Genomic DNA, 72,089 nt, shown 5'->3' with positions numbered 1-72,089 from the left:
TACTCTGCAATCGTCTCGTCTTCATCTGTGCAGCAAGCTACATCATCCGGAAGTGTCGACCTAAGCTACATCTCCATTTTATTTGTCGGTAAAATTTATTTTAAAGCTTGCATTTGTAATTCATTCAAGCAAGATAGTAGGGTGTTACTATCTTGCTCCATTGTACGTTCTGCTTCTTTCCGAAGAATTTTGGAAAGAAGAGTTATAGTGGTTTGCTCACCGGTGTGGTCAAGGACTGAGAGCCTTCGAGTAGGAGTCGAGCTAGGCTCCGAATGAAGTAAACAATCTATCTCTTTTTACTTTCCGCTGTGCACGAATTTGATATAAAAGAAAAGAATAGTTTTAAAAAGCGCGATATTCACCCCCCTCTATCGCTTCAAACGATCTATCACTTGCCTCCTCTTCTATTTTCCTTGTGGTTGAAACTCTCCCTTGTGGCTGGGTCCTCTTCTTTTCCTTTGGTGGTCGGCCCTTGCTTCTCTCCTTTCTCCTTATTTTCTTTCTCTCAAGGTCGGTGGCACATCAAAGAAGTTCCATCTCCTTGGTGGCCGGCTACTTGGAGGAGAAGAAGAAGAAGAGAAGGAATTTCCTATTTTGGCATCCCTTGGTGTCTTGAGAGTCTTGGAGGAGAAGAAGTGGTTCGGGTGGATTCCATCTTGGTAGATCATTGCCCACACAACGTCCAAGAGGAGGAGAGGAATACAACAGAAGATCAAGAGGTCTTTAGCTAAAAAGAAAGGTATAACTAATTAATGGTTTCCGCTTCAAATTAATTAGTTAGTTTTCTTTGCATGGATTCTGAAATACCAATACAAGAGGCTAGCAATTTTATGTTTCAATTTTGTGCTATTGATTTTGTATTTCGATTTAGCGTATCGATATTGTGCTTCTATTGAGGTCTCTGTAGTTAAACCTAGTTTACTGTAAGAAGTTAAATATCCAATTTCTTTAAAAGGCTTTGTCTAGGAAGTGGTGGATGATCCCATAACCAAGAAGGCCTAGTGCTTCGCCATGTTTAACCTGGAAGTCAATCTTTGAAATAAATATTTAATTAACTTTTGTAATATGGTTTAACTTAGGAAGATCACATCGGTCAAACTTGGAGTAAAAATGTTAAGTATCGTTTCCAATCCAAGTTTAACTTCTGAAGGATAATTTGGATTAATAATGTTAAACATCGTTTGCAATCCAAACTTAACTTCAGTAGAGCACATGGGTAGCTAGGATAGTTCTATGCTTGTACATATTTTTGTACTGGAGAACTAGAACGGTATTTCGAGTAGCAACCAATAGAAAAACCGTAGGGGGAGGTAACTCTAGGTCCTAGGGGGAGGTAACCCTAGGTGGTAGAAATTCCTAGCTGCAGTTAGGCAAGGCGAAGTCTTGGCAGGTCGAGCACTTTGGGTGAAATCCTAGTCGGGGGACTCTAGGTGAAAATCTTGGTGGTCGCGGTCCAGGTGAAAGTCTGGATGGGTCATGGAGTGGACGTTCAGCATGAATACCTAAAGTCTCGGACGCTGAGCAAAAGTCCAAATGGTCGTGGAGGACCGATCTGGAAATAGGTAAACTCTCCTAAGAGGAGTAGGTGAGGACACGTTTTCCCGAAGAGGGAACAGTAAGTGTCGGTTCGACCTAGAATTTCAACGAAACTCAAAGTCAAAATTGGATAGTCAGAGGCTGTCAAATTCATATTTTATATATATTGTTTATTGCCCGGACAAAGTTTGCTTTGTAGAAAATCAATTGGCTAAAAAACTTAGTCCGGGCGCTCGGAAGGGGTCCGAGCGCCTAGACCAGCCTCTCCCAGGGCGGGCAGTACGCGCCCAGGTGGTTCGGGCGCCAAACCCAAAACATCATTCATAAGCCTACATGGAGCACGTCGATTGATTGAGACATGTGGTCCAGGCGCCCGAAGGGGTTCCAAGCACCCAAAACAACCTATATAAGCAGCATTCGACCAAGAGCTTGACAACGACATTCAGAATGACTTCTGCACTTGCGTGCTGTTGGATCGAAAACGCTAGAGGGGGGTGAATAGCGCTCGTGGCTTTCACACATTTCATATTTGAAAATTCAAGTAACGCGGCAGAAAATAAAAAACACACACAAGAAGACCAGGATTTACTTGGTTTGGAGCCTAGAACGACTCCTACTCCAAGGCCCGCGATCGTAGATTGCTTTCGGTGGGAAATCACTATCAATCCGTAAATCTTTTACAATTTAAGAGTACGAGTGCTAAATAAAGAAATAAAATACCGACAATACAAAAGAATTGAAGAACAGAGTCGTTAGTTGTCGGAGTAGCAGAGCATAGTTGAAGCGTTCGGAGCAGCGTACAAGAGCACAAGTTGTTTTGTTCGAGTTGTTGATCAAGCTGCTTCCCGAGGCTTCTTTTTATAGGCTCCGCAAGACTGATCCAGATCCTCAAGTCTTGGGATCAGGTTTGACCCGAGGTGGATCGGTCGACCGATCCCCACGTTCGATTGACTGATCAGACGATTTCCTCCTCATCCGATCCGCCCGATCCGTTGGCTCCGCTTCAATCTGGTCAAGTCTTATCCCCGGTTCGGTCGACCGACAACTAGGTTCGGTCGACCGATCCCTTGGTCGAGCCTGGTCCACTCGCTGGAAATCTGATCTGCGGCTTGGGGGTTCGGTCGACCGATCTAGACGTTCGGTCGACCGATCCCAGTCAATTCCTGTACAGAATGTCAGTCTCCTGCAAAACAGAGTTAGAACATAACAGATAATATTTAGGAGAAATAAGTTAGACAGTCTTCGGACTGTCCTGTTCTGACTTCAGATTTCCTCCCGGAAATCCTAGGTCGAACCGACGCCTACTGTTCCCTCTTCTGGGGAACGCGTCCTCATCTACTCCACTCAGGAGAAGTTACCTTTTGTTAGTTCAGTCCTTCAGACCGATTGAACTTTTGCTCGACGCTTGAATTTTTCGGTCTTTATGCTGGACGCCCGCTCCACGACTCGTCCAGACTTCCACCTGGTTCGCAACACCAGGATTTCCACCTAGGGTTACTGCCCCTAGGATTTTTACCCGAAGACTCTGACTCACCAAGGCTTTCCGCGTAGGGCTACCACCCCTAGGACCTAGGGTTACCACCTCCTAGGGGTTTCCACTTGCCTAACCGTAGCTATGACTTTCTTGAAAATTCATTGAGCATATCAGATGACAAGTAACCTTAACTTTGAATCCTTTTGCCATTATCAAAACTCGGGTTCGATCGTCGGATGCTTCCCGCACCAACAATCCCCCTCTTTTTGATTATGACAACAAAAATTCAAAGTTAAGTAAAATAATACTATAAAGAATTTTTAAAGAACAATACAAGCATGATAGTATAAATTAAGTATAGTAAGTGAAGAACTCCCCCTTAAAAACTTTAATTACAAAAAGAACTCCCCCTCAATAAAAGCTCCTCTTAAAGTTCTTTTGAATTTTCTTATACTCTCCCCCTTTGCCATATATCAAAATTTTTTGATACTCTTCCCCTAATCTTAAGTGACCATTGGCCTTAGCTAAAAAGGATATTTGGTTAACTTAGCCTTCAAAAAAAATGTTAAACTTAGAAAATTTGTCACAAAATCCTTTAGCTAATACTTAAAGAAAATAGATATGTAAAATATTAAAACACCTAGCTTCTAGCTAAGTGAACAAACAAGAATGTTTATCAAAAATAAGCAAATGATCTTAAGAATTTGATTTTGGGGAAAAATTTAGCTAAATTTCACTTAGTTTTTTAGAATAAATTTCCTTGTAACACTTTTTAACTAAGAGAAAAAGTTTTATTATGAGTTTAAAAAGGCTTATGAAAAATACTTAGCCAAAGTTTGAAAAACTTTTGCAAGAATACTTAGCCAAAGTTTGAAAAACTTTTGCAAGAATACTTAGCTTTTTAGAGGAAATTTTTGGCCAAGTAAACTAAAAATTTCAAAACTTAATTTTAGAAATAAATTTAGCTAAAGGAAAGTTTTGATTTGAAAAATAATTTAGCTAAAAAGTTTGAAAAAATAGATGAAAAAATTTTAAGATAAAAGATGTTTAACAGATCTTAAAAAAAATGATTTTAAAACTCCTTGATTTAACTAATTTTAGCTAAGACCACTCTCACAAAAAACATTCAAAGAGTCCTATAGTTCAAGCATGAGTAACTTCAATTCCTTAGTCACATGTCTAACTATTAGCTACTAGACATTCACCTAGAGGGCAACAGTTTTCACTTGGTTAGTTAAATTAAGTTAGTGATCCAATTAGATTTGACTAAGACAAGATTACTTAACTTGATTAATGTATTTTTGGTATTTAACGCCCAGACTTATGTCGATACACTGACATAAGCATTCTTAAGTCCAGGCAATACCCTATGCATCTCACATTGTTCTAAGTATTTTCAAAAATAAGCAAGTTAGTCCTAGTGTGCTTGTGAGATGCTCTGGCTGAAACTAGGGGTACATGATTTCTAGGGGGTAAAATCCTAGGCTAAATCGGATTTTTGAAAAACTAACAAAATTTGGAACTTTGAAAAATATTTTTCCTAAGATTTGAAAACCAAAAAAAAATTATTTTTTTTTAATAAGTTATGAAAAGTAAAAGATAAGTTCTATTCTTCCAAGAATATCCCTATTTGTCTTCTAAGTGAACTGAACTCAAGTTCAGGTAAGGGCTTTTTGAATATGTCAGCTAGGTTTGATTTTGACTCAACATAGTTAAGTACAATATCACCCTTAGCTACGTGATCCCTTACAAAGTGGTGCTTTACTTCTATATGTTTAGTCCTTGAGTTTCATCTTATTGAATTTCAATCTATCTCCAGTCATATGTCTGGAGCATCCACTATCTAGCATCCATTGATCCAAATCTTTATGTTCCTACATAAGGTATTTGATTTGGGTCAGTTTAATGGATTCAGAAGATAGTTTGATTGAAATCAACTTAATATTCTATCTCACCCATTCTAAATGATCAAAAACATGGTATCCCTATCAGTGATTGTGAGATGGTATATTAGATTAATTGGGGTTAAGTTAATTTTAGTTAAGTTAATTAAATTGATTAAGTTGAATTAAGTTGAATTAATTATTTGAATTAAGTTGAATTAATTATTAAGTTGAATTAATTAGAATTAATTATTAAGTTGAATTAATTATTAAGTTGAATTAATTAGAATTAATTATTAAGTTGAATTAATTATTAAGTTCAATTAATTAGAATTAATTATTAAGTTGAACTAATTATAATTAATTAGATTTGACTAAGTTCATCCTAGATCCATCTCACCCGATTCTAGGTTATCAAATAAGAAATCTTAGGTAGTTTTGTGAGATGACTATATTTAATTTAGATTATTTCTAAAGATTAATTTACATTTGAGTTAAACTTAGGTTTTCCAATTGGTTAATTAAATATACATTTCGAAGATTAGCTCTTGGGCTGTGGCGAGACACTAGGTCTTCTTGGTTTTGGGATCATCCACCATTTCTAGACAGAGCCTTTTAAGAAAATATATATTTAATCTTCCTTTTGAAACCCTTAGGTTTAACTAACCAAGTGTAAATTACGCCTTGGTCCTTACACTATCCTAATCTAAACATGCATAATACACGGAAAATAAATAAACAATCATCAATCAATTTTATCTATTTATTAAGATAGTTTTTCTATTGGCTCCCCCTGGATCATAGTCTCGATATGGTTTATCAAGGTAATGTACTTGATCCTTGGGGACCTAATATTGACCAAATCCAACTTGATTGACCAAGTTGGACTTAGGTACGTACCTATGCTTGGACTATCTTTCTATTTGGTCTATTCACTAAAGTTAGATAGGATCGATATTTCTTTTTAGTTTTAAATCCTAATCCGGATGTGTTGTAAATGACTCTTTGTTTTCCAAGAATTAGGTCAAGGTTCTTGAATCCCAAAGAAAATCATTCAAACATTTTCTTCAAGTCCTTGACCTGAGTTTTTTGGCTAGAATTTTCTTCCTCAAGCTTTTGGACTTGAGTTAAGTTTCCAGTCTGAACTAGGTCAGGCAAGGATTCAAAGTTAGTCACTTCTTTAAGGACTGTTACTTCCTTTAGAAGTGACTTGATCCTAATATTTGATTTTACTAATTTTTACATTAAATAATTCACTAAATTGTGTAAACGTGTGATACTTACTACAGGGTCAGACCCTTCAGAAATGGATACGGATCCGTGGCTTCTCTCGAACTCAGCTTCTGATTCATCCTCGCTTCCGAATTCGTTGATGTAGTCCCAGGCTGTCATCGCGAGAAAACTCGTCTGTTCAAGTTCTTCGCCGTCAGATTCTTACGAGGATGACTCGTCCCAGGTCGCCTTCAGAGCCTTCTTTATCCGTTGTTGCTTCTTTGCATCCTTTTGATTTGGGTAGTTGGCTTTGATGTGCCTCTTATGATTGCAACCATAGCACGCCACTTCAAATTTTACCTTTGACTTTGGTTGAGCCTCCTTGGATTGAATTGCCTTCTTAAGGTCCTTCTTGTTGAAGCCTTTCTTTTTCTTGTAGAGTTTCCTTACTAAGTTGACGAGTTCAGTCATAAGTTTGTCGTCTTCATCGTCTGAGTCAGGTTCTTCTTCTGACTCTGGTTCGGTTCTGCGCTTCGATCTCGGTTCGCACATTCTGCTATTACCTGTAACCAAAGCTATACCCTTTTCGACCGAGTGTGCATTAATCTGCTCATGCAATTCAAATTCAGAGAAGAGTTCATCTAATTTAATTGAAGATAAGTCCTTGGATACCTTGTACGCATCTACCATGGATGCCCACAAGGTATTGCTAGGGAAGGCGTTAAGTGCATACCTTATTACATCCCTGTTCTCCACTTTCTGTCCTATTGCGTGGAGTCCATTCAGCAGGTCTTGAATTCTGGCATGAAGCTAGCTTGCTGTCTCTTCTTCCTGTATTATGATATTATATAATTTATTGAAAAGCATATCTCGCTTACTTACACTGGTTTCTGGTGTACCCTCATGTAGTTCGATTAGCTTTTCCCATAGCTCCTTTGCACTTGAGAACGGTCCTACTCTGTTGAGTTCCTCCTTTGTCAGACCACACTGGAGTATGCAGGCTACCTTTGTGTTTGCTTCTTCTTTCTTTATTAGGGATGCGTCATAGTTCTCGTAAGGTATCGGCTTCCCGACGCCGTCAATTGGAAGTTCGATTCCTGTCTTGGTGATCATCCAAACTTCGAACTGGGTTTGCAGGTATGACTCCATTCACCCTTTCCAGTAGCCGAAGTCTTCACTGGAGAAGAGTGGGGGACGGACTGTGCTATAGCCTTCTTGTTGGACTATTTGAAAACTGGTACACAAAAATAAGGAAAAAAAATATGTTCCAAGATTGGGTCTTGAATTAGTAGTGCGGGATGTATAATAAAAGGAAAACGAACTCGAGTGGTGTTGCACCAACTTTGAGCAAAAATTGATTCGAACGAGAAAATAGATCGGAATATAGCAACTATACTTAATTCTGATCCACTCCGAAAAACTGAAAATACCACGAAAAAGTGCTTGATTGGCAGTTGCACCAAATCAAAGTAACCCCGCTCTAATACCAATTGTTGGATCGAAAGCGCTAGAGGGGGGGGGGTGAATAGCGCTCGTGGCTTTCACACATTTCGTATTCGGAAATTCAAGTAATGCAGCAGAAAATAAAAATACACACACAAGAAGACCAAGATTTACTTGGTTCGGAACCTAGGGCGACTCCTACTCCAAGTCCCGCGATCGTAGATCACTTTCGATGAGCAATCACTATCAATCCGTAAATCTTTTACAATTTAAGAGTACAAGTGCTGAATAAAGAAATAAAATACCGACAATACAAAAGAATTGAAGAACGGAGTCGTCAGTTGTCGGAGTAGCAGAGCGTAGTTGAAGCGTTCGGAGCAGCGTACAAGAGCACAAGTTGTTCTGTTCGAGTTGTTGATCAAGCTGCTTCCCAAGGCTTCTTTTTATAGGATTCGCAAGACTGATTTAGATCCTCAAGTCTCAGGATCAGGTTTGACCCAAGGCGGATCGGTCGACTGATCCCCGCGTTCGGTCGACCGATCAGACGATTTCCTCCTCATCCGATCCGCCCGATCCACTCGCTCCGTTTCGATCTGGTCAAGTCTTATCCCCGGTTCGATCGACCGATAACCAGGTTCAGTCGATCGATCCCCTGGTCGAGCCCATTCCACTCGCTGGAAATCTGATCTGCGGCTTGGGGGTTCGGTCGACCGATCCAGACATTCGGTCAATCGATCCCGGTCAGTTCCTGCACAGAATGTTAGTCTCCTGAAAAACAAAGTTAGAACATAACAGATAATATTTAGGAGAAATAAGTTAGACAGTCTTCGGACTGTCCGGTTCTGACTTCAGATTTCCTCCCATAAATCCAAGGTCGAACCGACGTCTACTGTTCCCTCTTTCGAGGAACGCGTCCTCACCTACTTCATTCAAGAGAAGTTACCTTTTGCTAGTTCGGTCCTCCAGACCGACTGGACTTTTGCTCGACGTTCGAATCTTCCAGTCTTCATGCTGGACGCCCGCTCCATGACTCATCCAGACTTCCACCTGGTTCGTGACACCAGGATTTCCACCTAGGGTTACCGCCCCCTAGGATTTTTGCCCGAAGACTCCGACCCGCCAAGGCTTTCCGCCTAGGGCTACCACCCCCTAGGACCTAGAGTACCACCCCCTAGGGTTTTCCACTTACTTAACTGTAGCTAGGACTTTCTTGCAAACTCATTGAACATATCAGATGACAAGTAACCTTAACTGTGGATCCTTTTGCGATTATCAAAACTCGGGTTCGATCGTCGGATGCTTCCCGCACCAACACGTGCTGCTCTGATAAAGCCTCTACGACGTCCAAAAGCTTGGATGATGACTCTGTTGAAGCTTTCATCCTATAAAGTTGTCGGTATTTTTAGTTCTCTAATTACTTGTAATTTTTTTAAATTGTACTTGTAATCTTTATGATTGATTAGTGATTGCCCATCGAAAGCTCTCTCATATGCGGGTCTTGAAGTAAGAGTCACCACAGGTTCTGAACCAAGTAAATCTTGGTCGTGTTAGCATTATTTGTTTATCATTTCTATCTTTATTTGGCACTAGCGTGAAAGTCACAAGCACTATTCACCCCCCCCCCCACCCCACTCTAGCTCAACGATCCGACACTACATTGAGTTCAAGCATCTCAACAAGGTCTGCCCGCAGGACTACTTGTGAGGGGATCGGTGGCCGGCTATAAGGGGGGTTGGATAGCTAGGTCACCCCCAATTTACTTTCTTCTCTACAAGGTGTTAGTGCGTAGTGGAATATACTAAACAAAAACAATAAGAACAAGCAAGAAAGCACAAACGCTAATACAAATCCTTTACGCGGTTCAGAGATTACTTGTTCCTACTCCATGGCGTGTCCTTGAGGTGGACGAACCCTTGATCCTTGGTGGATCAATCCCCGGCAATCTCCGGCTAGCTCTTACTCATTCTCGGTGGAGTACAACCTCTCATAAAGCTCTCTTCCTCTTACAAGATGAAGACTTTGATTAGGAGGAAGAGAATGGCTTGGAAGGTTTGAACAATTGCTAAGGAGTTATTCAACAAGCATGAGTAACCTCCTTCAAGCCCCAAAGCTTCCCTTAAATAAGAGGAGAGAGTTGATCATCATATCAACTCATCTCGGCACCAGTCGACTAGCAAAACCATTAGTCGACTGGTGCTACCGTTGGAGGTAGCCAACGACTACTTTGCAGCACCAACGGTCTGCCAACGGTCATTTACCAGTCAACTGCTAAAACTAGCAGTCGACTGGTAGCTGTTTGTTGAGCGAACAAAATGTTTCTGTTCTCAGCCAGTCGACTGCTAAAACTAGCAGTCGACTGGTGCAATCGACTGCTAAAACATGAAGTCGACTGGTGCAGTTGACTGCTAAAAGTTGCAACCGACTGGACTGCACCTTGTTACACACTCACACTCATCCTCTCCGGAGTCACCCTTGAAATCCTCTTCCTCAGCCTTCGTACCTCAGATGCACCCGATCCTGCGGCTCCTCTCCGTGTCATCCTTCACGTTGCCTTGAAATCTGCTTCCCTCGGCTCCACTCCGTTGCTCCTCGTCCGGCGGTCCCTCGGATGTCTTCCACACCATCCTTCACCGACTCAAGGATCCGAGCCCTAGGATGAGCTTCCCAAGCTTAGCTGCACCAAGCTTCTCATGTGTGTTTCACCAAGTCCTACAAGACTCAAACACACATATCAAACACATATGAAAGTCTAACTTAAACTCTTTGACACACACATCAAAACCATGATCGTACTGATCAAGCATAGGTCGATTGCACCAACACTACTACCCTTTGCCACACCTCGATCAAATGATTGACTCCACGGTGGAGTGTGAGCTGATATGCATGTTGGGTGCATATCAAGGCTACCATCAAATGTCGCTCGCCAAAGAAGATCAAGAAAAGGTCGACTTCATCACTGCGGATGGAACCTTCTACTACAACATCATATCATTCAGACTGAAGAATGTCGGGGCCACCTATCAGAGATTGATGAACAAGGTGTTTCGATAACATATCGGTAGAAATATAGAGGTATATGTCGATGACATATTGATAAAATCCCTCTGAGCTGTTGACCTGTGTGTAAATATAGAGGAGACCTACTAGATCTTGAGAAAATACAAAGTCAAGTTTAATCCCCGCAAGTGCCTGTTCGGGGTAAAGAGCGGACACTTCCTCGGTTACATCGTGGTTGAGCGAGGGATCGAAGCTAATCTCGATAAGTGAAAGCATTGCAAGACATGCCCCCACTATACAACTTAAAGGAAGTTCAGTGGATGACCGGACGAATTACAACCCTTTCAAGATTCATCTCTAAGTCATCCGATCAGAGTTTACCATTTTTCAAGATTCTATGTCGAGCTACCAAGTTTCAATAGGACACTAAATGCAACAAGGCTCTGGAGGAACTCAATATTTATCTTCCTTACCTATACTTGGAAAGTCCATCGCCCGATGAGCCGGTCTGGATATACTTGTCTTCCATAGAGCGAGCAGTCGGATCGACGTTAGTGCAGCAGAACAATAATGAACAACAGCCAGTGTTCTTCTTGAGCTATTTATTGAAAGATTCTGAATGTTGTTATACCTATCTTGAGAAGCTGGCATACGGGCCGGTCCTGGCCACTCGGAGGTTACGCCCTTATTTTCTCTTGCATCCTATAATTGTGCTAACTTACAATACACTAGGATGAGTCCTCCTCAACCTAGAGGCGTCCGAATGGCTAATCAAGTGGACTACAGAGTTGAGTGAATTTGATATACAGTACCAGCCCAGATCAGCGATCAAAGCGTAAGCCTTAGTCGATTTTATGACTAAAATATAGAACACCGAGTCAGAAGCTACTTGGAAAGTATATGTGGATGGGTTTTCCACTCGGCAAGGCAGTGGAGTGGGCATACTCTTAATATCACCTCGTGAAGATAGAATGTAACTATTCATTTAGCTGAACTATCGAACCAAAAATAATGAGGCAGAATATGAAGTTCTGATCGCCGATCTACAAGTACCCAGGCATGTGGGAGATACACGGGTTCTTATCCACTTTGATTCTCAACTGGTGGCCCAGCAACTTTTAGGTACTTTCGAAATAAATAATGTCAGACTGATATTATATGCTAAAGCTTTCAAAAAGTTAAAGGTAGGATTCCAAGAGGTAATTGTACAAAAGATCCCTCAGGTGGACAACCAATATGCGAGCGAGCTAGCTAAACTAGTGAGCTTTTTAAGCCCTGTAGTGTTGGATAATCCGATTGAGTAGGTGATGTTAGTAGCTCATATCGAGAGAGCAGCTGAAGTAGGAGCATCAAGTGATTGGAGGACACCTTTGATTGAGTTCCTCCGATCGAGAACTCCTCTAGCCGACTGGGAGCAAACTCAGTTGATAATAGGAGACCACTTATATAAGAGAGCTTTCTCAAGGCCATTGCTCAAATGCATCAGATCAGAAGACGTTCAGTACGTCTTACAAGAAGTATACCAAGGTTCTCGTGGCAGTCATTTGGGTGGTCCTTCGCTGGCTCGAAAAATCTTATTAGCTAGATATTTTTAGCCCACCTTACAAGCAGATACCGATCGGACAATGGCTACTTACCTATCATGTCAAAGATACTAGAGCATAGCACATCGACCTACTGAAGAGCTGAAGGCATCCATTATCTCTTGCTCGTTCGACCAGTGGAGCATGGATATTGTTGGGCATTTCCCTATGACGACCGATCAAAGGAAATTTCTTCTCATGGTTATGGACTACTTCTCTATATGGGTGGAGGTCGAACCACTCACTAAGATAACCGAGCATATGGTTATCAAATTCTTATGGCAAAATATCATGTGCTAGTTTGGTGTTCCTCACAAGCTCGTCTCTGACAACGAAAGGCAATTTCAATGATAAAGGCTAAAAGAATAGTGTGCTAACTATGACATCATATAGGCTTTCACTTCGATGGCCTATCCCCAGAGCATTGGCCAGGCAGAGGCCATCAATTGAGAAATTATCAGAGGACTCAGAATTCAGCTCGACCACATTGGAGGAAGCTGAGTTGACGAGTTGTCGAGTGTGTTATTGGCCTATCGCACCATGCCTCAAGAAGTCACCGACATAACCTCGTTCCACTTGGTGTACAGGAGAGAAGTAGTAGTGTCGGTCGAAATAGGCATGGAGTCCAATCGGAGATAGTTATACAACGAAGAAAATCCCAAGAGGTGTCTTATGGAATTAAACTTAATAGATGAAATCAGAGATAAAGCAGTCGTTCAACTGATGGCATACCGACATAGGATGAAGTAAAACTACAACAAAAAGGTGATTCCCAGATCATTCCAGATCGACAACTTAGTCTAGAAAAGAGTCAAGCTGGTCAACGACTCAACAAACTAGAGGTCCTTTGGGGAGGACCATACAAAGTTATCCAGAAGCTCAGCCGAGTTATAAGCGAGTAAAGCCCTCATGTATAAGCGTCAAAGACTCTCACATCGTTAGACCGAGTTATAAGTGAGTTGAGCTCTCATGTCTCTAGACACTTGAGCCGTTCAGACTAGTTATAAGTGAGCAAAGCCCTCACGCTTAAGTGTCCCACACTCTCGCACTATTCAAGCGAGTTATAAGTGAGTTGAACTCTTATGCCTCCAGACTCTTGAGCCGTTCAGCCAAGTTATAAGCGAGCAAAGCCCTCACGCCTAAGTGTTAAAGACTCTCATGCCGTTCAAGCGAGTTATGAGTGAATTGAGCTTTCACGCCTCCAGACTCTCAAGCCATTCGGCCAATTTATAAGTGAGCAAAGCTCTCACACCTAAGTGTCCCAGACTCTCACACCGTTCAGGCGCGTTATGAGTGAACATGCTCTCACACCTCTAGACTCTTGAGTCATCCGTCCAAATTATAAGCAAGCAAAGCCCTCATGCTTAAGTGTCTCAGACTCTCGCGTCGTTCGACTGAGTTATAAGTGAGCTTGCTCTCACGTGAAGTTCTAGACTCTCATGCTGTTTTGGCCGAGTTATAAGTGACCAAAGCCTTCGCGCCTAAGTGTCAAAGACTCACGTCATTCGACCGAGTTATAAGTGAGCATGCACTCACACCTCAGACTCTTGAGCCATTTTGGCAAGTTATAAGTGAGCAAAACCCTCACGCTTAAGTGTCCCAGACTCTGGCATGGTTTGGGCGAGTTATAAGTGAGCATGCTCTCACGCCTCCAGATTTTTGAGTTGTGCAACTAAGTTATAAGCACACAAAGCCCTCGCGCCTAAGTGTCCCAGACTCTCGCACCGTGTGGACGAGTTATAAGTAAGCATGCTATCACACCTCCAGACTCTTAAGTCGTTGAACCAAGTTATAAGCGAGCTGAACTCTCGCACCAAGTACCTACAATGTCAAGCCTCGGCCAACTTTCAAGCGAACTTAGCTCTCGCGCTCTATTTTAGTCTCACATTAAGTAAATCAAAGAAGTTAAGTCTCAAAGACAAAAAGTGAAGGTTAGCATGAACAAGAACTCTAAAATGCAAAACAGGCGTACATCAAGTTAAACTTAGCAAATTTTTACAAGAAATACTGTGTTGCTACACAAGGATGTGGATAATGTTAAAAGAAACTACGCCAGATTGGCTATGCCAGACCGACAATTACATCATCTAGGAGCGAATCCACGATCTTCTCCCTTTTGATGAACGTGGTCGGGACCTCGGTCGAAAAATAACTACCCTCCTTTAGTTGCTAAAGGGTCCCATTAATGCCATAGCTGAATAGGCAGAGGGTCCGATCAGTCAACATCAAGTTAGAAGCCTCCAAGTGAAGGTACTCGACTCTAAAAGCCTCTAGTCGACCGGTCTCCTCTTCCTTGAAATTAGAGAATTGGGCTTGGGAGGCCTCTAGCACGACTTTCAAGGTTAGCAGCTCAACATCCTTTTCAGTGATTTCTCATTTATTCTCACTGAGCTGGAGTTCGTGGACCGCCTATTCGGTCGTACAACCAACCTGCTTTGCGGCCAGGGTGGCTTCTATTTCCTCAAGTTGTTTGGCCAAGACCCGGACTTTTTTGTTCTTTATATCTATGCCCTCAATGGCCCTAAACTTCCTAGCATTCGAAGAGTTGATCTTGCTTTAAAGTTATGAGTCTGCTTGGTTAACCAGTTGAACTGAAGGGTCTGATCATGATTTTTATTTTTCTCCACGATCAATGCCCGCTCGAATCCTAAGATCTGCTCGGAGGTCGTGTCCAAGACTTTCTTTAGATGGGTAACTTTAACGGTTAGTCGATCGACTAAGGTCTACGAGGCACTTGTCTCCCTGACCGGGATCTGCAATTATTTATTTTCATGTTCCAAGAAGACCAGTCTAGCCAGACTTTCCACCTAAAACTGAGAGCAAAAGAAGTCAGTTATGGCCGACTGAGAAATAAAGATGCGAGAAGTTCAGAGGAGCCTACCCCAATGGAATTTTGGCTGAAGCTATTAGCAAGTTCCCTGGGCGAAATTATTGTCACCTTATCCCTAGCATCCGCCCAGGTCTAGGCTAAGGGACCTTGTATCCTAATTTGGTATTCTACGGAGTGCAACTCGGCGTTGTCCGGATGGCACCAGTCGTGTGTTGGTAATCTAATGATAGTTGTGATATGCATATGGTCGCTTGGATTTGAAGGCTCTGAAGTAGCCTTGTCCATGGACTTGGACATTGGGGAGGAACGGATAATTGAGTAGAGGTCACGGGGTCGGCTGGTGGCGGCATCAGGTAGGAAATCGACTATGTTATGGTCACCCCAGCTGGCAGCTCGGATAGAGAAGGGGCCCCATCGGATGATAGAGGAGTTGGTAGGTCGGCCATCGTCTCGGGGACTGTAGATGAAAAACTCTCACCCCGCTCGAATGGGAGTCGCAGAGCCAACACAGCCACAAAAGTTTACGAAATGGAGACCTCCGAACAGGAAGATGCCTCCGACTGGAGCATTTTTTGGCATTAGTGTTGGATCAGTGGCTCACCGGAGGTGGCCGATTCCGAAGGAATCGCGATAGGCTCCATAGAAGGGCGCTCAGGCGGTAAATCGCCGGTGTTAGCTGTAACGTCACTGACTACCACTAGGCTTGCTCCTGCTTCACTGGTCAGTTCTTCAAATTGCCTGACCGATAATAGGCCACGCCTTTCCAGCTCGGCCACCCCCTTGGCGTTGATTTCTGCATCGGTTAACTTGCCCTTTCCGCTGAGCAATGATTTAAACATGACTTGGGCTACAAAAAAGAAAACAAAATCAATTAGATTCAAAAATGACAGAAGAGAAAAATGACTTACCAAAGGAATCGGGCGGTCAAGCTTGGATGGGACTCAGCCCAAACATACATACAACACCCTCCAGTAGTAGCCTATGTATATGGTATTTCTTACTAGCTAGGTGTGCAGCTGCTTGAAGGTAGGTTGACTCCTGCTGGTATTTTCTCAGCGTGGGGGGTTTCGGTATCTCCATTTGCCAGCCCATCAAGAAAGTGGGCCGATCGGGAAGTTGAACATAGAAGTAATGGAACTTCCAGCCTTTATTGGATGTGAGAATCTTCTCAAAATAGACGGCGCCCACTCGGACTTGAAGAGGAAGACTCTCGGCTTGACAATTTTGGGTAATAAAAATAGTGAAAAATGCAGGACAAAAGAGAAATGTCGTATAGACGGAATAGTACTACAACCTTGTACAGTAACCTAAAGGAGTTTGGTACTAACTATTGCAAAAAAATGTAAAAATACCTACAAACTTCATAAAAAAAAAAGGAATGGATAGGAAAGCACAGACCAACATACAATTGGTCTTTAAAGAAAGGAAGTAAATCATCGGGGGGTGTATGAGGATGAGCATAAGTGAAAGGGATTGCGATTTGGTGATCGTCAGGAATGTGATAAGTCATTTTCATCTGGTCTACCTCGTCCCGTTAAAATCCAACTCGGTAGAAGTATACCACAACCTGGGGACGGCTGAGGAGGGAAAATAGGAGGAAAAAGGAGGGGAAAAGGAGAAAAAAAAAAAGAGAAATGAGATAGACTCCTTACTGCATATATTTATTTTATCATTTATTCTCCTGCACTATTCATATTCTTCAGACAGGACATCATCGGAAACTAACTGGACTAGTATTACGACTAACTCACCGATCTACCAAAAGACACTCCTAGACCAGGGTATGTTTTCCAAGGTTATCCTTCGCGCATTTTATCTCTCTACCATTTAGCTAGATCCTTACAGATATTTGGGATCGACCTCAAGCGTCGGAGTGTAAAGTCGGGGCAAACTTGATCTGTTTGCAGATTTATTCAGCGACGAGAACAGCTCACCCTCTCCTCTTAATTTCTAGTTTGAAATTTTCTCACGATCAATACAAGTATCATATCATTGGCATTCGTGTCAATTGTTTGGATCAATATTCCAATTGTGTAGTAGTAACATGTCGTAATTGTTATAATTGTGTTTTGATTTTATAGTTGTTATAATAATATTAAAAATCATAATAGTTTTTAAAAGTAAAATATATAAAAACCAGAGAGTTTGACTTTTGATAATAAATGAAAAACGAATGGCTTTCAAAGATTTTAATAAAAAGGGAGCGAATTTTGTTCATTGATTTTCTCATCCGACCTTGGGAGTAATAGGTATTTGATGTCCAACAGTTGTGGATCCATCATTTAAGATCAACCAATCTTTTTATTTCATTTAAACATCAGGATTTAAGAAAATATAAAATAGATTTATTTACGCTTGCCATCCTTTGAATCAAAGAATTGGAAGCTCTAAATTAATAATTGATACGGTGCATATTTTATGGGGTCGATTGGATGACGTTGTCATGAGTCAAGGTCACAAGTGGGTCAGAAGTCAAGCTGACATGGAGGTTAGGAGGGTCAAAAGTCAAGCCTCCGTGGCCGGTCAGCAGTCAAGCTGGTGTGGAGGTCAGGAGGGTCAAAAGTCAAGCCTCCGTGGCCGGTCAGCAGTCAAGCTGATGTGGAGGTCAGGAGGGTCAGGCTGCCATGGCTGGTCAGCAGTCAAGCTGACATGTACAACAGGGAGGTCAAAAGTCCAGCTGACGTGGTCAAAGTCAAAGTCTCAGCGGACAGGGTGGTCAAAGGAGGAGATTATAAGACTAGCCCTGACAGAGTAATAAACGGGCCCGTGGGCCAGAGATAGCTAAGGACGGAGATTAGAGGTCTGCTTACAGACCCAGCGTGCAGGTCGGGACATCCAAGCCAAAGATTAGAGATCTGCTTACAGAACCAGCATGCAGGTCGAGACATCCAAACCAAGGATTAGAGGTCTGCTTACAGACCCAACGTGCATGTCGAGACATCCAAGCCAAATATTATAGGTCTGCTTACAAACGCAGCGTGCAGGTCGGGACATCCAAACCAAAGATTAGAGGTCTGCTTACAGACCCAGCGTGCAGATCGGGACATCCAAGCTAAGGATTAGAGGTCTGCTTACAGACCCAGCGTGCAGGTCGGGACATGCAAGCCAAAGATTAGAGGTCTGCTTACAGACCCAGCGTGCAGGTCGGGACATCCAAGCCAAGGATTAGAGGTCTGCTTACAGACCCAGCGTGCAGGTCGGGACATGCAAGCCAAAGATTAGAGGTCTGCTTACAGACCCAGCGTGCAGGTCGGGACATCCAAGCCAAGGATTAGAGGTCTGCTTACAGACCCAGCGTGCAGGTCGGGACATCCAAGCCAAAAATTAGGGTCTGCTTACAGACCCAGTGTGCAGGTTGGGACATCCAAGTCAAGGATCAGAGGTCCGGCACAGACCCAATGTGCAGGACGGGACATCCAAGTCAAGGATCAGAGGTCTGGCACAGACCCAATGTGCAGGACGGGACATCCAAGCCAAGGATCAGAGGTTTGGCACAGACCCAACGTGCAGGACGGGACATACAAGCCAAGGATCACAAGTCTGCTTATAGACCCAGTGTGCAGGTCGGGATATCCAAGCCAAGGAGTAGGTTTGGATATAGACCCAGGATTCAGATCGAGATGTGCAGATCAGAGATAGCAGATGACAAAGGCAGATCTGGATACAAGCTTAACACATATCGGGGCATACAAGTCAAGGGTAATAGTATATAAAAGCAAGGCGAGCCCAGATCTCGGAACGCAGGCTCGTCGGTCAGACACTACAAGACAAATCAGCCAAGGAATCATAACTACTTGTCAGAGAGAATAATCAAAGTGTCAGAGAATATGCCAACAGTCGGGGCTTAATACACCTTTGATTTTGCCGCCAGCCTATCAAGAAAAGCCATGTGTCAAGCACCGCCAGACAAAGCCTGACAACCGACATTCCCTGACACTCGTCAGACCTAGAAGCTTCCGTTGTAGTATAAAAAGGGATGTCTTGTCCCTTATGCAGGTACGCTCACTTGTCATTTCTCACTAGTCTCTACTTTTCATCCTTTCTCTGCGATTTCTGGGGAAAAAGTACCTGACTTGAGCGTCGGAGGGCCTGACCCGGGGACTTTTTCCTTGGTTTCTGGTCTCTAACGACCGGTGGATTCATCTGAGTGTGCGCAGGGTAACAGCGTCATCGTCCTGATCATCTCTAGTTGTCAATCGCCCATGTGAACCTTTCCAGGGGAGGGGTACCAGGTAGATTCAACACTTCCACGACTCTCCGTCAACTTTCCGCACAACAAGGCCAGCCTTCATCCGACTCAGCTTCCGGACGGGATCAAATTTGGCGCCGTCTGTGGGAACACAATCACCTGTTCCAGAACGTGAAGATGGAGGAGTCTGGCCGTATCCATGTCACAATGACCGCCGGAGAGTACGAGCTCTTCAAGGAGGCCAAAAAGCGAGCAGCCTCCGAGAAGCAGGCAACTGTTTCACGACCACGACAAGCTCCTGCTGAGGCTTCCAAGGAGCCCCTTCCTATCTCAGATCGGGGCTCTAAGAGAAAGCAGCCTGAGATATTTCCACAAATTCCTTATCATGAGCCTGGCGTGGAATATTATCAGCCAGAGCCTCAGGGGCACAGCCTCAAGATGGAGCAGCCTCAAGCCTCCATGGCTGAGAGTTCCTTGCCGTGAGATTCGAAGAAGGGGAAGGCCTTTGCCGTACTAGAGGTATTCCTAGAGGATCCGGACGAGAAAGTACCTTTCTCGGCCAGGATTTTAAATGAAAGATTGCCTAAGGGTTATAGAGCCCCGTCGATCGGAAAGTATGACGGAAGCAAAGATCCGGAGGAGCACTTAAGAAAGTTTAAAAATGCATCCCTGCTTCACCAATACAGTGATGCTGTCAAATGTATAGATTTCTTGAACACTTTAGCCAGCTCGGCTTTAAAATGGTTTGATGGGCTACCTCAAGGGTCCATCACCTGTTTTTTGGACTTCAAGACGGCTTTTCTACGTTGATTTGCTAGCAGTAAGAAGTATCAGAAGACAGATCATTGTCTCTTCGCTCTGAAGCAAGGGTCGACTGAGCCCTTAAGAATTTACATCAACCGCTTTAATCAAGTGGCTCAGGATGCCCCCACTGCCACTTCAGAAATTCTGATGAGCGTCTTCTCTCATGGATTAGGAGAAAGAGAATTCTTCAGAGATCTCATCAAAAATCCCGCTCGTAATTTTGATGAGATGGTGGAAAAAGCTGCTTCCTACATCAAAGTGGAAGAAGCGCAAGCAGCTCGGAGGAAAGCTGAAGGGTACCTCCCTCCGCCAACAAGCAAGAGAGAAGGGTACCTCAACCACCCCCTCAGCCTTTGCCGCGAACCTGGGAGGCCAGACCTGCATTTCATCCCGGGCCGGAAGCCCGACCTGCACCTCGAGTTGCTGCTGTGCATGTTCCCCGACCAGGGCCATGGAATAATCGGTATTGTACCTATCATCGGTCACGTACGCATGATACTAATCATTATTTTTAGTTCGCTCGAGACTCCAAGCGGGCGGCCGAGATGGGTTTACCTCCGCCTGAATTAGCCCCTCAGTTGATCAAGATGATAGAGGAACAAAGGGGCGCGACTGGACAGGCCGGGCAATCTCGCCCCGACCTCGCAGGACCCAGTACTCATCAGCCTGGTCAGGGAAAAGAGCCAGAAGGATCATGGGAGGCTAAGAATAGAGGTAATGTTGCTGGCAGAGAGATCGACATGATCTCCGGAGGGCCAACTGACGGAGATTCAGGGAGAGCACGCAAGTCTCATGTACGTCGCTTAGAGGTTCATGTCGTCGGGTGCAGTCAGGAGCAAGCTGCTGGTCCTGTTATTAGCTTCGGGCCAGCAGACCTGGATGGCCTGGAGTTGCCTCATGACGATGCACTCATCATCAAGGCCATCATTACCAATAGCCGAGTGGCTCGGGTTTTCGTCGACACCGGGAGCTCGGTCAACATTCTATTCAGGACCGCCTTCGAAGAGATGCAAATTGATGCTGCTGAACTCCAGCCGGTGGCCACATCTCTATACGGATTTACAGGCAATGAAGTGAAGCCTATGGGTCAGGTTAAACTGGTCATATCTTTGGGCACTGAGCCGTTGGTGCGTACCAGGAGGAGCACTTTCATAGTAGTGGACTCCCCTTCTTCTTATAACGTCATTTTAGGAAGGCCTGCCCTGCATGAATTTAGGGCTACTGTTTCGACCTTCCATCAAAAAATCAAATTTCCCGTGGACGAGCAGGTCGGGGAAGTCAAAGGAGAACAGAGGGTTTCTCGCCGGTGTTATATTGACATGGCCCGAGTAGAGGCCCGAAAAAAACAAAGGATGCAAGATGGGGGTGTCCATGCTGTGCAGGAGGAGCCTCTGCCTATAGTTGAAGCACCCATCCCTTGGGAAGAAGTACAATTGCACGCCGAGCGACCTGAAAGCCTAACCCGGGTGGCAAGCGACCTTCCTTCTCCCCTCAAAGAAGAGTTAATTCAATGCTTGATCCGCAACCGGGATGTCTTTGCCTGGTCTACTGAGGAGCTGCCCGGGGTCAAGCCGGAAGTAGCTGAACACAAGATGCATTTATTACCTGATTCCCGACCTGTAAAGCAAAAGAAAAGGAATTTCTCAGCCGATCAGAATAAAATAATAAGAGCCGAGGTGGATCAGCTCAGGAAGGCAGGATATATTCGGGAGGTGCAGTTCCTGTCATGGCTCTCCAATGTAGTCTTGGTAAAGAAGCCCAATAATAAGTGGAGAGTATGCATAGATTTCCGAGACCTCAACCGAGCCAGTCCTAAATACTGCTATCCTCTGCCCCGGATTAATCAAATGGTGAACTCCACGGCTGGCTGCGAGAGGATATGTATGTTGGAAGCCTACCAGGGGTATCATCAGATACCTCTAGCAAGGGAAGATCAAGAAAAGGTTAGCTTTATTACGGTTGATGGTACTTTCTATTATATTGTCATGCCCTTTGGTCTCAGGAACGCCGGAGCCACATACCAAAGAATGATGGACAAAATATTCCGGGAGCAGATCGGGCGAAATGTGGAGGTCTATGTAGATGATATACTTATCAAATCCCCGCTGGCCATGAATCTAATCAAAGATGTGGAGGAAACATGCAGGACTCTCCGGCAGTATGGATTGAAGCTGAACCCTTTGAAGTGTCTATTCGGAGCTAAGGGAGGGAAATTCTTAGGTTACCTGGTGACTGAGCGAGGAATAGAAGCCAATCCTGAAAAAGTTCAAGCGCTCAAGGATATACAGCCTCCTCAGAATTTAAAAGAAACCCAGAAGTTGGTCGGTAGAATAACAGCCCTGTCCAGATTCATTTCCAGATCTGCAGACCGAGCTGCTCCTTTTTTCAAGGTGCTAAGGAAGGCCTCTAAGTTCCAATGGGACGAAGAATGCACCAGAGCTTTTGAAGAGCTGAAGAAGTATCTGGAGACTCTTCCCTCTCTCTTTAAGCCAGTTGTAGGAGAACCCTTATGAGTTTACTTGTCGGCCACCCCTGAGGCTGTAGGGGCCGTGCTCGTTAAAAAACATGATAATGTACAACGGTGAGTGTATTTCTTCAGTCATTTATTGAAAGGAGCCGAGGCCCGATACACGACCCTCGAAAAGTTGGTTTACGGATTGGTCCTTATGGCTCGGCGGTTGAGACTGTATTTCTTATCGCATCCTATCATAGTCTTAACCAATAGCACCATGGGAAGAGCACTAACTAATGTAGAAGTCGCAGGTTGGCTTATCAAATGGGCAACAGAGTTGGGAGAATATGACATACAGTATCAGCCATGCACTGCCAATAAGGCGCAGGCCTTAGTAGATTTCTTAACATAAGTCCATCAGACCAGCTCTGAAGAAACCTAGAAGGTTTATGTGGATGGATCGGCTAATCACCAGGGAAGTGGGGTTGGGGTTTTGGTAATATCTCCCCAGGGAGATATACTCCAATTAGCGGTCCAATTGAATTTTCGAGCTACAAACAATGAAGCATAATACGAGGCTTTGTTGGCAGGACTGCAAGCAGCCCGGCATGTGGGGGCAGCCCGAGTAATCATTTATTCCGATTCGCAGCTGGTAACTCAGCAGGTGAATGACAACTTCATGATAAATTGCAACAAATTACAAGTATATCAGGAAGCCTATGAAAAGATGAAAGGGGAATTCGCAGAGGTCACAGTGACCAAGATTCCCAGGTCGGATAATGAAAGAGCAGATGAGCTAGTAAAGATGGCTAGTTCCTTAACTACTTGGGTGTTGGATCGGTCAACGGCACAAACTTTTCTGATAGCCCAGATAGATTTGCAGAACAATAGAGAGGCAACTATTGATTGGCGGGCACCCATGATTAATTATCTCAGACAGGAGATCTTACCGACCGACCCAGAAGAATCACGATTGATTAGGAAGCAGGTTCATGCTTATGTCATGATCGGGGACCAGCTCTACAAAAGGTCCTTCTCCCGACCCTTACTTAAATGTTTGAGTATCGAGGAGGCCGACCAAGCCTTGCGAGAAATACATCTGGGATGCTGTGGCAATCATGTTGGCGGTCGGACATTATCTCGCAAGGTACTCCTAGCCGGGTATTTCTGGCCTACTTTACAGAGGGATGCGCACAAGTTGGTGAACACATGTTTATCTTGCTAGAAACATCTTGACACATCGACCTACGACCCTGTTGAGAACGTCTATAGTTTCATGTCCTTTTGATCAATGGGGCATGGATATCGTGGGATCATTTCTGATGGCGCCCGGTCAGAGGCGTTTCTTATTGGTGGCAGTGGACTATTTTTCTAAGTGCGTAGAAGAAGAAGCCCTGGCCCGGATCACAGAAGATGTCGTCATTCAATTCCTGTGGAAGAACATTCTTTGCAGATTTGGTATTCCTCACAAGCTGGTGTCTGACAATGGAAGGCAATTTCAAGGACAAAGAATCCAGGCCTGGTGTAAGGGATTTGGCATAATGCAAGCCTTCACTTCAGTAGCATATCCACAGAGCAATGGTCAGACCGAGGTGGTTAACCGAGAAATAGTACGAGGTCTGAAGGTCAAGCTGGATCATGTGGAAGGCAATTGGGTGGAAGAGCTGCCAAGCATTCTGTTGGCCTATCGTACAACACCTCGGGAAAGTACAGGTCTGACACCATTCCACCTGGTTTATGGCAATGAAGCAGTTGTACCCATATAAATTGGAGTGCTATCGGCCAAGAGGACGCTATATGATGAAGGAAACACAGAGCGGCGGTTAGCTGAGCTGGATCTTATTAGTGAAACTCGGGACAGAACGATGGCTCGGTTGGAGGCCTATCGACAAATAATGAGACAAAATTATAACAGAAGAGTAATTCCTCGATTCTTTGGAGAAGGAGATCTGGTCTGGAAGCAAATCAAGCCAGTGGGGGATGTGACTAAGCTAGCACCTCAATGGGACGAGCCTTACAAAGTCATCGAAAAGTTAGCATCCGGAGCTTATTATTTACAAGATGAACGGGGCAAGAGGCTAGATCGACCATGGAGTGCTAATTACCTACGACCTTATCGAGTTTGAAGAGGCATCGAGTTTGAAGAAGAAGGCCGAGAAGTGTAAGCTGGGTGATAAGCCGGACTGTCAATTATCCAACAAACCAGGATAGCAGGCCAGGGAAGAGTAGATCGGAGAAAGCAGAAGAAGATGTGAAAGCAGAAATTGTATGTCCTAATACTTTTTATGACAAAGCTAAGCAATTTTAGTAAAAGCGAGCCTTAGAATGCAAATGAAGAAATAGCAAAGTACTTTATAAGAAATTCTCAAGTCATTATATACAAGTAGCCAAGAAATATCACTTGAAAGGAGTAAAATTTTCATCCGAAATCTCTTTAAGGATCCGGTTATGGTCTAAAAATTCAGGAGGTGGAAGTGACTTTAAGTAGTCTTGCTCATAAAGTTGGCGCAGAGCTCCGCCCGCCCCATAGATAACAGACGTAGAGAAATGTTGTCCAACCTGTACACAGAATTCCGGAGAACGTAGATACAGAGCACGGTTCTGTAGACAGCGCTCGTTCTCTCCATCTCTGTAAATAGCCAGAGTTGTTGATACACCCTCTGTGGTGGCCTGAGCCTGAGCCAGTTCATTCCGGGCAGTGGCCAGTTCTGTTGCTTGGGAGGTCAACTGGGTCTCCTGAGATTTCAAAAGGGCCTCCTGTGATTTTAACTTCTGGTCTTGATCCTGCGCTAAAGTCTCGGCAGCACGTAGCTTCTGAGCCAATTGATCCATAGCTCGTTGATGCTCTAAAGCTTGTTGATTTATACTCTGCTGATGCACAATATCAACTTGGCTTTGCTTTTCCTGGAGATCTTTAAGTTCGTGGTTGGCTCGCGCTAGGGATACTTCCAGACTGTTCTTCTTTTTGGTCAAATCTTTTATCTCTGCCCGCAAAGCATGGCTGGCTTGGGCAGGATCATTCAATTGCAGTTCCAGTTCAGCAACCTGGTCCAGCAACACCTTATTCTGATAATGAATAGCATGGAAGGAATTGTTCACTGCCAGAGACTCTGCACAAGCCTGGGGCATACAGGAAATATCTGATAAGAGAGGGAAAAATAACAGTTTGGAAAGCTTCAAAGTTTACCTTGATATATAACTCTGCGAATTTGTCCATCTGGGCCAGGGGAGGCAAGGAGTCCATATGTTGTAGCCTTTCTTCCCATAAAGTGGCTAGACGACCTTTTATATTGAGGGAGCTGGAGGGAACATCTGTTCGGGACCATAACCTCTCCTCAGAAGGGACAGTAGTATAGTAACAGTGATGAGTAAGCGGGGGTGGTTCTGAGGGCCCCGCGGCTGAGCCAAGAGGAACTGAGGGCCCAACAGTTGAGCCAGAAGGAGCTGAAGAAGGCCCCCGAGGGGGTGCTAAGGGCGAGGTAGCCGAAGGGCGTTCTGAGGGGCCAGTTTCGCCGCCCTAAGATTGTTGCGATGTGGAATGTTGAGCCAACGGGGGCTCAACCTGAGTATCAGACGGAGTAGGGGGATCATTTACATGGCTCGGGATTTGATGCGGGGTCACAACCGGAGGTGGAGGAGAGGCAAATGAGGCTGGAGGAGGAGAAGGGCCTGAGTCAAACACAGGGCGAGAGTTTCGGCATCGACATCGCTGAGCCAGTGGTTGCCCATCCGAATCAGAGTCATCGAAAGGCGATCGAGCCCTGTGCCTAGAGGGAGAAGGGGCATCCTGGCTCAGGCGGTCATTTGTGGAGCGGGCCCTGCGAGCTGCCTGAGAAGCCTCTCTGAAAGCAGGGCTGGCGAAGGAAACGTTGCATGTTCCTCCACCAAGGCCCATACGTCTTCCACTAAGACCCAGACCGGGGATATAAGTGGCTCTGGGAGGACTAACCAATTGGAGGGGTGTTGGGGTAGTAGGCCGAGGTGGACGAGCAGCCCGGGGGCGAGCAGGGGCGGCCGACCGAGGTGGATGAGCAGCCCGGGAGCGAGCAAGGGCGGCTGGCCGAGGTGGACGTGCAGCACGTGGGCGAGTGGGGCGAGCCAAGGGAGCAGGGCGGACACCAGAAGACCCTCGCCGAGCAGGGCGGGGTGGAGAATTGGCCCGGGAAGCCCCGTCGATTGAAGTTGAAGACGAGTGGGGGAGTGCTCTCCTCTACAAGATAACTCGGCCACGCCTCATTATTTCCATATCGCTCAAAGGAAGGGGTTAAGACTTCAGCTGCACTAGATGAAGTGTAAAATTAATTGTCGTAGAAAAAATAAAGTGCCCATGAAGTGATAACAGAAAAGAAAGAGAGGCTTACCTAGGGAGCGAGGCGTATCAAGGGTCAGATAACTCAAGCGAAAATAGGACAACAATTCCTCCGCAAATAATAGACGCGTCAAGTTCAGTTGTCAGCCGGCCAAGCGAGACGAGGCTTCTGTGAAAGAAGAGTCAAGATGAAATTCCCCTAGCTCGGGAGAGGGAGGAAGTGACTGTTGCCATCGCAAGGGCCACTCCACCTCATGGGGAAAGATAATAAAGAAAATTTTGTTCCTCCAGCTCGGGTCAGAAGGAGGCAGGGATGAGAAAAAAGTAGATCGGAGACGGGGCTGAAAACGGAATGTGCCCTCTTCCTGGCGCCGAAGGGTAAAGAAGCAGTGGAATAAGTGGGCGGACCAGGATAACTCACACACATCACACAGTACTACAAAGCCACAGAGGATCCTGATGGAGTTGGGTGTCAGTTGCCCCAAGAGAATTCGAAAGTAGCGGCATACGTTGGAGAAGAAAGGGTGGATAGGAAGACGAAGGTCCACCATGAATTGCTCTTTAAAGAAGGTGCTAGAGCCAGCAGGGGGATTGAAGAATTGATGTATTCCAGTGGGGATAATCACTTGCGCGTCATCCTCAACTCCGTAGGTGTAGCGTAGGTCATCTCGGTCTAATTCATCGAAGGTGGATGAGCCAGGATAGTATACCGCTGCCAGAGAAGGAAGAAAGGAGGGGGAGGCCATGAGAAAAAGAAACAAAAAGAAGAAAGATCAAGTAGAAAGCTATCGACGCAAAAGCAGGAGGATCAGAAGTCAGGAGGGATTCAAGCAAAAGGAAGAAGAAAATGACATGAAACGCTTGAAGTCGAAAGCGAGGAGAATATTTATAGTCGCCAAGCAAAGGGGCAATTTCGTCAGACTATCATCCATCGGAGCAAAATAATGGGCGGGAACAACGAGAGCCGAAGGATCTTCTTGTAACACCCATAGGGTCCTTAGCCAAAATTCTAGAATATTTTATCATGAATAAAGAAAAAATATATATATGCTTTAGTTAAATTTTGCTCCTAGCCGAACACTTAAACAAATAAAATAGAAATAAAAATATATAAGGTCTAGGACTTGAACTCTAGATCTCTCATTAAATGTCTGAATAAGATAACCACTAGACCAAGAGAAATTATTGTTCGAAAAGAGAGGGAAACCATAATTGAATGTAAGAAGAAAAGGCTCTTCTCTTAGAAGGAGAAGTGAGAGTTGTCTTCTTCCTCTCTAATGAAGAGATGCTCTATAATATTCTTTTCTTACTCACCAAGAAGGGATGTATCTAGACTTTTCTCTTAATTATGAAGAGAGTAAAAGAAAGGAGGAAGAAAAATATATTTTTCCTTCCTCCTCTCATGATGAATAAAAGGAGGAAATTAAAATGAGTTGGCATTTTTCCTCATTCACCTTCCTACTCCCTCCTCCTCCACCGTGACCTCTTCTTCACCATTTCCTCTTCTTGCCGAGACCAAGGAGAAAGGAAGCTTCCCCTCTCTAGGAAGGATCCACAACAAAGGTTAAATCTCTAAGGAAAACAAGCGCAAGGAAGTGAGTATCCCCTCACTGCAGTACAAGTAGCTTCGGTTTAACATGTTTTTCGAAACTCTAAAAATTTTCTTGCAAGAATGTGGTTAAGATAAAGAATAGGTAGTCACTTAGGGTTAACAAGTGATAAGAGATGCTTCATGTTATAGAAAAAGAAAAAGAGAAATTTAGAGCCTTATTGCATGTTTCGGCCAAGGATGGAAGAGAGGACCTAGAACAAGTTTTCTTTGATCACATGCTTAATTTTTCTACTCTATGATATATGAATTTCACATGTTGTTAGTTAAGTCTTCATTCTTCATGTTGTGAAAAAAAAAGAGATACCTATCTATATGGTTTGGCCAAAATTGATTATAAGGCCTTAGGTCAAGAATTTTAGATAGAAACCATACTAGTTGTACCTCTTTATGATGTATGAATTTTTACATGTTTATAACCAAGGTTTTTATGCTTCTTATGGAATAAAATGGTATGAAACCCTACTGATATGTTTGGCCAAATTGAAATAAATGGGTTAGGGTTAAAGTTTTGAACTCAAATATGCTTAGATCATGAAGTACAATACCTTGTATGCACTTAGATTAAATGGGCTTGTTATATGTTTAAGTTTTATGCTCCTTATGGAATAAAAAGACATGAAACCCTACTGATATGTTTCGGCCAAATGAAAATAAATGGGTTAGGGTTAGAGTTTTGAACTCAAATAGGCTTATTCATGAAGTATAGTGCCTTGTAGGTACTTGTACAATGCTCTATAGGTACTTAGATTAAATGTGCATGTTACATGTTTAAGTCTTATGCTTCTTATGGAATAAAAAGACATGAAACCCTACTGATATGTTTCGTCCAAATGAAAATAAATGGGTTAGGGTTAGAGTTTTGAACTCAAATAGGCTTATTCATGAAGTATAGTGCCTTGTAGGTACTTGTACAATGCTCTATAGGTACTTAGATTAAATGTGCATGTTACATGTTTAAGTCTTATGCTTCTTATGGAATAAAAAAGACATGAAACCCTACTGATATGTTTAGGCTAAATTGAAATAAATGGGTTAGGGTTAGAGTTTTGAACTCAAACATGCTTATTCATGAAGTATAATGCCTTGTATATGCTTAGATCAAGTTTACATGTTATGTGGATAAGTTCTATGCTTCATATGGAACCAAATGATATAAGAACCCTACTGATATGTTTCGGCCAAATTGAAATAAATGGGTTAGAGTTAGAGTTTTGAACTCAAACATGCTTATTCATGAAGTAAAATGCCTTGTATGTGCTTAGATCAAGTTTACATGTTATGTGGATAAGTTCTATGCTTCATATGGAACCAAATAATATAAGAACCCTACTGATATGTTTCAGCCAAATTGAGATAAATGGGTTAAGGTTAGAGTTTTGAACTCAAACATGCTTATTCATGAAGTATAATGCCTTGTATGTGCTTAGATCAAGTTTACATGTTATGTGGATAAGTTATATGCTTCATATGGAATGAAATGAGGTTGAAACCTACTGATATGGTTCGGCCAAGATGGATTAATTGGGTTAGGAAAGAGTTTAAACCTAACCAAACATGCTTATGCATTTTCATGATATGTAGCCTTTGATATATAAGTAGATTAAGCTTTCATGCTTTATGATGTGATGAAAATATGCTTTACGATATGTTGCATTTCTATGTCTTATGATAAGATGTGCCATGTTTATGATATGATATGATAGACTTATGACATGATAGGCTATGGTCATGATATGATATGCTAGACTCATGATATGATATGCCATGTTCATGATATGTTATGCTAAGTTCATGAGATGATATGCCAAGTTTGATGATAAGAAAATAACATGTTATACTTTATGTTATGATAAGAACATGTTATATAATGCATGTGTGAATGACTTATGTAAGAAGAAAAGTCTAAAGAGTTGCTTCCCTTAAGTTGGGACCAAGAGCATTCTTCATATTATGAAAAAAAAGAGTTGCTTCCCTTAAGTTGGGACCAAGAGCACTCTTCATGTTATGAAAAAGAGTTGCTTCCCTTAAGTTGGGATCAAGAGCACTTTTCATGCTATGGTAAAGAGATGCTTCCCTTAAGTTGGGGATCAAGAGCTCTCTTCATGATATGGCAAGAATTATGACATGTATGATATGATGAGATATGATATGCATGATATTTTACTTTGTATGGCTTGTACCAAGGGTGGGCTCCATAAGCGCCCCGGGGTCGACGGACTATGAACGGATCTCGTTAAGGGATGTGCTCCTCAGTACGCCCCTAGGTCGACGGACTATGAACGGACCTAGATCCCTAGTAGGTTCGGGGCTAGCTACCATGTCCTAGGGATTGTGCGCATTTATGTTTACATGTGGTACAAGCCGGGGCCCTTCTCATGATGATGATATGATATTCAAGTATGTATACTATATGTTTTGAAAGAAGCATGATGCATATGTGCATTCCATGATACTTGTTTTAAAAATATACATATTGCATCTACATGCACATATTTATGAAATTATGTTTATGCACCCTTATGAACAGGTATGAGTTATGATACATGTTTACATGATATGATAGGCTTCATGATATGTGCTTACAGAATGTGATATGAATCATGATATACACTCACATGCTATACTCTGATATGTTATGCTCCTTATGTGATATGATATATTATGTTCTATTTTCCCTCATGTTATGTTATGAGATGTTATGGTTTTTACATGATAAGATATGTTCTATGTTATGATTCTCCATGCTATGTTATGCTATGCTATGGTTTCTACATGTTATGTTATGTTATGTGTTTTTCGGATTTATGGGTAGGCAAGGATCTCACTAAGCCTTTGGCTTATAGCTACATGTTTTCCTTGTACTGCAGATAAAGGCAAGGAATTGATTGTTTAAGGGGAGCAGAGCAGGAAAGGCAATGAGGATGTGTGTGGAAGTGCTGGTGGATAGATCTATTTAAGTTTTTGAATTATCTAAGTTGTGCATGTGAACAATGTTGGACCTATGCTTATGATAATGTTCAGCTAGTATGATATCCTACTCATGTTATGTTGGTACGTTTGACTTCACATGCCATGTTAAGAGAACTAGATGTATATGGTATATGTTATGATATGAAAAAAAAAACAATTAATTATATATGTTTTCCGCTGCCATGAATTCATATGCATTAGTATAATTGATGACCATGTTTTAGTGACGTCCGTCCCTCTGGGGTGGCCTTAGTGCTACCTGGAAGGGCGGGCGTTACAGTTTGGTATCAGAGCGAGGTTCTACCTTCCACTACACACACATCAAGCCTTTATCCTGCCGCTCCAAGTAAGAATTTTATGCTTAAATTTTATTTTGATGTGATATTTATGCTTGATCTATTTCTTTATGATGTTTGATAATATGCATGCTTATTATCTTATTTATTTAGTTATCACATTTTTAGCTTAGATATATATGATGGTAGATTAGGAACAATAACAACCTTAGGGTAGCCTGGTCATGAATAACGATAACTTATATTAGTTTATTGTGATTTATGAAGATAAAGCATGGTTAGAACACGAAATACCCGAGCAGATGAGACGGTACCTCCACCCGATCTGATGCATGTGATTACCGAGCTCCAGCGTCAGGTCACGGAACAGCAACAAACGATCACTGCATTGATGAATCAGCAAGGGAATCCTGTTACCCCACCAGGGAACCCGAATGCGATACCTATTATACCTACGGCTGTACCAGTACCTCCGGCACCGGTACCACCGGTAGTTCCTATTCCAGTGGTCCGACAAGAGGCATACCTGATTCAATGGCAGAGGCTAAAGCCAGAAGCCTTCTCCGGAAACTGTGAGCCATGGGATGCTCAGGCGTGGCTTAAGACTGTGGAAAGCATCGTGGAGCTTTTAGATTGGCCCGAACACGAGAAGGTTAAGTGTGCATCGTTTTGCCTTACAGGCGATGCCAGAATGTGGTGGGACCGAGTCAAAGCAAGGAGACAGGTGAATCAGATGAGATGGACAGACTTCGAGACTGAATTCCTTGAAGAGTTCTTCCATATGCGGGTGACCAATAAACACTACGACGAGTTCACCGAGTTCCGGCAAGGTGACCTATCAGTGAATGAGGCCGTGAAGAAATTTAACCGATTAGCACGCCTATGTCCATAGCTGGTCAGTACAGAAAGAGAAAGGGTCAGACTTATGCTGAAGATGCTCAGACCCGAAATAGCCCTAAATGACCACAGACCACCGAGGAATTAATTAGCAGTGCTCTGATCACTGAACACTATCAGAAGGCGATGAATGAGGGTAAGAGTCAAGCTCAAAAACCTCAACATATCAGAACCAACTGGAAGGGAAACTCCAACGGTAAAAGAAAACAATGGAACAGTTCTCAGGGTGGTTCAGCGAACAAGCAACCTATGTTTCCTCAGTGCACCACCTGCGGAAAGAAGCATCCGGGAAAATGTCGTGTGGGCACGAATAAGTGCTACAGCTGCGGATTGGAAGGACACTTGGCCAGAAATTGTCCTACTCAGATGCAGACACCTCAGCAGCAGAATATCCAGAACAGAGGTGCCCCCTCACAGCTACATCTAATGCAAGCTGCACTAGAAGGCCCTCAGATTGGCCAAGGGAGACTAGAAGCCCCGCCAGCTATGACGAATGCCAGGATCCACTCCCTCGCCAAAGAAGATGGGACGAGTGCTTCGACAGTCATTACAGGTCAGATACCTATTATTAGTCATTATGCAAATATGTTATCGAATCCTAAATGCGAACCGAAGTATGAATTTATCGGGAATCCGAGAAACATTACCGGTCAGAGGATCGAAAATGTGACCAGGCAACTCTCTACCCTGACCATAGCAACAACATTATTCGACAATATATCGGAGAAACAAACCCGTGACCCCAGCATCCAAAGGATCAAGCAAGAAGTCTTAGAAGGGAAGGATAACGGATTTTGTATCGCTGACAGTGGAATACTGTACTTCAAGGATCGCCTATGTATTCCCGACGATTCAGAGATGCGGAAAAAGATATTAGAGGAGGCGCATGCGACACCATACGCAATGCATCCTGGATCCACCAAAATGTACCAAGACTTGAAGAAGAAATTCTGGTGGTTTGGTATGAAGAGGGATGTGGCTCAGTACGTCAGTACTTGCCTGACCTGCCAAAGAGTTAAAGCAGAACAACAGAGACCTAGAGGTGTACTGCAGCCAATTCAGATTCCATAATGGAAATGGGAGGATATTTCCATGGACTTCATTTCGGGACTTCCCAAAACGACGAATGGCTACGATGCTATATGGGTAATCGTGGACAGGTTGACAAAATCGGCCCATTTTATGGCAATCAAGATGACCTACTCGATCGAACAGCTAGCCCAATTATATGTCAAAGAGATTATCAGACTGCATGGGATCCCTAAGACCATCATCTCTGATAGAGATGGCCGTTTTGTTTCACATTTTTGGGAATGAGTTCAGAAGGCCCTAGGTACGAAATTATTGTTCAGCACTGCCTTTCACCCTCAGACTGACGGGCAAACAGAAAGGGTGAATCAAGTATTGGAAGATATGTTTTTGAATTATCTAAGTTGTGCATGTGAACAATGTTGGACCTATGCTTATGATAATGTTCAGCTAGTATGATATCCTACTCATGTTATGTTGGTACGTTTGACTTCACATGCCATGTTAAGAGAACTAGATGCATATGGTATATGTTATGATATGAAAAAAAAACAATTAATTATATATGTCTTCCGCTGCCATGAATCCATATGCATTAGTATAATTGATGACCATGTTTTAGTGACGTCCGTCCCTCTGGGGTGGCCTTAGTGCTACCTGGAAGGGCGGGCGTTACACTTCTTCGGAAATAACGCCTAAGGGCATATTCGGAAAAGTATCGGCACGAAGTACGAAGAGGCGGATCTTGGGAAAAGATACAAACAGTTGTCTTAGAAAAGTGCCCATGCTTTCCCGAGTTGGGCTTAATTCTTAATTCCCAGGTCTTCGTCTATACAGACCTGGATCAGGAGGGACCCTGGTCTATGCTTAATTCTTAATTTCCCGGTCTTCCATTATCCAGACCTGTAATATGAGGCCAAGGACAGATCAAGGAGCAAGACCGAGGCAGGGGATCAGCAGAGGAGGACAAGGAAAGCAGGTCGGGGAAATAGGAAGATCCCCGACTAGGGGTAAATTAGATCTAAAATAGGGGCCAATTTACACACAAGGTCTTGGGGCATTTTAGACGGGCTCAGACGGGCAATATACAAGACTACCAATAATAGAGCAGCATACTATCAGATGATTAATATGCTAAGATCGAGAGCTCGCGATCAAGGGGTATCATGAGAAGGATAAACACGCTAAAATGAAGATAAGTCAACAAATAAGTTGAAAAAGAGTTGGTTAGCTACAGTTTTACATCAAAAAGTGCAATACATGTTGTCATCTTAGGGATTATCGTCCGCAGGGGCAGGATTATCATCAGCAGGGCCAGCAGGAGACTTAGGGAGGCAGGAAGTAGAGTCGGCCGGAGGCTCGGGAAGAAGGAAGAAGTCGTCATCATCTTTAAAAGAAGGGAATGACCCATCAGGAATCTCGTTCATGATGCGACCTATATCTAGGAAATCTTCCGAAGGGGCAGCCCGAAGCAAATTCTGTTCAAGCATTTGGCGAGCCCCTCCACCCGCGCCACAGCATACCATGAAACTCATTAGATCTCCCATCTTCCTCATGAAGAAAGGGGAGGTAACGTAGGCTCGCCTGTAGGCTCTCAGACGACCTACTTCACCTGCCTGATAATCTGTCAGCTTAGTTTCGGCCTTCTCCTTGTCAGCATGGGCCAGAGTCAAGGCTTGTTGACTTTGAGAAACGTCCTCTTGAGCTTTTAGAAGGTCGGCCTGCATAGATTTAAGAGTTGCTTGGATGGCCTCTCATTGGCTTTGAAGGGTTCTCTCTCGGTCGGCGCTGGAATCCAATTGACCCTGGACTTCTGTTATAGTCTTCTGAAGATTCTCCCAGATTTCTTGCAGGCTCGCCAACTGGGCATCCTTTTTATCTAGCTCAGCTGCTAGCACCTGACGTTTCTCCACTTCAGAAGCCAATTTCGACTCGCTTGTCTGAAGAGCTGCTTCCAAAGCCCTTATTTTGTCAAAAGCCGCATGAGAAATATTGCGGGCAGACTCTGCAGACTCCCCAATCAAGCGAAGATAATGTGCTAGGTCTCCAGGAGTCGGGTTGAGAGGATTGCGGGGAGTTAGGAGCAGCTCTATTTCCTCAAGACGAGCCTTTAATACTTCATTCTCCCTCTGTAAGCTGCATGCGTACTGAATGACACTTAGGTTGGCGGAGCAGGCCTACGTTAGATATAGGAAGAACAATTATAAAAGATTCCAGTGGAGGAACATAAAAGATAGGAAGACTTAAAGAAACCATCTGGCAAGCCGCTTGATCTAGCCCCATCAGCGGGCGATTCTTCCAAAACTTCCGATTACCAGAGCGCCAGGAAGTTGCTAAGTCACCCTTTAACTCAACTAGGGCAATCGGGGGAGGAGCCTCTTCTGCAGTTCCTTGGGCGACACCAGGCTCTGTGGAAGAAGGTAGGCGCCAAGAGTCAGTAAACGTATACTTCTTGCGGAACTTCCTTCGAGAGCGAGAAGTAGATGCTGGAGTGGTTATTGGGAGGTCAGCGGTTAAAGGGGCAGAACCCCAACCTTCCAGGTCGGCTGTCCCAGACTCTCGCCCTAGTGCGAGTTATAAGTGAGCATGACTCTCACGCCCAACGACCTTCCAGGTTGGCTGTCCCAGACTTTCGCCCCAGTGCGAGTTATAAGTGAGCATGACTCTCACGCCCAACGACCTTCCAGGTCGGCTATCCCAGACTCTCGCCCCAGTGCGAGTTATAAGTGAGCATGGCTCTCACGCCCAACGACCTTCCAGGTCGGCTGTCCCAGACTCTCGCCCCAGTGCGAGTTATAAGTGAGCATGGCTCTCACGCCCAACGACCTTCCAGGTCGGCTGTCCCAGACTCTCGCCCCAGTGCAAGTTATAAATGAGCATGGCTCTCACGCCCAACGACCTTCCAGGTCGGCTGTCCCAGACTCTCGCCCCAGTGCGAGTTATAAGTGAGCATGGCTCTCACGCCCAACGACCTTCTAGGTCGGCTGTCCCAGACTCTCGCCCCAGTGAAAGTTATAAATGAGCATGGCTCTCACGCCCAACGACCTTTCAGGTCGGTTGTCCCAGACTCTCGCCCCAGTGCGAGTTATAAGTGAGCATGGCTCTCACGCCCAACGACCTTCCAGGTCGGCTGTCCCAGACTCTCGCCCCAGTGCGAGTTATAAGTGAGCAGGGCTCTCACGACCAACGACCTTCTCGGTCAGGCAATGATTTTCTCGAGCAGTATGTCTTATATTCGCCGACGCACTAAGCCGCAAGCTAAGTTATCGCGTTCAGCTGGTCAATAAGCAGTATTCAAGGGTTCTGATTACATAGGGATTCTCGCGGGCCTATCTTCGATGGGCTCATGGACTTTGGTCAAGAGTTCATATGATATGAGGTAACATTGGGTAAGCAATCTACTTTTTTATTACTGTTATTTTTATAAATATTAGATAGACACAGGTGTTCTATAAAAAACATGATGATATCCAAAGCAAAGTGTAGAGCTACAATAGGAGAGGAATACAAAAAACAACTGTTGTTCCATCAAAATCAGAGACACATTCTTTAAGGGTTTACATGGCTTCCAGATCCAGAGGTTTGATCCTTTCTAGTTAGATGAGCTCGGACCTTAATTAGATCTTCTGTAATAAGGTCGATGGTACGTTTCAACTGCCCGATGGTTTCATCTTTGATACGTCCCTCCTCTTTCAAGAGAGCCACCTCATCTTCATGCTTCCTTTTCAAGTAAACAAAATACTGCCCCTGACTCTGAAAGTCCGATTGAGCTTTATGCTTAAGAGCGATTTCGGCTCGGGTCCTAGATTTGGCGACCAGCCAGAGGCTCTCCATTTCATGAGTAAGGGAAGCCTGAAGATCTCGGCTCGCGGTCATCTCCTGAAGGATGCCTTCCTTTTGAGCCAGCAATTCCGTCAGAGTGGTAATTTGCTGGAACGAGGCTTCCTCTTTTTGAGCTGATAGTTCCAACAGATGGGAAGTCTGTCGAAGCAGAGAAGCAAGTTCGCTAGGTTATGGGGTAGGATCCATAGGTACAGAGTACTGCATTAACAAGAGGATAGTTGAAAGCAGCGGATGTTCGAATCTTTTATAAGGAAGGAGAAGGTGAAGAGATTTTCTTGAGACTGGAGGCGACGCTTAGAAAACAGTGTAATATTTATGGAAGGAAAGCACGCTCGGAAGTTGAGGAGTCAGCATGAACACAGGAGATAGTACCTATCCTACGAGGACACACAAGGACGGGGGTCTAGTCAGTCGGACTAGAGCCTCCTTCGACTAGACTTGAGGGGGAGGCTTGTGATACGGTGCATGTTTGGTGGGGTCGATTGGATGATGTTGTCATGAGTCAAGGCCACAAGTGGGTCAGAAGTTAAGCAGACATGGAGGTCAGGAGGGTCAAAAGTCAAGCCTCCGTGGCCGGTCAGCAGTCAAGCTGGTGTGGAGGTCAGGAGGGTCAAAAGTCAAGCCTCCGTGGTCGGTCAGCAGTCAAGCTGATGTGAAGGTTAGGAGGGTCAAAAGTCAAGCCTCCGTGGTCGGTCAGCAGTCAAGCTGATGTGGAGGTCAGGAAGGTCAGAAGTCAGGCTGCCGTGGCTGGTCAGCAGTCAAGCTGACATGTACAGCAGGGAGGTCAAAAGTCCAGCTGACGTGGTCAAAGTCAAAGTCTCAGCGGACAGGGTGGTCAAAGGAGGGGATTATAAGACCAACCCTGACAGAGTAATAAACGGGCCCGCGGGCTAGAGATAGCTAAGGACGGAGATTAGAGGTCTGCTTATAGACCCAGCGTGTAGTTCGGGACATCCAAGCCAAAGATTAGAGGTCTGCTTACAGACCCAGCGTGTAGGTCGGGACATCCAAGCCAAAGATTAGATGTCTGCTTACAGACCCAGCGTGCAGGTCGGGGCATCCAAGCCAAGGATTAGAGGTCTGCATACAGACCCAGCGTGCAGGTCGGGACATCCAAGCCAAAGATTAGAGGTCTGCTTACAGACCCAGCATGCAGGTCGGGACATCCAAGCCAAGGATTAGAGGTCTGCTTACAGACCCAGCGTGCAAATCGGGACATCCAAGCCAAAGATTAGAGGTCTGCTTATAGACTCAGCGTGCAAGTCGGGACATCCAAGTCAAGGATCAGAGGTCCGACACAGACCCAACGTGCAGGACAGGACATCCAAGTCAAGGATCAGAGGTCTGGCACAGACCCAACGTGCAGGACGGGACATCCAAGCCAAGGATCAGAGGTCTGGCATAGACCCAATGTACAGGACGGAACATCCAAGCCAAGGATCACAAGTCTGCTTACAGACCCAGTGTGCAGGTCAGGATATCCAAGCCAAGGAGTAGGTCTAGATACAGACCCAGGGTTTAGATCGAGATGTGCAGATCAGAGATAGCAGATGACAAAGACAGATCTAGATACAAGCTTAACACAGATCGGGCATACAAGTCAAGGGTAATAGTATATAAAAGCAGGGCGAGCCCATATCTCGGAACGCAGGCTCGTCGGTCATACACTACAAGACAAATCAGCCAAGGAATCGTAACTGCTTGTCAGAGAGAATAATCAAAGTGTCAGGGAATATGCCAACAGTCGGGGCTTAATACACCTTCGATTTTGCCGCCAGCCTATCAAGCAAAGCCACGTGTCAAGCACCACTAGACAAAGCCTGACAGCCGACATTCCCTGACACTCGTCAGACCTAGAAGCTTCCGTGGCAGTATAAAAAGGGATGCCTTGTCCCTTATGCAGGTACGCTCACTCGTCATTTCTCACTAGTCTCTACTTTTCGTCCTTTCTATGCGATTTCTGGGGAAAAAGTACCTGACTTGAGCGTCGGAGGGCTTGACCCGGGGACTTTTTCCCTGGTTTCTGGTCTCTAACGACCGATGGATTCGTCTGAGTGGGCGCAGGGTAATAGCTCATCGTCCTGATCATCTCTAGCCGTCAATCGCCCGTGTGAACCTTTCCAAGGGAGGGGTACCAGGTAGATTCAACACTTCCACGACTCTCCGTCAACTTTACGCACAACAAGGCCCGCCTTCATCCGACTCAGCTTTCGGACGGGATCAATAATTAATCTCCATTTAACGAAGAACCGATCACGCCAACTCGCCGGTGCGGAAATCCAGACTCACGAAGGACGACAAGTGGTCGCGATCGAACGGGTGGTTGAAAGGCAGTCCGCTGGCGAACGTCGTCGACGCCTGCCATACCGTGTTCTGAGTCCTGCTGGTATTTTCTCAGCGTGGGGGGTTTCGGCAGCTCCATTTGCCAGCCCATCAAGAAAGTGGGTCGATCGGGAAGTCGAATATAGAAGTAATGGAACTTCCAGCCTTTATTGGATGTGAGAATCTTCTCAAAATAGACGGCACCCACTCGGACTTGAAGAGGAAGACTCCTGGCTTGACAATTTTGGGTAATAAAAATAGTGAAAAATGCAGGACAAAAGAGAAATGTCGTATAGGCGGAATAGTACTACAACCTTGTATAGTAACCTAAAGAAGTTTGGTACTAACTATTGCAAAAAAATGTAAAAATACCTACAAACTTCATTAAAAAAAGGAATTGATAGGAAAGCGCAGACCAGCATACAATTGGTCTTTAAAGAAAGGAAGTAAATCATCGGGGGGTGTATGAGGATGAGCATAAGTGAAAGGGGTTGCGATTTGGTGATCGTCAGGAATGTGATAAGTCATTTTCATCTGGTCTACCTCGTCCCGTTAAAATCCAACTCAGTAGAAGTATACCACAACCTGAGGACAGTTGAGGAGGGAAAATAGGAGGAAAAAGGAGGGAAAAGGAGAAAAAAAAAAAGAGAAATGAGATAGACTCCTTACTGCATATACTTATTTTATCATTTATTCTCCTGCACTATTCATCTTCTTCAGACAGGACATCATCGGAAACTAACTGGACTAGTATTACGACTAACTCACCGATCTACCAAAAGACACCCCTAGACCAGGGTATATTTTCCAAGGTTATCTTTCGCGCATTTTATCTCTCTACCATTTAGCTAGATCCTTACAGATATTTGGGATCGACCTCAAGCGTCGGAGTGTAAAGTTGGGGCATGCCTGATCTGTTTGCAGATTCATTTAGCGACGAGGACAGCTCACCCTCTCCTCTTGATTTCTAGTTTGAAGTCTTCTCACGATCAATACAAGTATCATATCATTGGCATTCGTGTCAATTGATGGGATCAATATTCCAATTGTGTAGTAGTAACATGTCGTAATTGTTATAATTGTGTTTTGATTTTATAGTTGTTATAATAATATTAAAAATCATAATAGTTTTAAAAAGTAAAATATATAAAAACCAGAGAGTTTGACTTTTGATAATAAATGAAAAAGGATGGCTTTTAAAGATTTTAATAAAAAGGGAGCGAATTTTGTTCAATGATTTTCTCATCCGACCTTGAGAGTAATAGGTATTTGATGTCCAACAGTTGTGGATCCATCATTTAAGATCAACCAATCTTTTTATTTCATTTAAACATCAGTATTTAAGAAAATATAAAATAGATTTATTTACGCTTGCCATCCTTTGAATCAAAGAATTGGAAGCTCTAAATTCATAATTAATCTCCATTTAACGATGAACCGATCACGCCAACTCGCCGGTGAGGAAATCCAGACTCGCGAAGGACGACAAGTGGTCGCGATCGAACGGGTGGTTGAAAGGCAGTCCGCCGGCGAACGTCGTCGACGCCTGCCATACCGTGTTCTGCGTCGTCCTGTTCCCCGGCAGCTCCACCGTCGCGTAGATGGTGTAATACCCGCCGTCGGCGGAGTACTCCGCCTCCCGGCCATACACCGCGTAGGTCAGCGCCTCGTCCCTGATGTCGCTCGGCTGGAGGTTGTGCCTCGGGAGCTGGGTGGTGATCACGGTGGCGGCGCCGGTGGCGGCGTCAGGGAAGGCGAGGAAGGCGTTGGCCCCGACCATGCCGCGGCCGGTGGGGTTGATGGCCCAGGCGACCCAGCCGGCAGGCGACTGCCGCGCGCGGTAGGCGACGTCGAGGGCGGCGCTGGAAGGGTAGTAGGTCCAGAACAGAATGGCGTCGAGGTAGGGAAGGGGGATGCAGGAGGAATAGCTCCGGCCGCCGGAGAAGGCTCCTCCGGCGACCTCGCCGGCGCAGATGATCTCCTGGGATTGGGATTGCAGCTGCTGCTTCTGCAGGCAGAACAAAACCAGCAGGAAGATCGTGAGCTTCGACATGACTGATCGAACTCGCATGGTGCCGAATCTGATCGCTGTCCTTTATAAAGAGAAGCAGAGAGGCACTTAGAGCATGAAATATTAATATTATTATTAATATTTTATTTATTTTTAGCACCAGGGAGGATGATCTATTGAAAGCTGAGTTGACCCGGTGTTCTTATGAATTCCTCTGTTTTTAGAGCAAATCAGTAATGAAATCTAGATCATATCGGAGAGAATGCATCCACCTACGGAACATCAATAGTTGCAGAAAGCAATATCTCATCCCTATTGATTTATTTTAAACTATATCTTCTATAATTCTTCACATTTACTCTAAAATTAAATAAATTGAATTTTATTTTTTTCATAAAAAAATTAAACCAAGTAACATCAAATATGAGATGGTAGAGCCTATTCCATAAAAAATTTTCATTTACTGTTAAAGTAAATCGAAAAGTATTTATGACAGATGATACTCGGAATCTCAGTATTCTATGGCATGTGTGCCCATTTGAAGAAAAAAATGTTTACAAATGTATCGTAGTTGGGGATCAAATTGTGGACGCCTGAATGATAATTTAGTGTCCTTCGATGAGTTTGGTTGAGGATTATCCTTTATAATCTTTATTATCCATCTAAAGTTATCAATGAAAATCTTATTTAATTTAGATATTCGGTGATTCATAAGTAATAATTCATGCCTAACACGTAAGCAAAATGGGCATGCAACCAAGAATAAGAAAACTTTGGAAAAATGAGATTTTTCTTGATTTTAAGATTTATTAGTAATTTTTTCTAATTATTTTTTACATAAATAATATGCAATGTCGTATATGTTCTTATTAGTTTAATATCTTATATAAAAAAATTAAATTAATTTTTTATATGGGAGAGTCCGTTATAGTAACTTGTTGTTGGGGTTAGAGGTGGGTTTTCAAAAAAAATAAAAAAAAAATAGAGTATAAAAAAATAATAATAATATGTATTGTTTGTTTTGTAACTGAGGATAATATAGTAAAATATTAGACTAAATTATACATTAAAATCTCCAAATAAATAAGTTTTATTGTATTACGTAAGTTGAACTAAACAACATTAGGTTATATTTTATTCTCCATAATTTTAGTTATATAATTACTTGGTAATTATATAGTTAAGGTTATCTAAACACACCCTTATCAACTCCAATTTATGCGTTCGGGATAATAATTTTTGCGCATTCATGTATTATATTATGATAACTAATATATATATATATATATATATATATATATATATATATATATATATAGAAAGAGGGGGTTAAAAATACTAAAAATGTAAAGTTTAAAATAATAATAATAATAATATGTATTGTTGGTTTTGTAACTGAGAATAATACGGTAAAATATTAAACTAAGTTATATATATTAAAATCTTCAAATAAATAAGTTTATTTTATTATCTAAATTGAACTAAACAACATTAGATTATATTTTATTTCTCATAACTGTAGTCATATGATCACTTGGTAATTATATAACTAAGGTTCTCCAAACGTACCCTTATTAACTCCAATTTATAAATCCGGGATACTAATTTATGCATATTCATGTATTATATTATGAAAACTAATATATAGAGAGGGAGGGGGTAAAAAAAATACTAAAATAATGTAAAGTTTAAAAAGAAAAAAAAAATAATATATATGATTGGTTTTGCAACTGAGGATAATATAGTAAAATATTAAACTAAGTTATATATTAAAATATCTAAATAAATAAATTTTATTATATTATTTATATTCAACTACATAATGTTAGATTATATTTTATTCTCCATAATTTTAATCATATGATTAATTCATAATCATATAGAGAAGGTTATCAAAACACACCATAAGATTTTTATCATAGTTCATTTTATACATTAGAGAAACTTTGGAAGGAAAAAATAGAAATAACGTGGAATGAACGAGCATGCATCACAGAGATGTAGATTAATTTGGTGCTCACATTTAAAGTTACGGTACTTAAATAACTAATTATAAGAGGGGCAAATCAACGTAAGAGAGGTAAAAAAAACAAAAAACGAAAAACAGTTTTTAAGGCACTATTCACGCGTGAGAAGGGGGAGGCGGTCTCTTCCTTGCTCCACGCCATTGCGACCCAGGACAGACAATGTCGTCACCGGTGTCGCCTTCTCCCTCGTCGTCGGCGAGCCACCACTCCCCTCCTCTGCTTTCCCTCTCCTCTCGGCGGCAAAGGTCTCCAGCCGCCACCTTCTCTCTTCTCCACGCCACCGTGACCAAGGAGACGACCACCTCCGAGCAGCCTTCTTCCTCCCCACGCCAATGATGTCGGATTCGCGTCTCCATCGCCTCCAAGCACACACGGCTATCTCCCTCTCTTCGTGTCGACAACACTAACGCTACCCCTCTCCACTTCCTCTCTCCTCGCAGCTCTAGCCGTCGAGCCACCGCCAGTGTATAGCTCACTGCCACCCCCCTTTCTCCCTCGCAACCCTAGCCACTGGAGTAACTGCCATTTCCACAACCGCTTCCAGCAATCGCCACCGCCCTCCGGACCGTCGGTAGCCAATCTCCACCCCTATCTCCTTCTTTTCCAGTGTCCACAACCGCCCACTAGCAATTTCCTCCAGGACGCCACAGCATCGCCTCTCTTGCTGCCTCATCGTAGGCCATCTCTGACCATCCGCATTGTCATATGCTTCCGGTCCTCCGATTCCTTGATGACATTGTGTTACGATTTGACTTGTTATGTTCCAGCTTCGTGCTAATGTCGTGTTTCGGCCTTCGTGTCGTTATGATATCTCGGTCTACGTGCCAATATCATATCCTGGCCTACGTGTCGCTATCACATCCCAGCCTGCTTGTCGATGTCATATCCTGGCCTGCGTGCCGATGTCATATCCCGACCTGTGTGCCGATATCGTATCTCGGCCTGCGTGTCGCTATTAGGTCCTGGCCTGCATGCCACCTTCCGAGTCCAAGTTGCATTCGGTTCATGCCATTAGATCCAGCTCCTCATCCGGCACACATTCATTTACTCTTTCGGGTTACGACAACCCGATCAGTGCCACAATTAGCTCACCGATCCACCAAAGGGTGTCCCCTGAGCCAGAGTATGTTTACTGTATTCACTTTTCATTCATTTCATTATTATACTCTTAGCCTTTTCTTATATATTCGCTGGATCTATTTCGAGCATCGGGGTCCCAAAGACCAGGGTAGCCCGACCTTGTCTGCAAGTAGCGTTAACCAGAAGACTTCTGACGACTTGGTCAATATAGAAGCCAGCTCAGTATACGCTCCCCTCCCTCTCCGGGTCATAGCGATTCAATCAACATTTTGGCCACATCACCCCGAAAATCCGTCTGACTCAGCTTTCGGACAGGATTAATTTGACGTCATCTGTGAAAATCTCCTCCACCTATTCTGGAACGTGAAGATGGATGACGTCGGAAAGTTCTCTGCCATTATCACAGTCCTGGAGGATTTTGATGAATATAGTATCTTCTTCCCTTGCTCCATGGGTATTTTAGAGTCGAGGAACTGACTTGGAGATTCAGCTGGCCAACAGGTTAGTTTTTTCATTATATTTTTTCCCCAACTCCACAGGTATTCGAGAGTCGAGGGACCGAAACGGATCCGTAGCCGGGCGGCATAGCTCCTATACCAGGTAGGCTATAGGCCCTACTCCTCCTTTATGGCCACATGATCTGTTATAGCTCTCCGTTATGAGAGTAAGAACCCAGTTCTATGATTGGAGACTAGGGCCCTAGATCATTGATCTTATACTAGGGACATAGCTCCCCGATCAGAGACTAGCGGTACAACTTCTTAATCAAGATCTAGGGGTCTCGTGCTCTGATTACGGGCTAGGGGCCTCACTCTCTGATCAGGGACTAGGAGCTCAGCTTCTCGATCAGGTGTGTCGTGAGATCTGTTTAGTCATTGCTATAGTCTCCGCATTCACTGATATCAAGGCTCCACCTCCCCCGTTCGAGGTCGAGCGATCATCACCAATCGTGGACTAGAGTATCGCCACCGGTCTAGGACCGTGTTACGATTCCGCAAGTGAACGGATTCATCGTCAGTAATACATAAGATTGTTGAACCACAGGGAGTGTTGATTAAGCACTAGAGATGTCACAAAGTAAGTTATCTAGACGGTCGAAAGTTGGCTTTGACGCTTACGAACTAACAAGTGTGATTAAAGAGAGGGAAAGAAGGTTGAGACGAAGAGAGAGGAGAGAGAGAGAATTGATCTTGGAGGGAATGAGCTTTAGGAGATGGATTCTAGGATTTCGGTTTCATTATAATACTAGGAGATATTACATAGATTGCTTAGTTTCTATCCTCTATGTCCATGCTCTTGCAGGAAGTTAAATTGGTTAATATCCCTAAGTATCAAATAGAGACGATTCCTGTGAAATCCTGTAACGGTTAACCCCTATCACGAGGGCACCTCGGTAGATCACAGGAATACATGTCTAGTAGTAACAATAAGGATAAAGGTAAAGATTTGGTACGGTTTCCTACTTCCTTATGGAGGAATTGCCTCTCCTTTCAAGAGAATGTCTTACACGTCCGTGAACGGGTTACCCTTGTCACTAGGGCCGCCCCTCGGGTATACGATCTAGAACACTCTTTCTACGAGAGCAACAATTCCTAAGGGATTATTTCTCCTTTTAAGGGAACGCCCTAGACGTCCGAAAAGGGTTACCCCTGTCACGAGGCCACCTTGGTCAATATGCTCTAGAGCATCCCCTTTGTGTGATTAACAATCCTCCATATCAATCAACAAAGCATGCAAAGGAATATAAATATGTCACACACACAATTCATCATGAACAAGGCATTAACAAGTCATTGAATAGAAATATGGTGAATCTACATAGTTCTACATCTCCATCGCATTACAAATACTTCATAATCCTAGAAGAGGATATCTACTCCATTGCAAGGGAAAAATAATCCCAAAACATAAAGTAAAGCATACTTACAACTCTTGATGTGAGAAGAAGGGGATGCCTACTTGCTCAGGAGATGGACGGAACGTCAAGGGATGGCAGTGGATGAAGCTCTAGGGTTTCCCTCAAAGGGGAGAATCCTTTCCCAAGGAGAGGGACGAAGTTCAAAACCAAAGATGATCCCGAGAATATGGTTCTTGACCCTTATATAGGTTAGGGCACTGTCAACGCACGACCCGTGCCACGACCGTGCGAGATCCGCATGGCCAACTGCCTCCTCCCTTAGGGTTGAGTGGCATAGTCGTGTGATATCTGAATGGTCGTGTCTTCCTTCTGCACTGGTTACACAGCACGGTCGTGCAATATTGACACGGCCATGCCTTCTTTTGTCTCTGGTCGTAATTGGCACGGCCGTGTGGATCTGGGACACGGCCGTGCAGGATTGCACGGCCGTGCATTGCTTGGTTGCGGTCGTGGGGGAGCACGGTCGTGCAGGTTTGCACGACCATGCTGTTGGTTGGTCCTAGGAAGATTGTACCGGTTCCACTGTACAAAAATTTTGTACAAGTGTTGAACCTTTCCTAAACAACCTATTGTGTTCTTTAGAAGTTAAATTAGGAATCGCAAACAGAACTTAACATTATTGATTCCAAATTTAACTTATCTGTTCTTAAAGGTTTAGACTTGGATCGCAAGCGGAACTTAACACTATTGATCCAAATCAACCTATGTTACAAATTCAATTAAATATTAATTTCCAAAATTGGCTTCCAGGACTGCATGGCGAGGCACATGACCTTCTTGGGTATGGGAGCATCCACCACCACCTAGACAAAGTCTTTTAAGAAAAGCTAATATTTAATTTCCTTATATAACTCTAGGTTTAAACAAAAAGAACAATCAAATCACAAATTCGAAAAATAAAACAAAAGAAATACAAATTCGAAATAAATCCGAAAACTCTAGAATCATATGCCTCTTGTATTTGGTATTTCCAAAAATAACTATACAAAGAAACTAGTATAATGCGGAAAATAATTACTAATTATATCTTTCTTTGTAAGCAAATAACCTCTTGATCTTCTACCGTATTCCTCTTCTAATTTCGGACGTTGTGTGGACAACGATCTTCCGAGACGAGAACCACCAAGCTCCTTCTTCTCCAAGCTAGATTCGGCCACCATCAATTCTCCAAGAGAAGTAGAGGTCCGGCCACCACCACCAAGCTCCAAGGGATGCTAGAAACAGAGCCTCCTTTCTCTCCTTCTTCTCCTAACTAGATCTGGCCACCATCACCAACTCCAAAAGAAAGATGAAACCGACCACTAAAGAAGAAGAGAAGAGGAGAGGGAGAACCTCTAGGGCCGGCTACACCAAGGAGGAAAAGAGAGGAAGAAAAAGAATAGAGTTGTTCTCATGAAAGCACCTCTAACCCATCTTTTATAATCCTTGATATTGGAAAATAAGGAAATTTAAATAAAACCTTCCTTAATTCCTTTTCCATGAAAAGATAAAATTTAATTAATTAAAATTAAAATCCTTTTCTTAATTATAATGGGTGGCCACTTTAATCTCCAAAACAAGGAGAGTTTTAATTAACACAAGAATTAAAACTTCCTAACTTGTTTCCGAAAATTTATAAAAAATTTCTCCAATAATTTTTCCCTTCATGGTGGTTTGTAAAAAGGAAATTTTATAAATTAAAATCTTTCTTTTAAACACGTGGATGATTTCCAAAAAGGAAAGTTATCTCTAAAAATTAAAATCTCCTTTCAAACTACAAATAAGGAAAGATATCAAATTTTTTCTTAATCTTTTGTAGAAACTTATAAAAGAGAATATTTAATTTTTAAAATATCTTTTAAATCATAAAAATGGTTAAAAAGGGAAAGTTTTCTCAAAATTAAAATCTACCTTTCAATCTACAAATAAGGAAAGATTTCAAATCTTTTCTTAATCTTCTGTAGAAAGCTATAAAAGGAAAGATTTAAGTTTTAAACTCTCTTTTAAAACCATGAAATCCACATAAGAAAAATTTATAAATAAAATCCCTTTTAATGTGATGTGGCCGGCCACATCATGCTTGGATTCCAAGCATTGGCCGACCACCAACTTAGCTCAACCACTTGGTCTTGGCCGGCCCTAGCTTGGGTTCTAAGCTAGCTTGGCCGGCCCCCTTGGGTTGGGTAAGAAGTGGGTATGTGGTGGGTATAAATCTCTATATACAAGAGACTACGATAGAGACCGAGAGGAGAAATTGGTTTTGGTCTCCCGATGAAAATAAGCTTCCCGTGCTCGCCCCGAACATACAACTTAATTTCATCAATAATAATTCATACCACTAAAGAATTATTATTGAACTACCACACCAATCTCAAATTACATTTTGGGCTCCTTCTTATTATGAGTGTGTTAGTCTCCCTGTGTTTAAGATATCGAATGTCCACTAATTAAATGAGTTACTGACAACTCACTTAATTAATATCTTAGTCCAAGAGTAGTACCACTCAACCTCGTCGTCATGTCGGACTAAGTCCACCTGCAGGGTTTAACATGACAATCCTTATGAGCTCCTCTTGGGGTCATTCTCAACCTAGATTACTAGGACATAGTTTTCTTCTTTAATCAACAACACACACTATAAGTAATATCATTTCCCAACTTATCGAGCTTATTGATTTATCGAGCTAAATCTCACCCATTGATAAGTCAAAGAAATAAATACTAAATATATGTGTTTGTTATTATATTAGGATTAAGAGCACACACTTCCATAATAACTAAGGTCTAGTTCTTTTATCAAGTCAGTATAAAAAGAACTTACCTAAAATGGTCCTACTCAATACACTTAGAGTGTACTAGTGTAATTTATTAGTCAAGATAAACTAATCCCTAATCACGCTATGACTTTACCGATGGTTTGTTCCTTTCCATCTTAGTCGTGAGCAACTGTTTATAATTTATAAAGAACTGATAACATGATCTTCTGTGCGTGACACCATACACCATGTTATCTACGATATAAATTAATTGAACAACTACACTTAACATAAATGTAGATATTTTTGACCAATGTGATTCTTCATTTCAAAATAAATGTTTACAAAAGCTAGGCTTTTAGTATACATTCCAACAATCTCTCACTTATACTAAAAGACTATGTTGCCATAAATGTTGTCATACATCTGATTCTTAACCCTTCAACATGCCCATCAAAAGCTCTTGCCTTAAAGACCTTAGTGAAAGGATCTATAGGTTATCACCTGATGCAATCTAGGCGGCAACAACTTATCCTCGTTATACGATGTCTCGTATTGGGTGGTACTTGCGCTCTATTTTGTTTACTTGTCTTATGGACTTATGTTTTATTCGAGTTTGCTACTGCACCACTATTATTACAATAAATTGTAATAATTTTTGGACAAACCAGAAATCATATCTAAGTCCATCATGAAGTTTCTGAGCCATACATCTTCTATGGTTGTCTTAAAGGCTGCCACATACTCAGCTTCTATGGTGGAGTCCGAAAAACATCTATGCTTAACACTCCTCCATTGTTATGGCTTTACCTCCTAAAGTAAACATAAAACCCCGAGGTCGACTTACTATTGTCCTTATCTGATTGGAAGTCAAAATCTGTGTAACTCACAAGTATCAAATTATCTGCCTTGTAAACTAGCATATAATCTCTAGTCCCTCTAGGGTACTTTAATATATGTTTTACGGCAGTCTAGTATCCTAGTCCTGGGTTACTTCGATATCTGCTAACTATACCATGTGCAAAACAGATATCCAGTCTCGTACACAGTATTACATACATTAGGCTTCCGATAGCCAAAGTATAAGGAACTGCCTTCATGTCCTCTATCTCCTTTGATGTCTTCGGAGACATCTCTTTAGATATAGCTACTCCATGCTGAAAAGGTAAGGAACCTTTCTTGGAGTTTTGCATACTTAAACGAGCAAGGATTGTATCAATATATGAAGCTTGGGATAAGCAAAAAATTCTTTTCTTGCGATCCCTTATTACTTTGATCCCAAGAATATGTGCATTCTCCCAAGTCCTTTATATCGAATTTGTTTGGACAACCATATCCTTACTTCCGACAACATTTTGATATTGTTTCCAACTACAAAAAAATGTCATCTACGTATAGTACAAGAAATACCACCACGTTTCCATCAAACTTCTTGTATACACAAGACTTATCCAGTCACTGAATAAATCCATAGGTCCGGATTACTTCATTAGACCAAATGTCCAAGACCTTGAAGCTTTGCTTCAGTCCATAGACCGATTGAGCTTACATACTAGATGCTCCTTGCCTTTTTCAATGAACCCTTCTGGTTGATTTATATGGATATTTTCTTCAAGACTTCCATTAAGGAAAGCTGTCTTGATATCCACTTACCAAATCTCATAGTCCATATAGATAAAAGAATCTAGATAGACTTAAGCATGGCTACCGGCGAAAAAGTTTCATTTTTCAACAAGCCTTGCTTTGAAAATTTCCACCTTCCTGTCTACCCCTCTTTTCCTATTGTAGACCTATTTACACCCAATGACTTTTACACCATTTGGTGGTTCTACAAGCTCCAAGACTTTATTAGAATATATATATTCTAATTCTGTATTTATTGCTCTTTTCAAAGATGTTGCATCTTTACCTTGGAGCGCTTCGTCATATGTCCGGGAATTTAGGTTCATGTTCACCAGGGATCAAGTCCAAAGACTCTCCCAAAACATGAATATTTTAGGTTGCATAACAACCCTCCCAGTACAATGAGGCACTTTCTGCAATTGTGTATCATTTGTGATACGTGTTGCAGTTTTTTGTGATATTTCATCTTGTACAGTTGGTACTAGATTAGACGTGTCCTTTATTATTTCCTTAAGAACAAATTTACTTATGGGCTTATGGTTTATTACATAGTCCTCTTCTAAAAATCGTGCATTGGTGCTAATAATGACCTTTTGATTTTTAAGGACTATAACCCTCCTTTCGTTTCTCTAGGATAACCTACAAACAAGTGAACTCTGTCCAACTTATCAGTGTCTCCCATGTACTAGACCACCCAAATCCGAATATGCTTCAGACTAGGCTTACGCCCATTCTATAATTCAATGGGAGTAGAGAGTTCTGACTTAGAAGGTACTATGTTCACTTCCGTTTTCAGTGTATATCTTCAAAACAAATTTTGGTAATTCTGAATAACTCATCATTGATCTAACTATTTCCATAAGAGTTCTATACCTTCGTTCTACTACACCATTCTATTGGGGTGTACCAGGTGCAGTTAGTTGGGATTGAATCCCGACTTCTGATAAGTGACTCCTAAACTCTCTCAAGAGGTACTTGCAACTGTTTATAATTTATAAAGAACTGATAACATGATCTTCTGTGCATGACACCACACACCATGTTATCTACGATATAAATTAATTAAACAACTACACTTAACATAAATGTAGATATTTTTGACCAATGTAATTCTTCATTTCAAAATAAATGTTTATAAAATCTAGACTTTCAGTATACATTCCAACACATGCACGGATCCATCTTTATTTGGCCGCATGGTCATGCACTGTTCTTCCTCTATTTGGCTACACGGTCGTGCAAGGTTGCACGACCGTGTTCTCTGCCTCGTTCCGGTGCGTCGACAATCGCTGTTTTTGCTCCAAAAGTTGTCCCTGTCAACACAAAACCAAACAAAGAGCAGATCTCCGAACAAAAGAGTATTTATGATGAGTATATGATAAAAGAGACGATCATGCAAAGAATATATACATATAAAGCAAGTGAATGTGCGTTAAAATATGCATCACACCCCCAGACTTAAACCTTTGCTTGTCCTCAAGGAAACCCCGTAATCTAGATTTATGTGTGTAGATGACATGTAATAACCCCTAATGAATCAATATAAACCTATCATATAGTTTCATTGATGAGCATGATACAAAAATTATTTGAGTGTGACCTAAGTAGAAGTTCTCCGTACCCAATGTAATAAGTGGCTTAACCTTTTCAAGTGTCAACCTCTAAGCCTAGTCAATTTTCCATTTAACCGTGTTCCTCATACTTCCAGCGATAAGCACTTACTTGCCACACGCAAGGTCTGTTCCCCTCAAAAATGTTATGCATCGTCTACACAAGGTCTCAAAGGAATACTTAGTATCAAGAGAAATATAACATTCATTTTCTCAGTAACCTGACTTGGTCTCAAAGAGATGAATTGCTAGTTTCCACCGACGATAACTATTTTTTTATCTCTTATTTTTTTCTGCTTTTTTTTTATGTTTGCAAAGTATCAAACTTGAACAAACTTTCATTTTTTTGGGGGGGGGGGGATTGATTTTTCCAAATGAGCTTACATGATCTGAGTTATCCAGTAACCAAAATGTAGTTGAGAGGTCATCATAGAGGCAAGAGTACTAGTCCCGTTCTATGGATCATGACTATTTTCAAAAATATCTACCATTAGAATGTGAAGAGATCCTAAAACTAGGCCAACATTCAAATTCTTCTAGTAAAAACAATGCTCACTTCATGCTACTATGGATAGGAAAATAAAGATCAATAGGTATACTAGCATACCAAATTACATAACATAAATATCTAGATGAAACGTGCTAGTATTTTACATTAAGGAACAAACAATCATGATGTGATGAATGATGCAACTAGCAAAAATTTATTATGCAAAAGAAATAAGCAAAAACTAAACTAAACCAAATGCATCTTAATGCATCCCCCCAGACTTAAACTTTTCATAGTCCCAATGAAAACTAAAAACAATGTGGAGGAGATTAAAAGTAAGAGAAGTTACTAAATGATGCGTGCCAAATGCCCATGTCATTAACTTCTCCATCATGTAATTGCACTCCTCCTAATCTTTGAGCTCTATAAAATAAAATTGACAACCAAAATTAAATAGAGAATACATGCTTATTATGAGGAAAGAAATGAAACTAGAAAGGAACTAAAAATATGAATGAAAGCAAGATTGAATTTGGGTTGCCTCCCAATAAGCGTTTGTTTAAGGTCATTAGCTCGACCACCTCATTAGATTCATCGAAATCTCGTTCTTGGAGGGGTAAGATATTTCATCACCCTCATACCAAGGGCTCTCTTATTATTGAGGGAGCTTTCATCAAAAAGTGAAGAATCGCTCTCTCCATCTTCACCTTCTTGGAAATTATTTCAGAAGATCGAAGACGGTTCAGATTGAGCTTCCAATATAGGCCCCATGAAAATCTGTACACCCAAAAGAGAAACATACCTCTCCCAAGCATGCTATATTAGATAGAACTAGAACCTTATTAAGATGAACTGAGTATGTATCACAAATTGAATCACATCAAACAAAATCTACTATTGGTACATCTATGAAATTTTCCAAAAGATCACAAGGGATACTAACCTTGCTTTGCTAAGAGATACTTGAAAGTTCTAAACATGTGGATGTGACTTCTAAATCTTGTATTGGCTCTAGCTCTGGCTCAAGTGGTGGTGCCTCTAAAAGTGGTGATTCTTGGGGCTTTGCTTCTATTGCACAAGTCCCCATACATTGGTCCACAACATGTTCAATCTTTGCAACTCTCATAATCTCAGAAGGTTGTGTGGATAAAGGAGGTGATTCTTGAGATACTGCTTCCACAACACAGCTCCCTACACTTCGTTTCATAACATCATCATCAACACAAGCATCAAAAAATAAACCAACATCAATATCCTCAGTGGGAGAATCATCTATAGGAGGATCACTAACTTCATTTGTAGTTTTAAGTTGATCTATCACATCACATTCATTATCTGAAAATTCAATTTCATCATAACACCCTGTAAACCCAGAAGGTAAATCTGAAAACTTGTTATCCACTGCGTTATCATCACAATCCTCATCTGAAGAGTCCTCATCTTCATACACATCCAGAAATCTACACTCAACCATATTAGCGTCACAGAATTTGTCAAAGAATTCATTTTCATTGACCCTCACTAGCCTTTGTGGAAAAGGAACCCTTAGTGAAGGTCTGGGGAAAGGTACTTCCTTTTTCCATATTCCCTTTTAGCTTGCGGAGGAGGTCCAACTTGCTTATCTAGTGTTGATGTGATCAACCGTTGAGGGAAATGCATTTGCGGCCTTTGGGAACTTCCTAGAGTAATGGAACTGAGTTCTTGTGGTCTTCTACTGTTCATCTCCTCAATTCTATACAAGTCTTTTTTCAGAAGTTCTTCATGATTCTTGCCACTTCTCAATTTAGTATCATTATAATTTACACTAGATCTTGTCTGTGTAAGAGGAAGGTCTTCTTTGAACCATTTTGAAACTATGCTATTAATCGTTTTCCCCCAAATGTTTGAACTCCTCATTCTGTGACTTGTGAATTTCAACATTTTTGGGTGGTTGAACTGCATTTTGTTTGACAGACTCTCTTGCATTTATGGCTTGCACTTCTTGATTTTTGAGGGATATTCCATCCAACTTTTGTTCGACCATTCATGGAGGTTCAATGTTACTTGATCAATTAATGTATATGCTTCATTTACACTCTTATCCATAAAAGAACCTCCAGCTGATGAATCAAACAAACACTTATCTAAGAAAGAAATTCCCCTATAGAATATGTGCAGGGTCAGCCATTTTTCCAAACCATGATGAGGGCACTGTCTTTGTAGACTCTTGAATCTGTCCCATGCTTCAAATAATGATTCTCCATATGCCTGAGCAAAAATTTGTGATGTAATTCCTCATATAAATTGTTCTACTTGGAGGGAAAAAATGATCCAGAAATTGCTTCTCCAATTGTTTTCAACTTGTGATGCTTTGAGGATGGAGAGAATATAACCAAGTCCTTTCTTTATCCTTGATACTAAAAGAAAATATCATCAACTGAACTGCATCTGCTGACACTCCTTCATAATTCACCATATCACAAAGCTCTAGAAATGTCTCAAGGTGCAGATAAGGACTTTCTAATAGTTCTCCTCCAAATTTGTGACCATGTATCATGAAAATTAACTCTAGGTCTAGTTGGAAATTTTTCTGCTTTAATATGAGGCTGCACAATGGGAGACATAAATCTTGCAGAAATAGGTGCCAAGAAATCTCTTAAGGGCCTGCTTGACATGTTAGTGCTCATCGATGTCCGTGAGCAGGTTACCCCTGTCACTAGGGCCCCTCTGGTATACGATCTAAGATACTCTCTCTACGAGATTAGTAATTTCTACACAATCAATTAATATGATATGGAAATCTAGCAACAAGTCTCATACATAGTAGTTGAAACAAAGTAAGCGAAATCATCCAATGAATAAAGGCATAAATACGAGTCTTACATCAAAATCAATCCACAACTACTCCCTAATCCTAGAACAAAGAATCTACTCCATGACGCCGGAGAAAAACCCGAAGACATAATGTGATTAAGCATACAATCCTCAAACAAGAAGAGAGAAAGAGAAAGAGAAAGGATGCTTATCCAACAACGACAAGTGATATTCGGATCCAATCCTTTGCTTCTGGAATTGATGTGGTGATGAAGGATCGTTGGACAGAGGTCCTAGATGGCGTGGAACGACACCAAGGCAATTCTCCCGCTGACGGCTCGCTTCCTTTCCCTCTTTTTAATCACACTTGTTAGTTCGTAAGCGTCAAAGCCAACTTTCGACCGTCTAGATAACTTACTTTGTGACATCTCTAGGGCTTAATCAACACTCCCTGTGGTTCGACAATCTTATATATTACTGACGACGAATCCGTGCACTTACGGAATCGTAACAAGTTTTTGGCGTCGTTGCCGAGGACTGCGTCTATAACATTAGCGAAAATCATATTAGATTAGACTAGACTTTGTTTTTTTTTTATTTTATTTTTATTTTTCTTTATTTTCTACATTTTTATTAAACGCCTAAAAAAATTAATATTTTTCCAACTCTTTTCTTTACTTTGCAAAATTTTACACTCGAAATATTTCATATCTTGTTTTTACATGCGAAGAGCTAATCTTTCAGGACAACTTCTACCGTTCGATCCAGGGATTGATAGGACTTTCCTGAGAAGAAGAAACTTACAAAAAACATTTCAAGCCGAAAAAGAATCTTCAGAAATTGTTGACAAACTGTTGAAGGATTACGTAGCACCTTATGCACGAGGGGTTCGATCTAGCATCACCCGACCGCCAATCAAAGCTAACAATTTTGAAATCAAGCCTGCAGTAATCCACATGGTCCAGCAGAATTAATTTGGAGGAGGATCGCACGATGATCCAAATCATCACTTAGAGCTTTTCTACGAGATTTACGGTACTATGAAAGTGAATGGGGTCCCTCCAGAATCAGTAAGGTTACTTCTTTTTGGATTTTCCCTAAAAGACAGAGCCAAGCAATGGCTAAATTCTCTTCCAGCAAACAGTATAACGTCTTGGAGCAGTGTGAGCATAGATTTCTGGACAAATTCTACCCGCCAAGCAAAACTTCCCACATGAGGAATTTGATCGCAAGCTTCAAACAGATAGAATAAGAATCATTATTTAAAGCCTGAGACAGATTCAAAAGTATGCTGAGACAGTGCCCCCATCATGGCCTTGAGAAATGGTTGGTTCTACACACATTCTACAATGGAATCAACTATCACATGAAGGTATCCCTACATTCTGCAGCATGAGGAGTATTAATGAACAAGAGCCTTGATGAAGCTGAAGAGATCATAGAGAATGTGGCGCAGAACCACCATCAGTGGACAACCGAAAGATCTAGTGGTTCTTTCTCAGGGAATCCAATAAAGGCATCAGGAAAATTCGACGTAGATGCAATCACACTCATGTCTGCAAAGTTGGACGTTCTGACCAAGAAGCTTGAGGCCATGGAAAACAACACGGTCAATGCAATAGTATGTGTTTGTGAAACTTGCGGAAGTACGGATTATGCTCAAGATACTTGCCCCCTAGGGCCAATACAAGCACAGATAAACCAACTTGAGTAATGCGATACGATAGTCAGTTACAACCAAAAGTAAAACAATCCGTACTCCAACACATACAACCCTAGATGGAGGAACCATCCAAATTTTTCGTACTGAAATAATCAGGACCAAGGACCAGCAAAGCAAAGCTATCAACCTAGGCAACAGAGCTACTCATCTGGACAACAGACTTATCAACAACAGCAACCTTCACAACTGTCCAGAATAAAAAAGATGCTCAAAGAAGCTCTCTCAGAGCAAAAAGAGATGAAGAATGAGATCAAGCAATTAACCAAGATTGGAAAATTCCGAAAAACATCAGAAGATGCAAGACAACCAGATAGCCCAGTCCTTTTCAAGAGCACAGGGAATATTTCCAGGAAAGCCCGATATAAACCCGGTGGAACACTGTAACAACATCGAGCTGAGGAGCGGACGAACTTTGGGAGACCCCCAAATCACTACTCAGAAAGGACTTGACTCAGAGGAAGAGTCCTCTCCCCTAATGCCCAATCAGATCCAGAACAGGGATAGAGAGGAGATCACCAAGAATTGAAGGAATTCTTCAAATTTCCCCACAAAGTCTGACAATTCCTTTCCCTCAGAAACTGATAACATCCCAAAAGGATGAAGAGTTCAACCGATTCCTGAAGATTAAGGAAATTTGCGTAGAAGTACCACTGATAGATGCACTGCACCAAATGCCGAAGTTCGCCAAATTTTTAAAGGGTATTTTATCTAACAGGAGGCAGAAGGGCAACTTCGAGACCGTAGCATTAACGGGAAATTGCAGCGCTCTACTTATAGCAAATATTCCACCAAAACTTCAGGATCTAGGGAGCTTTTTCATACCTTATAAAATTGGTTCTGAACTCATACAGAAAGCTTTCTGCGTTAGTCTAATTTCGTACTCATTATGTAAGAAGCTAAGACTCCAGAACATTAAACTGACTACTATGGCATTGCAATTAGCTGACCATTCATGTAGATACCCAATGAGAATAGTGGAAGACCTGCCAGTAGAAGTAGGCGGATGCATCATTCCCACAGATTTCATTATCCTGGATATGGAGGAGGATCCCAAGATATCAATCATCCTTTGGAGAACATTCCTTGCCACCGCTGGAGCCCTCATTGATGTGAAAAGTCACAAGTTATCCTTGGAGATCGACAAAGAAAGGGTGGAATTTGATTTATCTGATTCTTCTAACTGTGACCCCTCTTCTCAGGGAAATTTTAGCAAGATGAACATACACAAAGCTGAGGAATGTAGTTTCCAAGAGAGGTCCCCTCCAGCGAGTAATAAGAAGTACATTTGTCCTGCACGAGCGAAACTAAAGGTGCAGACTGGAGCATTAACCCTAGGAGGAGAGTCGTGCTTCCATGGGTTTAGTCCACACTAACGACAACGACGACAAAAACTTGTTACGATTCCGTAAGTGCACAGATTCGTCGTCAGTAATATATAAGATTGTCGAACCACAGGGAGTATTGATTAAGCACTAGAGATGTCACAAAGTAAGTTATCTAGACGGTCGAAAGTTGACTGTGACGCTTATGAACTAGCAAGTGTGATTAAAGAGAGGGAAAGAAGGTTGAGACGAAGAGAGAGGAGAGAGAGAGAATTGATCTTGGAGGGAATGAGCTTTGGGGGATGGATTCTAAGATTTCGGTTTCATTATAATACTAGGAGATATTACGTAGATTGCTTAGTTTCTACCCTCTATGTCCATGCTCTTGCAGGAAGTTAAATTGGTCAATATCCCTAAGTATCAAATAGAGACGATTCTTGTGAAATCCTGTAACAGTTAACCCCTATCACGAGGGCGCCTCGGTAGATCACAGGAATACATGTCTAGTAGTAACAATAAGGATAAAGGTAAAGATTTGGTACAGTTTCCTACTTCCTTATGGAGGAATTGCCTCTCCTTTTAAGAGAATGTCTTAGACGTCCGTGAACGAGTTACCCTTGTCACTAGGGTCCCTCGGGTATACGATCTAGAGCACTCTTTCTACGAGAGCAACAATTCCTAAGGGATTATTTCTCCTTTTAAGGGAACGTCCTAGACGTCCGAAAAGGGTTACCCTTGTTATTAGGGCACCTTGGTCAATACGCTCTAGGGCATCCCCTTTGCATGATTAACAATCTTTCACATCAATCAACAAAGCATGCAAAGGAATATAAATAGGTCACACACACAATTCATCATGAACAAAGCATTAACAAGTCATTGAATAGAAATATGACGAATCTACAAAGTTCTACATCTCCATCGCATTGCAAATACTTCCTAATCCTAGAAGAGGATATCTACTCCATTGTGAGGGAAGAACAACCCCAAAACATAAACTAAAACATACTTACGACCTTTGATGTGAGAAGAAGGGGAAGAAAAGATGCTTGTCGAGGTTTTCGATGTCTTGGGGATGCCTACTTGCTCTGGAGATGGACGGAACGTCAAGGGATGGCGGTGGATGAAGCTCTAGGGTTTCCCCCGAAGGGGAAAACTCTTTCCCAAGGAGAGGGGCGAAGTCCAAAACCAAATATGATCCCAAGAATAGAGTTCTTGACTCTTATATAGGTTAGGGCACGGCCGTCGCACGGCCCGTGCCACGGTCGTGTGAGATCTGGACGGCCAACTGCCTCCTCCCTTCGGGTTGAGTGGCATGGTCATGGGATATCTGCACGACTGTGTCTTCCTTCTACACTGGTTACACCACATGACTGTGCAGGATTGACATGGTCGTGCCTTCTATTATCTCTGGTTGTGCTGCACGGCCGTGCCAATTGGCACGACCTGTGGATCTGGGGCACTGCTCTTGGGACACGACCGTGCATTGCTTGGTTGCGGTCGTTGGGGGGGGCATGGCCGTGCAGGTTTGCACGGCCATGCACGGATCCATTTCTGTTTGGTCGCACGGTCGTGCAAGAATTGCACGGCCGTGCACTGTTCTTCCTCTGTTTGGCCACACGATCGTGCGAGGTTGCACGACCATGTTCTCTGCCTCATTCCGGTGCATCGACAATCTCTGTTTTTGTTCCGAAAGTTGTCCCTGTCAACACAAAATCAAACAAAGAGCAGATCTCTGAACAAAAGAACATTTATGATGAGTATATGATAAAAGAGACGATCATGCAAAGAATATATACGTATAAATCAAGTGAATGTGTGTTAAAACATGCATAAACGATCATAATATTTACGCACATCAGACCGGAGTGTCACCACTGGTCTCAGACCAGAGTATCGCCACCGGTCTCAAACCGGAGTATCACCATTGGTCGTGAACCAGAGTATCACCATCGGTCTCGGACCGGAGTATCGCCACTGGTCTCAAACTAGAGTATCACCACCGATCTCAGACCGGAGTATCGCCACTTGTCTCGAACCAGAATATCACCACCGATCTCGGACCGAAGTATCGCCACTGGTCTTGGACCAGAGTATCGCCATTGATTTCGGATCGGAATATTGCCACTAGTCGCGAACCAGACTATCACCATCGATCTCGGACCGGAGTATCACCACTGGTCTTGGACCAGAGTATTGCCACCGGTCTTGAACCGGAGTATCACCATCGACCTTCCGGTCGACTTTCCAGACTCTCGCTCCAGTGCGAGTTATAAGTGAGCAAGACTCTCGGGACCAACGACCTCCCAATCAGCTTTTCAGACTTTCACCCCAGTGCGAGTTATAAGTGAGTAAGGCTCTCGCGACCAACGACCTCCCTGTCAACTTTCCAGACTCTCGGCCTAGTGCGAGTTATAAGCAAGCAAGGCTCGCGTGACCAACAACCTCTTGGTCGGCTTTTCAGACTCTCGCCCAGTGCGAGTTATAAGTGAGTAGGGCTCTCACGATGAACGACCTCCCTGTCGGCTTTCCAGACTCTCGCCCCAGTGCAAGTTATAAGCAAGCATGGCTCTCGCGACCAACAACCTCCCGGTCGGCTTTCCAGACTCTTGCCCGAGTGCGAGTTATAAGCGAGTAGGGCTCTCGCGACCAACGACCTCTTGGTTGGCTTTCCAGACTCTCGCCCCTGTGCAAGTTATAAGCGAGCAAGTCTCTCGCGACCAACAACCTCTCGGTCAACTTTACATATTCTTGCATTAGTGCGAGTTATAAGCGAGCAGGGCTATTGTAACCAACGACCTCCCGGTCGGCCTTCCAGACTCTCGCCCCAGTGCGAGTTATAAGCGAGCAAGGCTCTACAACCAACAACCTCCCGGCCGGCTTTCCAGACTCTTGCCCCAGCGAGTAATAAGCGAACAAGGCTCTCGCGACCAACGATCTCCCGGTTGGCTTTCTAGACTCTCGCCCCAGTACGAGTTATAAGTGAGCAGGGCTCTCGCGACCAATAACCTCCTGGTCGGCTTTCCAGACTCTCGCCCTAGTGCGAGTTATAAGTAAGCACGACTCTCACGACCAACAGCCTCCTGGTCGGCTTTCCAAACTCTCTCCCTAGTGCGAATTATAAGCGAGCATAGTTATAAGGGAGCATGACTCTCATGACCAATGACCTCTCAGTTGGGCACAACAACTAACCGGTTGGGTTTGCTCCTCTGCCCACCACCCACCATTCATGTCTCTCTCGCCGCTCTGCCCGACACTCACCATTTGTGTCTCACTCACCGCTCTACCTGACACTTGTCACTCAATTAGCACTCATCCCACTCTCCGCTAGGCTCACAGGCTTTGCGCCCACTCGGCTCCCCGACTTTGCCCCCTCTCACATTCGCCTTTGATCTCATGGGTTTCACGCCCACTCGGTGCCATGACGTTGTGCCTTCAATCTCTGAGGATCTGCTCCTAACTCAGCTCATAGAGCACACAAGCTTCGTGCCCACTCGACATTCTTTCGAGTGCCTAGTTGACATTCTCTTAGTCGACCAGTCGGAATTGCTCATCCGTCATCTTTCTACCCGCTTTGTGTTCTCTCAATTCCCCGGTAGGTATTTTTTGGTCGCCTGATCGCATTTTACGGTCACCCGGTCGACATTTTTCAATCGCCTGGTCGCAATTTATTGTCGCTCGATCGACATTTTCTCATTCGCACGCACGGAACCCCTCGCTCATTGTCTTTCCACCCACTCGGTGTTCTCCCGATTGCCTAGTCGACATTTTTCAGTCGCCTGGTCACATTTTACGATCACCCGATCGACATTTTTCAATTGCTTGGTTGCGGTTTACTTTCGCTTGGTTGACATTTTCTCAGTCGCACGCTCAAAACCCCTCACCCGTCATCTTTTCCACCCACTCGGTGTTCTCCTGATTGCCTGATTAGCATTTTCTCGGTCGCACGCTCGACATCGCTTGCCCATTATCTTTTCACCTGCTTGACATTCTCCCAAGTTCTTTGTTGGCATTTCTTTGATCTCTCACTCGTCATTCGATCAATCGTCTGCTTGTCAAATGCTCGACATTATTTTTCACTGCTCGGTCAGCACTTATTTTTCTCGTTACTCTGCCAGGCGCTCGCTGTTTGTCGCTATTCATTTAATGTTATAAGACAAGCCTAGCGATCTGACTCTGCATTCAGGAGCGATTCCGCTTTATGTTAGGTTTGGTCTAGTTTGTCGGACTTGCGACTCTTTCGATTAGACCTGAAGGGGAGGCTTGTGATGTAGTAAGTAGAGAGGGGAGGGACATTTTTGTCATTTTACGGTAGCACCCCTTTTTAGGGCACTATTCACCCGTAAGAAAGGGGGGAGGGCGGTTCTCTTGCTGAAGGGCCTATGTTTTTGGGTTGCTGCCATCTCTTCCCCGCTCCATGCCATCGCGACCAGATGACGCCGCCCCGACGTCACCTTCTTCCTCGTCGTCGGCGAGCCACCACTCCCCTCCTCTGCTTTCCCTCTTCTCTCGCTGGCAGAGATCTCCAGCCACCACCTCCTCTCTTCTTCACGCCACCGCAACCAAGGAGACGACTGCCTTCGGGCAGCCTTCTTCCTCCCCACGTCAATGATGCCAGATTTGTTAGTATTAGCCCTAGTACCAATTATGAGATGATTGTAAAGAGCACATTATTGTATCATATTTCATTATAAATAAAAAGGTAAAGTTGGTTATTATATTTATTTCAGTTCAGTATCGATTGAATAAATATAATAATGTCCTTGGGTAGTAGGTTCTTATCTATAGTATATCAATTAGTTGAATTGATAGTGAGATATTGTAGAGAACACTACTCTTAATTATTCCTAGTCGAGCATTAATATATAAGGACAATATTAATGCGTTGAGATTAGCATGTAGGTCAATGGATGACTTGATCTCACAAGTCATGGATATGAGATATCAGGTTGACACATAAGTATATATTAGAGAATATATACTGAATGACCCACCATGAGAATGTTTTAAGGATCGTTATATGAGTGTCATAAACATTCTCATGTGACTATTGGTATGAATAGTCCTTAGACCTGAAGTCACTACAGTTCCCTACATAAGGAGTTGTGTACTTTGGTATCGGCAAACGTCACCTGTAATAAGGTGGACAATAAAGTCAATCACTGGGTATGCAATGAATTATGCGGAGGAATGTGAGTGATTTAGATGAGATCTATCCCTTCCATATGACGGAAGCGATATCTGTGGGCTCCTTGATTAGTAGGACACAAGAAAGCATGGTCATGCGCAAATGAGTCAATATGAGATATTGAGCTTATTTGATTGAGTGTGTCTACTTAGAGATCAAGAAACACAAAGGTTGATAAGAGGATGACACGGTCTATGCCTCATTGATCAACCTAGATATCAAGGATAGAGGGACAAAGTCATTCAAGATAATAGCCACGGTCAGGTTAGGTCAGATCTTGACCTTCTCGTCACTTGGGTAGCAATGATGTCTTGCTAGATGCCACTCATTGCTTATGTATCTAAATGTTGATTTGGGTACATTGCCAATGTTACGAGAATCTATTGGGTCACATACAAAGAACAAGTAGATTTGGAGATGAGTTCATATGATGAATCATTGGATTAGGTCTAATTCGAATTGGACTTATTGAGTTGGACTCAAGTGGATCTAATTGTTGGATTAAGTCCAATTCAAACTAGACTCAAGGAGTTAATTCGAATTAATGAAATAGTGATTCATTGAATTTGAGTTGCATGAGATCAATTGAGTAAAACTCGATTGAATTAGACTTGAGTTAGACTCGAGTGAATTAGACTTGAGTTAGACTCAAATGAGAAGACTTGAGTTAGACTCAAGTGAGGAGACTTGAGTTAGACTCAAGTGAAGATTAATAGAAATAATCATTGAATTTTAAAATTCAATGATTATTTATCCCATTCAATTTTTGAAATTAAAATGAGGAGTTAGACCCATTCAAAATGAAGAGTTACAAGTTTGGTCCTTAATGGAGTGTAAATGGTCATTAAGGCCATTAATGCTAATTAAGTGTTTCATTGGATTAAAATACTTAAGCTTTTTGCACTTCATTTTTGGACTTAATCTTCATTCTTTTTGCTCCTCTTCTCCTTGGCTGAAATCCACCTTCAAGGTTGCTAGCACAACCTTTCTCCTTTTGTGAGTTTGTGAGACAAACGAACACTTGTTCGTGTGGATACCGTAGAGGCGCGAACGCGAGATCATGCTGTGATCCGAGCTGTCGGGAGTCCGTGAGCATACTTCATTATGTTTTAGATCTAACTTAGTATAAAGTTTTGTTTCCCTTCGCATGGATCTTCTGGGGTAATAGGTTTTTCCGCTGTGCGTTTGCGTGTTTAGCAACCTATTACCTTACAAGATTCGCGTCTCCATCGCCGCCAAGCACTCACAACCGTCTCCCCCTCTCCGTGCCGACGACACTGACGCTGCCCTCTCCACTTCCTCTCTCCTCGTAGATCTAGTCGTTGAAGTCGTCGAAGCCGTTGTCGGTGTTATAGCTCGCTGCCACGCCCCTTTCTCCCTCGTAACCCCAGCCACTAGAGCAGTCACCATCGCCACAACTGCTTCTAGCGACCGCCACCACCCTCCGGGATGCCAGTAGCCAAGCTCCGCCTCCATCTCCCTCTTTGCCAGCATCCACAACTGTTGGTAGTTTTGAGAGCATGAAACAACAATTAAATAAAGATAAAACAATGTGGTAATTATAATCACTTACAGTGATCTCCCGAAGTCGCAACTGAAGACCCGCCAGAGACGTCGCTGCTTCTGTCGCCGAGAAGATCACCACACGAAACCTTCTCGAACTCTTCCACGAACCAAATCCCAGCCTCTGGGTGTTCCCTCTGCTCGCTGATCTCCTCGCAAAGCTCTCTGATCACCTCCACAGCGCTTGCTCGCTCTTCACCCCCGATTAGCTCCACACCCTTGTCACGATTGCTCTTGGATGCCATCTTATATAGCTAGCAAAACATCGGTTACCAACCGATGCTTTGATGGCTAGCTTTCAATGGAGGAAGATAAAGGATCGGCACCCCTTCATCTTCCCGACGTTGCAACTGATGCAACGTCTAACATCTCCCACTCGTCCAAGTCAATCCATATGGTCACATAGACCATGTCAGTCACATAGACTACAAGGTGATCATGTCACGAAGACTAGAGTGAAATTAGTCACAAAGACTAAATAAGTCACATAGACTTTATGAGGATCAAGTCACGAAGACTAGAGTAAAATTTAGTCACAAAGACCAAATAAGTCACGAAGACTTTATGAGGATCAAGTCACGAAGACCGGAGCAAAATTTAGTCACAAAGACCAAATAAGTCACGTAGACTTTATGAGGATCTAGTCACGAAGACCATAGCAGAATTTGGTCACAAAGACCAAATAAGAACATCCATTCCATACATTAGGGAAAATGGTTCGTGCGACAGCAAGCACAGTGAGCATTCAATTGCTAAGAAGATTGTCACACCTTACTTAGCTGCTCCATAGAACAAATCAGAGATATAAATGTCCATAGAATGAATCAAAGACATAAATGTCTTGCTTTTACCCCAGATTAAATTATTTACATCATTATGAACATCTCTAATCCCTCATATTGACCATATGTCAAGAGCATATTCAACATCTCCAATCAAACAAATTATTCATAATTATATTTTATGTACTGAACTAAAAATGTAACCGGTACCAGTGAATAAATGTCACAAATATAAATCAATCTTAACCTTCCTTTTTAGCTAGAATCCATTCATTCTAATCAGTCACTTTCCTAGTTATGCTCCATAGACCGAATTATCCATAGCCAATAGGAAGCATGCTAAAGTAGCAGACACTGATCAAAACTTCAAGTAGACAGCTAAATAGTCACTTAGGGTAAAATCGAGATTAACTTATAATCTCTAGGGTCTCACATAGTAGAGAAGCAGGGATCCATTCTCCTACTACCCTTCTTGTCGCCATAGCACATATGGTATGAATCACATGCTACAATGTTATTCTCTTTTTCAAAAAAAAAGAGCGCATGTTTTTCCCAAAATTTAACATCGTACAGATTTCGATCTAGACATTCCCAATGTCTAATCCTGAATTCAACATATGAATTTTAATTTGGCCTCAAGCAGATTCAGTAAATGGTGGGTGCATTTACTTCAATCATTACACAAATGATCTCATCTTGACACAAATATCAAGGCGACCTTAACTTATGGGTATATCTCTATTCACAGCTATATAAGCTGTCCCATAAGCAACGGTCTTACCCCTATTTGTACTTAACAAATAGAGATGATTGTCCATGTGAGTGGACCAATCTCAATCTGCCAACATGCTTATCGAGACTTTTATTCGAATGTAACCAAGACATATACATTGAATAGATCATGACATTTTTCATTTATCAAAATGTCTTTACAATTATTACATTCTTCGAAACCCCAAAGACTTCACATACCCATAAAATGACTCTTTAGTCAATGGCTTAGTAAAAGGATCAGCAAGCATATTCCATGTAGGGATGTACTCAAGAATAATCTTTTACTTGTCAACAATATCTCTTACAAAATTATACTTAATTTCTATATGCTTGCCTTTACTATGGTATTTGGGATCCTTGGAAAAAGTTATCGCAACTTGATTGTCACAATACACAGTAACAGGACTCCCACTATCCTCAGCAATCCTCAGATGCTTCAGGAACCTTCTTAGCGAGACAGCCTCTTGCACAGCCGCTGCACAAGCCACGTACTCAGCTTCCATTGTCGACAAGGCTACACAAGCCTGCTTCTTGCTGTTCCATGAGATGGCGCCATCATTCAGCAAGAAGACATAGCCAGATGTGGATTTTTTGTCATCAAGGTCCCCTGCCCAATCTTCATCTGTGTAGCCACTTAGGCTCATTTCTGATCCTTGGAAACAGAGGCAATAATCAGCTGTTCCTTTAAGATATCTGAATATCCTCTTCACAACTTTCCAGTGTCTTGATCCTGGGTTTGACTGGAAACGACTAACTAAGCCAACAGCATAGCTTATATCGGGACGAGTACACAACATAGTGTACATCAAACTACCAATAGCACTGGCATATGGTTTCTTCTTCATTTCGGCTATTTCCTCAGAAGTTTTGGGATACATACTTTTGCTCAAGACAGTACCTTTCGCAATAGGCGTCTGTTCAATGTTGCAATCTGACATATTGAAGTGTTGTAGCATCTTAGTGATATAAGCTTCTAGGGACAAACCCAAAAGCCTTTTTGATCGGTCTCTAACGATCTTCACTCCTAAGATGTACTCTGCTTCTCCCATATCTATTATGTCAAATTGTGATGAAAGCCAACTTTTGACTTTTATCACACACTTTATGTCGCTTCCAGCTATTAGCATATCATCAACATATAATGATAAAATAACAAGCTTTCCTTTTTCCTTTCTTAGGTCAACACAATGATCCTCATTGATCATTTCGAAACCATAAGATAATATTACTTCATTAAATCTTATGTTCCATTGTCTTGACGCTTGCTTTAGCCCATATATAGACTTCCAAAGTCTACATACTTTTTTCTTTTGGCCTTCAGCAACATAACCTTCTGGTTGTACCATATAGATTTCTTCGTCAAGATTACCATTAAGGAAAGCCGTTTTTACATCCATCTGATGTAATTCCATGTCATATTGTGTTACTATAGCTAGAATGACACGTATTGACACAAACTTTACAACTGGGGAGAATGTCTCTTCAAAGTCAATACCCTCCATTTGGGTATATCCTTTTGCAACTAATCGAGCTTTGTATCGATTAATCGATCCATCTGCTTTCATCTTTATTTTGAGAATCTACTTATTCCCAATAGCCCTTCGGCCTGGAGGAAGATCGACTAAATCCCAAACTTGATTCTTTCTCATTGACTCCATTTCTTCATACATTGCAACTTTCCATTCTTTTTTAACTGAGCTTCTCAAAACTTCCTCAACTGTTCAAGGTTCCTCATCATCAACTGGGAGAACCATCAATGCCTCATTCTCAATATCAAACCTTCTCTGAGGAATAATCTGACGACTACTTCTTCGAAGGTTAGACTGTTGAGAAACTGACTCATTCAGTGGCAAATTACTCCCACTCGGTTGACTAGATTCAGGCATCTCCTGATCTGTTGATAAAGGAACATTATCCTCCTCCTCTATCTCATATAGAGGAATTGTTTTATCAACTTCACCTCATGTTGGGAACTCAGTTTCAAGAAAAGTAGCATCTCTTGACTCTATTTCAGAGATGGTTTCATCTTATCGCTCACCAATAAAAACATTATTGGTGCAGTTAGCACTAACGGTCTAACTCAGGTATTGATGAATGACAAATCATGTTAAGTTAGGTTTGTCGTTGTCTAACACTCTGATCGAGTGTGCAGGCGAAGTCCAGACAGGTCGACGGGTTGACCGGATGTCTGGCACAAAGCCCAGCTAGGTCAACGAGCCGACCAGATAGCTGGCGAGAAGTCCAAGCGAGTCGACGAGCTGACCGGACACTTGGCACGAAGTCCAACTAGGTCGACGGGTTGACCGGATAGCTGGAGAGAAGTCCAGACGGGTTGAAGGGCTGACTGGGCGTCTGGCAGGTGAGAAAAGGTAAGTCACTGGAAGGGAGTGACTGTGAGGACGCATTCCCGGGAAGGGAACTTAGGCGTCGATCCGACTTAGAACCATTTCGGAACTCTAAGTCGAGATCTTGACTAGATTCAGGTCTCGGAAAGACAGAATCTAAGTCATACTCCTTATGTCAAATTATAAACTGTGCTAACACTTTGTTTTGCAGGATATACATTGCCTCAAACTAACCTTATCTTGCAGGAAAAGGAGCTTCCGGAGAAAGGGGGTCCGGGCGCCCGGAGGCAAGTTTTATCCAAGATGCGGCGTCGACATGTGGAGCTTGCTGGTTGGGACTGCTACGTCACACCAGGGTGCCCGGAAGGGATCCAGGCGCCCCGAGCATCCTATAAAAGGAGGGTCAAAGGCGGAGCTCAAAACACAACTCAGAATTGACGATCTTCTCTCCTGTGCTCCTGCGACGTTGTGACGCTACTCCGACAAAGCTCTGTTCCTTTCTATTGTTTTATATTTGTCGATATTTTCTTTCTATCAATTTCTGTACTTTAATCTTGTAATTTTATTTTTGAATTGATAGTGATTGCTCATCGAAAGCACCCTCGTATGTGGGCCTTGGAGTAGGAGTCGCCAAAGGCTCCGAACCAAGTAAATTCTTTTGTTCTCTTTGGCTTATTCTTTCTTTTCCGCTATGCCTACTCTCCTTCGAACGTTTTTCGATATTCACCCCCCCTCTATCGATTCATTCACGATCCAACAAGTGGTATCAGAGCAGGTACCACTCTGATTTGGTGCAACCGCCAATCAGACAAAGGGGGGTCTTTTTAAAGAAAAATTAGATATCGTTCGTTCTTAAAATAAAACCTTACGCCTTTCGTTTTTTCCTCCAAAACTGGTTTTGAAAAATACATCATCATCTTTTCACCATTGCTTAGTATTGACAAAATATTACATTTTCAAAAATTTGAAATAATATATTTTATTAATATTTTATTATTAATTTTTGAAATTAGTGAAATACTATTTTTTTCATCACTGCTAATCCAAGACAAAGTCTTGGGATCTTTCTGTGTGTTTCTTTGTGTGCAAGAACAATGTCTCTTCAAGAAGGATGGAACCCCTTCGAACCACTGCCATATGATCAAGAAGATTTTAACTACTGGGGGCGAAGAATGGAATGTTTCTTAGGAAGCTTAGATTTCGATAATGTACTAATATTGAGGAAACCTTCTCAAGACTCGGAACTAAACGAAAATGTAAGTAAACTTATTTGTAGTATTTTACCTAACAATATTTTATGCAGACTAGGAAAGTACAAGACTGCATATGAGCTTTGGGCCCAGTTAATCAAAATTCACGAGGAGCCGTTGGAGTTAGAGGATCAAGTTGAAATCGAATCCAAACTTGAGTTAGATCCAACAGAAAAGCCTACTGAATTAGGGGTTACACTCAAGGTTAGTAATATTTATCAAAATACCCCTGCTAATAGTAGTTTAAATAATCAGCATGATGATTCATATAAGTATGAAATTATTCCAAGTATAGTGCATGATAATCTAGATATAAATGATTTAAATTCAAAATCACAAGTCGATCAAGACTCTGATCAAGTCAATCAAGACTCTGATCAATTTGGCATCAACCTTGACTTGGTCAAACAGAACAATGACCAAATCAATTTAAATAATTTAATTAATTCAAAAAATTTAAAATTCAGTGAGCATTTAGACATAAATAAGTCAAACATTAAAATAAATTTGAATTTAGAAGTTAAAAATGAGAAAATGGATAAAATCAATAATTACCTTAATAAAGTATTTAATAATCAAGATAAAATCAGTCTAGAAAATGCTATCCAAAACCAAGATAATATAATTAACAAAAAATTAATAATTAATAAAAGGCTAAAAGATAAAACTTTAAAGAAATATAATTCAAACAATTTAATTAATTCAAATTTAAAAATTAATAAAAACTTAAACTTTAAAAATAAGCTATTAAAGAAAGATAGTTCCATTAACCTAATAAAATTGAAATGGAAAGAAAATTTAAATATTAAATATACTCTTTTAAAGAAAGATAATTTAACCAATTTAATTAATTCAAAATTAAAAACTTAAATTTAAATTGCAAATTAAACATTAAAACTTAACTAAAATCAACTCTAATTATACAAAAATCTTAAAATAAAAAGTCAATAATTCAGGAGGAGGCTCCAGAATAGCTGGCACCTTCCAAACCAACCTACCCGGTAGGGTAACAAGGACTAATTAGAAAGGGACCAAGTTTAACTTGACCCACGGTACTGGTGAAGTTTTGGATGATAGTACGTTAGATAAGCTTAGTCTATGTATATCTAGGAAGATATGGCTTCGACCTGGTGCATTTGCCTAAGTGGAACTAGCCGAAGCTACCCCTTAC

The 72,089-nt window shown here is 42.5% G+C and overlaps 1 protein-coding gene and 2 non-coding genes across 3 annotated transcripts; 1 reads left to right on the top strand and 2 right to left on the bottom strand.

The window, feature by feature from the left end:
• Window positions 1-41,125: 41,125 nt before the first annotated feature.
• On the bottom strand, window positions 41,126-41,755 carry LOC121999511 (cytochrome b561 and DOMON domain-containing protein At5g48750-like). Its single transcript, XM_042554183.1, has one exon. It carries the CDS (start codon window positions 41,753-41,755, stop codon window positions 41,126-41,128), a length of 630 nt encoding a protein of 209 aa, XP_042410117.1.
• A 13,596-nt stretch (window positions 41,756-55,351) lies between these two features.
• LOC122003144 lies at window positions 55,352-55,458 on the top strand. Its single transcript, XR_006117815.1, has one exon. It is a non-coding gene; the product is annotated as a small nucleolar RNA R71 (small nucleolar RNA).
• A 1,724-nt stretch (window positions 55,459-57,182) lies between these two features.
• Window positions 57,183-57,288, bottom strand: LOC122003281. The gene has a single exon (XR_006117922.1). It is a non-coding gene; the product is annotated as a small nucleolar RNA R71 (small nucleolar RNA).
• Between the last annotated feature and the right edge of the window lie 14,801 nt (window positions 57,289-72,089).

This window comes from Zingiber officinale, chromosome 7A (genome assembly GCF_018446385.1).
Source record: "Zingiber officinale cultivar Zhangliang chromosome 7A, Zo_v1.1, whole genome shotgun sequence".
In the NCBI taxonomy this organism is placed as follows: Eukaryota; Viridiplantae; Streptophyta; class Magnoliopsida; order Zingiberales; family Zingiberaceae; genus Zingiber; species Zingiber officinale.
This window is presented reverse-complemented; position numbering and strand designations above follow the sequence as displayed.

Coding starts and splice junctions, on each gene's coding strand:
- LOC121999511 (XM_042554183.1), bottom strand. CDS start 41,755: ATGCGAGTTCGATCAGTCATGTCGAAGCTCACGATCTTCCTGCTGGTT.